This window comes from Pongo abelii, chromosome 16 (genome assembly GCF_028885655.2).
Source record: "Pongo abelii isolate AG06213 chromosome 16, NHGRI_mPonAbe1-v2.0_pri, whole genome shotgun sequence".
Taxonomy (NCBI): Eukaryota; Metazoa; Chordata; class Mammalia; order Primates; family Hominidae; genus Pongo; species Pongo abelii.
The window spans coordinates 8,044,356-8,116,444 of NC_072001.2; positions in this window are offsets into that span (position 1 = coordinate 8,044,356).

The window sequence follows — 72,089 nt, forward strand, 5'->3', positions numbered from 1 at the left end:
TATTAAATTCTATTCCCTTCGATTCCACATTCCATTCCATTCCATTCCATTCCACATTCCATTCAATTCCACATTGCATTCGATTTCATTGCATTGCAGTCCACATTCCATTACATTCCAATGCATTCCACATTGCATTCCATTCTATTCCACATTGCTTTCCATTGCACTCCAATTTCCATTCCACGTTCCATTCCATTCAATTCCACATTCCATTACATTCCATTCCCTTCCATTCCACCTTCCATTCTATTCCATTTCACATTCCATTCCACATTCCATTCCATTTCTTTCCACATTCCATTCCATTCCATACCATTCCGGTCCAAATTCCATTGCATTCCATTCTGTATTCCATTCCATTCCATTCAATTCCAGTCCGCATTGCATTGCATTCCACACTCCATTCCACATTCCTTTCCATTCCATTCCATTCCATTCTATTCCTCATTCCTTTCCAGATTCCATTGCACAATCCATTTCACATTCCAAGGCACATTCCATTCCATTCCATTCCATTCCGTTATATTTCAGTCCACATTCAATTGCATTCAGTTCCCTTCCATATTCCATTCCATTCCATTCCACATTCCTTCCATTCCATTCCACACTCCATACCACATTCCATTCCACTATATTCCACATTCCATTCCGCATTCCATTGCATTCTGTCCACATTCCATTCCATTGGAAATTCCATTCCACATTCAATTCCATTCCATTACCCATTCCATTCCATTCCATTCCTTTGCATTCAACATTTCATTCCATTCCATTGCATTCCACAATCTATTACTTTGCATTCTACTTTCTATTACATACCATTCCACGTTTCATTCCATTCCATTCCATTCCACATTCCATTCCATTCCTTTCCACATTCCATTGCATTCCATTCCAAATTCCATTCCATTCCCTTCCATTCCATTCAATATTAAATTCAATTCCATTCCACATTCCATTCCATTCCATTCTATTCCATTCCATTCCACATTCCATTCCACATTCCATTCCATCTTCCATTCCATTCTTTCCACATTCCATTTCACATTCCATTCCATTCCATACCACATTTCATTCCAATGCATTCTACATTCGATTCCATTCCATTCCATTCCAATCCATTCCACATTGAATTCCACATTGAATTCCATTCCATTCCACATACCATTCAACATTCCATTCCATTCTATTACACAATCCATTCCAATCCACATTCCATTCCGTTCCATATTCAATTTCAATCCATTCCATTCCATTCCATTCCACAATCCATTCCATTCCATTCCATTCCATTCCACATTCCATTCCACATTCCTTTCCATTCCATTCCACATTCCATTCCATTCCATTCCTTTCCATTACACATTGCATTCCAATCAATTCCATACCATTCCACATTCTACTCCATTCCACCTTCCATTCGACATCCCCTTCCACTTTCCATTCCATTCCATTCCATTTCACGCTCCATTTCACATTCCATTCCATTCCATTACACATTCCATTCCATTACATTCCACATTCCATTGCACATTCCATTCCATTACATTCCACATTCCATTCCACATTGCATTCCATTCCACAGTCCATTGAGGATTCCATTCCGCATTCCATGCCACATTCCATTCATTTATATTCAATTCCATTCCATTCTCTTCCATTCCATTTGATTCCATTCAATTCCATTCATTCCATTCCATTCCATATTCCATTGCATTCCACATTCCATTCCATTCCATTCCACATTCCATTATATTCCATTCCTTTCCACATTCCATTCCACATTCCATTCTATTCCATTCCATTCCATTCCAGATTCCACTCCATTCCATTCCACATTCAATTCCATTCCATTCAACATTCCATTCCATTCCATTCCTTTCCATTCCACATTCCATTCCATTCCATTCCATTCCACATTCCAATCTATTCATTTCCATATTCCATTACACTTTTGAGTAAACATTCCATTCCATTCCATTCCACATTCCATTCCATTCCATTCCACATTCCATTCCATTCCATTCCAGTCCAAATTCCATTCAACTGAATTCCATTCCAGATTCATTTCCATTCAATTCCACATGCCTTTCCATTCCATTCCACTCTCCATTCCACATTAGATTCCACTACATTACACATTCCATTCCAAATTCCATTCCATTCCTTGCCACATTCCATTCCATTCCATTCAAATCCACTTTCCTTTCCACATTCAAATCCGTTACTTTCCACATTCCTTTCCATTTCATTCCTTTGCATTCCACATTTCATTCCATTCCATTCCATTCCACATTCCTTTCCATCCCATTCCACGTTCCATTCCATTCCATTCTACATTCTCTTCCATCTCATTCCACATTCAATTCCAATCCACTCCACATTCCATTCAACTCCGTTCCACATTCCATTCCATTTCATTCCACATTCCATTCCATTTCATTCCTCATTCCCTTACAGATTCCATTACACATTCCATTCCATTTGATTCCATTCCACATTCCTTTTCATTCAATTTTGCATTCCTTTCCATTCCATTCCACACTCAATTCTGTTCCAATCCACATTTCATTGCACGTTCCTTTCCCCATTCGATTCCATTGAACATCCAATTCCATTCCATTCCACATTCCATTCTGAATTCCATTCCATTCCAAGCCACATTCTATTCCACTTTCCTTTCAATTCCATTCGACATTGCATTCCACATTCCAATCCATTCCAGTCCACACTCCATTCCATTCCATTCCATTCCACATTCCATTCCATTCCATTCCATTCCACGTTCCATTCCATTCCATTCCTCATTCCATTCCATTCCATTTAACGTTCCATTCCACATTCCATTCCATTCCATTCCACAATCCATTCCATTCCATTCCATTCCACATTGTATTGCATTCCATTCCACATTCTATCCCACTGCACATTCCGTTTCACATTCCATTCCACTGCACATTCCATTCCACATTCCATTCTATTCCATTGCACATTCCACTGCAATTTTCATTCCTTTCCATTCCACATTCTTCTTTCCATTCCACTTTCCATTCCACGTTCCATTTCACCTTCCATTCCACATTCCATGCCACGTTCCATTCAATTCCTTTCAATGATCCATTCCCCATTCCATTCCATACCATTCTATGTTCCATTCCACACTCCATTCCATTCCATTTCACCTTGTATTCCATTCCGTTCCACATTCCATCGCACATTCCATTGCATTCCATTTCATATTCCATTCCATTCCATTACACATTCCATTCCATTCCATTCCATATTCCATTCCTTTCCCTTCCATATTCCATTCCATTCTATTCGACCTTCAACATTCCTTTCCACTTTCCGTTCCAAATTCCTTTCCAAGATCCATTCCACTTTCCATTTCATTCCATTTCACGTTCCATTCCATTCCACGTTCCATTCCATTCTATTCCATTCCACGTTCCAACCCATTCCATTCCGCATTCCATGCCATTCCGTTCCACATTCCATTCCATTCCATTCCACATTCCATTCCATTTCATTCCACATTCTTTTCCAGATTCCATTACATATTCCATTCCATTCAATTCCATTCCACATTCCATTCCACTCCATTCAGCATTCCATTCCATTCCATTCCATTCCAAACTCAATTCTCTTCCATTCCACATTTCATAGCACGTTCCATTCCACATTCCATTCCATTCCACATCCCATTCCTTTGCATTCCACATTCCATTCGGAATTCCATTCCATTCCAATCGACATTCCATTCCACTTTCCATTCAATTCCATTCGACTTTGCATTCCACATTCCATTCCTTTCCTGTCCACACTCCATTCCATTCCATTCCATTCCACATTCCATTCCATTCACTTCCATTCCATGTTCCATTCCATTCCATTACTCATTCCATTCCATTCCATTTAACATTCCGTTCCATTCCATTCCACATTCCATTCCATTCCATTTGATTACACATTCCATTCCAGATTCCCTTCCATTCCATTCCACATCACGTTCCATTCCATTCCATTCCACATTCCATTCCATTCCATTTGATTACACATTCCATTCCAGATTCCCTTCCATTCCATTCCACATCACGTTCCATTCCATTCCATTCCACATTCCATTCCATTCCATTCCACATTCCATTCCTTTCCATTCCACATTCCATTCCATTCCATTCCACATTCCCTTCCATTCCATTCCTCATTCCTTTCCACATTCCATTCCAGAATCCATTCCATTCGATTCCATTCCACATTCCATTCCTTTCCATTTTGCATTCCATTCCATTCCATTCCACATTCCGTTCGATTCCATTCCACGTTCCTTACCACCTTCCATTCCAGATCCCATTCCAATCGATCCCATTCCACATTCCATTCCATTCCATTTCGCATTCCATTCCATTCCATTCCACATTCCATTCTGTTAGATTCCACATTCCATTGCACATTGCAATCCTCATACCATTCCATTCCATTCCACATCCCATTCCTTTGCATTCCACATTCCATTCTAAATTCCATTCCATTCCATTCCACCTTCCATTCCACTTTCCATTCCATTCCATTCGACATTGCATTCCACATTACATTCAATTCTATTCCACACTCCATTCCATTCCATTCCACTTTCCATTCCATTCCATTCCATTCCAAATTCCATTCAATTCCATTCCATTTAAACTTCCACTCCATTCCATTCCACATTCCATTCCATTCCATTCCCTTCCACATTCCATTCCCTTCCTCATTCCATTCCATTCCACATTCCATTAAATTCCATTCCACATTTTATTCCATTCCATTCCTCATTCTACTTCACATTCCATTCCATTCAATTCCACTTTCCTTTCCACTTTCAATTCCATTCCATTTCACATTCCATTGCTTTCCATTCCATTGAAGTCCATATGCCATTCCATTCTATTACACACTCGATTCCATTCGAATCCACATTCCATTCCATTCCATTTCACATTCTTTCCATTCCATTGCACATTCCATTCCGTTCCAGATTCCTTTTCATTCCATTCCATTCCATTCCACATTCCACTCCCTTCCATTCCATCCCATTCCACATTCCATTCCATTCCATTCCACATTCCATTCTGTTAGATTCCACATTCCATTGCACATTGCAATCCTCATACCATTCCATTCCATTCCACATCCCATTCCATTGCATTCTACATTCCATTCTAAATTCCAATCCATTCCATTCCACCTTCCATTCCACTTTCCAGTCCATTCCATTCGACATTGCATTCCACATTACATTCTATTCTATTCCACACTCCATTCCATTCCATTCCACTTTCCATTCCATTCCATTCCATTCCAAATTCCATTCCATTCCATTCTATTTAACCTTGCACCCCATTGCATTCCACATTCCATTCCATTCCATTCCCTTCCACATTCCATTTCCTTCCTCATTCCATTCCATTCCACATTTCATTAAATTCCATTCCACATTTTATTCCATTCCATTCCTCATTCTACTTCACATTCCATTCCATTCATTTCCATTTTCCTTTCCACTTTCAATTCCATTCCATTTCACATTCCATTGCTTTCCATTCCATTGAAGTCTATATGCCATTCCATTCTATTACACACTCGGTTCCATTCGATTCCGCATTCCATTCCACATTCCATTCCATTCCATTTCACATTGTTTCCATTCCTTTGCACATTCCATTCCGTTCCAGATTCCTTTTCATTCCATTCCATTCCATTCCACATTCCACTCCCTTCCATTCCATCCCATTCCACATTCCATTCCATTCCATTCCATTGCAAATTGCATTCTGAATTCCATTCCCCTCCACTTTCCATCCCATTCCACGTTCCATTCTACATTCCATTCCATTCCTTTCCATTCCTTTCCACATTCCATTCTAGATCCCATTCTACATTCTATTCCAATTTCCATTCCATTCCATTCTATTCCATTCCATTCCATTCCATCGCCTTCCTAATTCCTTTCCATTCCACGTTCCTTCCATTCCATTCCACTTTCCATTCCATGTTCCATTCCACTCCATTCTAAGTTCCATTCCATTCCACTTTGATTCCGTTCCATTCCACCTTCCATTACATTCAAATCCACTGTCCATTCCATTCCAAATTCCATTCCATTACATTCCACGTTCCGTTCCATGTTCCACTCCATGTTCCATTCCTTTACATTCCAGTTTCAATTCCACGTTCTTGTCCACGATTCATTCCACGTTCCATTAAATTCCATTCCACTATCCATTCCAAGTTCCATTCTACGTTCCATTCCACGATCCATTCCACATTCCATTCCATTCCATTCCACATTCTATTCCTCATTCCATTCCACATTCCATTGTATTCCATTCCACATTTCATTCCACATTCCATTCCACATTCCATTACACATTCCATTCCATTCCATTCTACATACCATTCACTTGCATTCCACATTTCATTCCATTCCATTCCATTCCACTCCACATTCCATTCCATTCCATTCCACATTCCGTTCCCTTCCATTCCACATTCCGTTGCTCATTCTATCCCATTCCATTCCACATTCCATACCATTCCATTCCGTATTCCATTCCATTCCATTCCACGTTCCATTCCGTTCCATCCCACATTGCATTCCATTCCATTCCACATTCCATTCCATTCCGCATTCAATTCCACATTCCACTCAGTTCCATTCCACATTCCTTTCCATTCCATTACTCATTCAATTTCATTTCACATTCGATTACATTCCATTCTGTTCCACATTCCATTCCATTCCATTCCATTCCATTCCACCTTATATTGCACATTACATTCCATTCTATTTCTGATTCCATTCCATTCCATTACATTCCACATTCTGTTCCATTCCATTCCATTCCACATTCCAATCCACATTCCACAATCCACTCCGCATTCCATTCCATTCGATTCCACATTCCAATCCATTCCATTCCACATTCCATTCCATTCCATTCCATATTCCATTCCATTCCATTCAATTCCATTCCATTCCACTTTCCATTGCATTCCATTCCACCTTCCAGTGCATTCCATACCATATTCCATTCTATTGCATTCCACATTCCATTCGCGTCCATCTCACATTTCTTTACATTGCATTCCATTCCATATTCCACTCCTTTCCCTTCCCGTTCCCATTCCCTTCCATTCCACTTTCAATTCCTTTCCATTCCATCCACATTCCAATACATTCCATTGCACATTCCATTCCATTCCATTCCACTTTACCTTCTATTCCATTTCTCGTTGCATTCCATTCCATTTTCTTCCGCATTCCGTTATATTTCACATTCCACATTTCATTCCATTCCACATTCCATTCCATTCCATTCCATTCCATTCCATTCCACATTCCTTTCCATTCCATTCCACATTCCATTCAACATTCCATTATATTTCACATTCCACATTTCATTCCATTCCATTCCATTCCACATTCCTTTCCTTTCCATTGAAATCCAGAATCCATTCCATTCCATTCATTTCCATTTCACATTCCATTCCACTTTCCATTCCATTCAATTCCACATTCCATTCCATTCTACTTCACATTCCGTTCCACATTCTATTCCATTCCATTACACATTTCATTCCATTCAACTTCATAATCCATTTAATTTCATTCCACAATCCATTCCACTTTCCATTCCATTCCATTCTATTCACATTCCATTCCATTCACATTCCAATCCATTCACATTTCATTCCATTCCATTCCATATTCCATTCAACATTCCGTTCTATTCCAATCCATATTCCATTGAATTGTATTCCACATTCCATTCCATTCCATTCCACATTCCTTTCAATTCCATTCCACATTCCATTCCACATTCCCTTCCATTCAATTCCACATTCTTTTCCATTCCATTCGAAACAATTCCGTCTCAGTCCACATTACATTAGATTCCATTCCACTTTCCATTCCACGTTACCTTCCATTCCGTTCGATGTTACATTCCTTTCCATTCCATTCCATTCCAAATTCCATTCCATTCCATTCCACATTCCATTCCGTTCCATTCCTTTCCATTCCACATTCCATTCTATTCAATTCCACATTCCATTCCATTGCATTCCACATTCTATTTAACATTCCATTCCATTCCATGGTCAATTTCACTCTATTCCATTCCATTCCTTTCCAGTTCACATTCCATTCCTTTCCCTTCCATTACACATTCGATTTCACTGCATTACACATTCCAGTCCACATTCCATTCCATTCCACATTCCATTCCATTCCACATTCCATTCCACATTTCATTCCATTCCATTCCACATTCCATTCCACATTCCAACACATTTTATTCCAAATTCCATTACATTCCAGTCCGTATTCCTTTCTATTCCATTCCATTACACATTCCATTCCATTCCATTGAACATTCCTTTCAATTCCATTCCATTGCATTCCACATTCTATTCCATTTCATTACACATTCCATTCTATTCCATTCCTTTCAACTTTCCATACCATTCCATTCCACATTCCAGTCCATTCCATTCCAGTCCCCATTCCGTTCTATTCCATTCCAAATTCAATTCCACATTCCATCCCATTCCAATCCATATACCATTCCACATATCATCCACTTTCCATTCTACATTCCACTCCATTCCATTGCACATTCCTTTCCATTCCATTCCAATTTCCTTTTCACCTTCCATTCCACTGCATTCCACGTTCTATTCCATTCCACTTTCCATTCCATTCTATTCCACATTCCATTCTGCATTCCATTCCATTCCATTCCACATTCTATTCCACATTCCATTCCTCCTTCCATACCGTTCCATTCCATATTCCATTCCATTCCATTCCACATTCCATTCCATTCCACATTCCATTCCATATTCTATTTCACATTGCATTCCATTCCTTTCCATTCCACATTCCTTTCGAGATTCCATTCCAAATTCCATTCCACATTCCATTCCAATCCCTTCCATTCCACGTTGCATTCCGCAATCGCTTCCATTCCATTCCATTTAATTCCATTCCACTCCACATTCCATTGCATTCCACATTCCATTTCATTCCATTCTACATTCCCTTCCAATCCATTCCATCCCATTCTTTTCCACATTCCATTCCACATTCCACTCCACATTCCATTTAATTTCATTTCATTACACGTTAAAATCCGCATTCCATTAAACATTCCATTACATGCCATTCCACATTCCTTTCAAAATTCCATTCCGTTCCATTCCACTTTCCATTCCACAATCCATTCCACATTCCATTCCATTCCATTCCATTCCACGTTCCATTCCACATTCCATTCCACATTCCATTCCGTTCCATTTCACGTTCCTTTCAACATTGTATTCCATTCCATTTCACATTCAGTTCCATTCCAATCCACATTCCATTCCATTAAATTCCACATTCCATTCCATTACATTCCATTGCATTCCACATTCCATTCCATTCCATTCCACATTCCATTACATTCAATTCCACATTCTATTCTATTTCCATTTCTCATTCCATTCTATTTCCATTTCACATTCCATTCCATTCCACACTCCATTCCACATTCCATTCCATTCCATTCCACGTTACATTCCACATTCCGTTCCTTTCCATTCCACATTCAATTCCATTCCCTTCCACATTCCATTCCACTCCATTCCTTTCCATTTCATTCCACATTCCATTTCATTCCGTTCCAATCGTCATTCCATTCCATTCCATTTCACATTCCATTCCATTCCACGTTCCATTGCATTCGATTCCACATTCCATTCCATTCTACAATCCATTCCATTCCATACAACATTCCATTTCATTCCATTCCATTCCACATTCCATTCCATTCCATTTCACTTTCCATTCCATTCCATTCCATTTCACATTCCATTCCATTCCATTCCACATTCCAATCCATTCCATTCCATTCCTTTGCATTCCATATTCCACATTCTATGTTCCATTCCGCATTACATTCCACATTCCATTCCATTCCATTTCACATTCCATTCCATTCCATTCCACTTTCCATTCCATTCCATTCAATATTCCTTTCCGTTCCATTCCACTTTCCATTCCATTCCATTCAACATTCCATTCCATTACATTCCCTTGCATTCCACATCCTATTCCATTTCATTCCTTTACACATTCGATTCCTTTCCACATTCTATTTCACATTCCTTTCCATTCCATTCCATGTTCCATTCCACATTCAATACCTTTCCATTCCACATTCCAATCCATACTATTCCACAATACATTCTATTACATTTTCACTTTCCATTCCTTTCTCTTCCAGATTGCATTCCATTCCATTCCACATTGCATTCCATTTCATTCCACATTCCATTTATTCTATTCCTTTCTATTCCACATTCCATTTCATTCGATTCCACATGCCATTCCCATCCATTCCACATTGCATACTACAATGCATTCCATTCCATTCCACTTTCCATTCCGCACTGCATTGCACATTCCTTTCCATTCCACATTCCATTACACATTCCATTCCCCATTCCATTCTATTCCATTCCACACACCATTCCATTCCATTCCATTGCATTCAACATTCCATTCCATTCTATTCAATTCCACATTCCATTCCATTGCACTCCACATTCCATTCCATTCCAATCCATTCCACTTTCCATTCCATTCCATTCCATATTCCATTCCATTACATTTCACATTCTATTCCATTCCATTGCATTCCATTCCATTCCAAATTCAATTCCGTTCCATACCACATTCCATTCCATTCCATTCCACATTCCAGTCCATTCCATTCCATTCCATTCCACATTCCAATCCACATTCCATTCCACATTCCATTCCACATTCCATTCCATTCCCGATTCCATTCCATTCTATTCCACATTCAATTCCATTTCATTCTGCATTCCATTCCATTCCATTCCACATTCCATTGCATTCCATTCCACATTCCATTCCATTCCATTCCACATTTCATTCCATTCCATTCCACATTCCATTGCATTCCATTCCACATTCCAGTCCATTCCATTTGACATTCCTTTCTGTTCCATTCTGCATTCCATTCCATTACGTTCCATTTGACTTTCCATTCCATTCCATTCCACATTTCTTTCCAATCGATTGCATTCCATTCCATATTCCATTCCATTCCATTTCACATTGCATTCCACATTCCATTCCTTTCCATTTCAAATTCCTTTCGAGATTCCCTTCCAAATTCCATTCCGCATTCCATTCCATTCCACTCCATTCCGTTCCACGTTGCATTCCGCAATCGCTTCCATTCCATTCCATTTAATTCCATTCCACTCCACATTCCATTCCATTCCACATTCCATTTCATTCCATTCCACGTTCCTTTCAAAATTCCATTCCTTTCCATTCCACTTTCCATTCCACAATCCATTCCACATTCCATTCCATTCCATTCCATTCCACGTTCCATTCCACATTCCATTCCACATTCCATTCCATTCCATTTCACGTTCCTTTCAACATTGCATTCCATTCCATTTCACATTCAGTTCCATTCCAATTCACATTCCATTCCATTAAATTCCACATTCCATTCCGTTACATTCCATTGTATTCCACATTCCATTCATCGTTCCATTTCACATTTCATTCCATTCCATTCCACATTCCATTACATTCAATTCCACATTCTATTCTATTTCCATTTCTCATTCCATTCTATTTCCATTTCACATTCCATTCCATTCCACACTCCATTCCACATTCCATTCCATTCCATTCCACGTTACATTCCACATTCCATTCCATTCCATTCCACATTCAATTCCATTCCCTTCCACATTCCATTCCACTCCATTCCTTTCCATTTCATTCCACATTCCATTTCATTCCGTTCCAATCGTCATTCTATTCCATTCCATTCCATTTCACATTCCATTGCATTCCACATTCCATTGCATTTGATTCCACGTTCCATTCCATTCAATTCTACAATCCATTCCATTCCATACAACATTCCATTTCATTCCATTCCATTCCACATTCCATTCCATTCCATTTCACATTCCAATCCATTCCATTCCATTTCACATTCCATTCCATTCCATTCCACATTCCATTCCACTCCATTCCATTCCTTTGCATTCCATATTCCACATTCTATGTTCCATTCCGCATTACATTCCACATTCCATTCCATTCCATTTCACATTCCATTCCATTCCATTCCACTTTCCATTCCATTCCATTCAACATTCCTTTCCATTCCATTCCACTTTCCATTCCATTCCATTCAACATTCCATTCCATTCCATTCCATTGCATTCCACATCCCATTGCATTTCATTCTTTTACACATTCGATTCCATTCCACATTCTATTTCACATTCTTTTCCATTCCATTCCATGTTGCATTTCACATTCAATACCTTTCCATTCCACATTCCAATCCATACTATTGCACAACACATTCTATTACATTTTCACTTTCCATTCCTTTCTCTTCCACATTGCATTCCATTCCATTCCACATTGCATTCCATTCCATTCCACATTCCATTGATTCCATTCCTTTCTATTCCACATTCCATTCCATTCGATTCCACCTGCCATTCCCATCCATTCCACATTGCATACCACAATACATTCCATTCCATTCCACTTTCCATTCCTCACTGCATTGCACATTCCTTTCCATTCCACATTCCATTGCACATTGCATTCCCCATTCCATTCCATTCCATTCCATTCCACACTCCATTCCATTCCATTCCATTCCATTGCATTCAACATTCCGCTCCATTCCATTCAATTCCACATTCCATTCCATTGCAATCCACATTCCATTCCATTCCAATCCATTCCACTTTCCATTCCATTCCATTCCATATTCCATTCCATTACATTTCACATTCCATTCCATTCCATTGCATTCCATTCCATTCCATTCCAAATTCAATTCCGTTCCATACCACATTCCATTCCATTCCATTCCACATTCCAGTCCATTCGATTCCATTCCATTCCACATTCCATTCCACATTCCATTCCACATTGCATTCCATTCCCGATTCCATTCCATTCTATTCCACATTCAATTCCATTTCATTCCGCATTCCATTCCATTCCATTCCACATTCCATTCCATTCCATTCCACATTCCAGTCCATTCCATTCCACATTCCAGTCCATTCCATTTGACATTCCTTTCTGTTCCATTCCGCATTCCAATCCATTACATTACATTTGACTTTCCATTCCATTCCATTCCACATTTCTTTCCATTCGATTGCATTCCATTCCATATTCCATTCCATTCCATTCCACATTGCATTCCATTGCATTCCACATTCCATTCCATTCCAATCCACATTCCATTCCTTTCCTTTCTTTTTCACTCCGAATTCCATTCCATTCCATTCCGTTCCATTGCACGTTCCATTCCATGCCATTCCACATTCCATTCCATTCCATTTCATATTCCATTCCATTCCATTCCACATTCCACATTCCATTCCACGTTCCATTCCAAGTTCCATTCCACGTTACATTCCATTCCATTCCACTTTCCATTCCACGTTCCATTCCATTCAATTCCACGTTCAATTAAACGTTCCATTCCAAATTGCATTCCATTCCATTCCACATTCCATTCCATGTCATTCCACTTTCCATCCAACAATCAATTCCATTCCATTCCACATTCCATTAGAATCGATTCCAGATTCCATTCCATTCGATTCCACGTTGCATTCCATTCCATATTCCATTCTATTACATTCAACATTCAATTCCTTTCTATTCAATTGCATTCCACCTTCCTTTCCATTCCATTCCATTCCATTCCAAATTCCATTCCTTTCCATTCCACATTCCATTAGATTCCATTCCAGATTCCATTCCATTCCATTACACATTCCATTCCATATTCCCTTCCATTCCATGCCACATTTCATTCAATTACATTCCACATTCCATTCCATTCAACTTAACATTCCATTCCATTCCATTCCATTCCACATTCCATTCCATTCCTTTCCACATTCCATTCCACATTCCATTCCATTCCACTCCACATTCCATTCCATTCGATTCCATTTAATTCCCCATTCCATTCCCTTCCATTCCACATTCCAATCCACATTCCATTCCGTTCTATTACACATTCCATTGCATTCAATTCCACTTTCCATTCCATTCAACTCCATTCCGTTGCATATTCAATTCCATTCCATTCCATTCCACATTCCATTCCATTCCATTCCAAATTCCATTCCTTTCCATTCCACATTCCATTCCTTTCCACATTCCATTCCACATTCCATTCCACATTGCATTCCATTCCATTCCTTTCCACTTTCCATTCGAGATTCCCTTCCAAATTCCATTAAACATTCGATTCCATTCCATTCCATTCCATGTTCCATTCCGCATTCCATTCCGCATTCTATTCCACTTTCCAAGAGATTCCATTCCACATTCAATTCCTCATTGCATTCCGCTTTCCATTCCACATTCCATTCCATTCCATTCCGCATTCCATTCCACATTCTATTCCACATTCCATTCCATTCCATTCCACATTCCATTTAATATTCCATTACACATTCCATTCAATTCCATTCCACATTCCATTCCACATTACGTTCCATTCCATTCCACATTCCATTCCATTCCATTAAATTCCGCATTCCATTCCATTCCATTCCACATTCCTTTCCATTCCATTCCACTTCCATTCCATTTCATTCAATGTTACATTCCACATTTCATTCCTTTCCATTGCATACCATTTCATTGCAAATTCCATTCCATTCCATTTCACATTCCATTCCATTCCATTACACATTCCGTTCCAATTTCTATTCCATTCCATTATATTCCACTTTCCATTCCACATTCCATTCCGTTCCATTCCATTCCACGTTTCATTCCATTCTATTCCACGTTGCATTCCGCATTCCATTCCATACTTCATTCTTTTCCATTCCATTCCATTCCACGTTCCATTCCACATTTCATTCCACATTCCATTCCATTCCACTCCACATTCCTTTCCATTTCTTTCTACATTCCATTCCATTCTACTGCATTCCACATTCCATTCCACTCCATTGCATTCGACATTCCATTCAATTCCACATTTCATTCCATTCCGTTCCGCATTCCTTACCACATTTCACTCCATTTCATTCCACGTTGCATTCCACATTCCATTCCTTTCCATTCGATATTCCATTCCATTTCATTCCATATCCCATTCTATTTGCATTTCACATTGCATTCTGTTTCCACATCACATACCTTTCCATTCCATTCCAGATTCCATTCCATTCCATTCCATTCCACATTCCATTCCATTCCATTCAATTCCACATTCCTTTCCATTCCGTTCCATTCCACATTCCATTCCACATTCCATTCCATTCCATTCCACATTCCTTTCCATTCCATTCCACTCCACATTTCACTCCATTCCATTCCTCATTCCATTCCATTCGATTTCAATTCCTTTCCATTCCTCATTCCATTCCATTCCATTCCACATTTCATTCCATTCCATTTCACATTGCATTCCATTCCATTTCACATTGCATTCCATTCTATTGCACATTCCGTTCCATTCCACTATCCATTCCATTCCTTTCGTTTCCATTACACATTCCATTCCGTAGGATTCCTTTCCACATTCCATTCCATTCCATTTCTAATTCCATTCCTTTCCATTCCATTCTACATTCCATTCCATTCCATTTCCCATTCCATTCCTTTCCATTCCGTTGCCCCGTCCCTTCCATTCCTTTCCACGTTCCATTCTATTCCACTTTCCATTCCTTTCCACTATGCATTCCATTAAACTTTCCATTCCATTCCACTTTCCATTCCATTCCATTTGTTTCCATTCCACGTTCCATTCCATACCACTCCTTTCCAGATTTCATTCAATTCCATTGCACATTCCATTCCATTCCATTCCATTCCACGTTCCATTCCAAATTCTCTTCCACATTCCTTTCCATTCCACATTCCATTCCATTGCATTCCAATCCACTCTTTTCCATTCTACGTTCCATTCCACATTCCTTTCCACATTCCATTCCAGTCCACATTACATTCTATTCCATTCCATTGCATTCCACACTGCATTCCATTCCATTGCATTCCACATGCAATTCCATTCCATTCCACATTCCATTCCATTCCATTCCGCATTGCATTGCATTCCATTCCACATTCCATTCCATTCCATTTCATTGCATTCCACTTTCCATTGCATTGTATTCCACATGCCGTTCCCATACATTTCACATTGGATTCTACATTCGATTCCATTCTATTCCACTTTCCATTCCACATTCCATTGCACATTCCATTCCATTCCGCTATCCATTCCACATTCCGTTCCCCATTCTATTCCATTCCTTTCCACATTAAATTCCATTCCGTTCCATTCCACTGCATTTCACGTTCAATTCCATTCCATTCTTTTCCACATTCCATTGCATTCCATTCCACATTCCATTCCGTTCCCTTCCTCATTCCATTCCACATTCCACTCCATTCCATTGAACGTTTCATTCCACCTTCCATTCCATTACATTCCATTGCATTCCACATTCCATTCCAATCCTGTCCTTTCCACATTCCATTCCAATTCATGCCACATTCTATTCCATTCCATTCCACAATCCATTCCACATTCCATTCCATTCCACATTCCATTCCACTTTCCATTCCATTCCGTTCCAATTTCTATTCAATTCCATTCCATTCCATGCCGCATTCCATTCCAGATTGCATTCAACATTGCATTCCACATTCCATTCCATTCTATTCCATTCCATTCCATTCTATTCCATTCTATATTCCATTCAATTTCACATTCCATTCCACTCCATATTCAATTCCATTCTATTCCACATTCCTTTCCACTTTCCATTCCACATTACATTCCACATTCCATTCCATTCCACATTCCTTTCCACATCTCATTCCTTTCCATTCCACATTCGATTCCACATTCCTTTTCATTCTATTCCACATACCATTCCACATTCCATTGCATTCAATTCCATATTCCATTTCACAGCATTTCACATTGCATTCCACATTCCATTACATTCCATTCCACATTCCGTTCCATTAAATTCCACTCCGCATTCCATTCCATTCCCTTCCACCTTCCATTTCATTATATTGCACATTCCATTCCGTTACACTCCATTCCATTCCATTCCATTCCAAGTTCCTTTCCATTCCATTCCACGTTCCCTTCCATTCTGTTCCACATTCCATTCCATATTCCATTCCGCATTCCATTCTGCATTCCAATCCCTTACCGTCCACACCCCATTCCATACTATAACTGATTCCATTCCACATTCCCTTCCACGTTCTATTGCATGATCCATTCCACTTTCCATTCTACGTTCCATTCCACGTTCCATTCCATTCCATTCCACATTCCATGCGACATTCCATTCCATTCCATTCAACTTTTCATACAATTCCATTCCATTCAATTCAATTCCATTCCACATTCCATTCCATTCTATTTCACATTCCATTCTACATTCCGTTCCATTCCTTTCCACAATCCATTCCATTCCAATCCACATTCCATTCCATTGCTTTCCACATTCCATCCCACGTTCCATTGCATTCCATTCCAAATTCCATTTCAAATTCCATTCCACGTTGCATTCCACTCCTTTCAATTCCACATTCAATTCCATTCCATTCCACATTCCATTCCACTCCATTCCATTCCACATTCCATTCCACTCCATTCCATTGCACATTCCAGTCGAGATTCCCTACAACTTTCCATTCCGCATTGCATTCCATTTCATTCCACTTTCCATTCCATTCCATTTCACATTCCATTCCGTTCCATTCCATTCCACATTTCATTCCATTCCGTTCCACATTCCATTCCGTTCCATTCCATTACACATTAAATTCCATTGCATTAAACATTCCATTTCACATTCCATTCCAATCCATTTCACATTGCACTCCATTCCATTCCACTTTCCAATACATTGCATTCCATTCAATTCCATTCCATTCCATATTCCATTCCATTACTTTCCACATTCCATTCCGTCCCGTTCCTCATTCCATTCCATTCCATTCCACATTCCATTTCAAATTCCATTCCACATTCCATTCCATTCCATTTCACATTCTATTCCATATTTCATTCGAAATTCCATGCCAGATTACATTCCATTCCCTTACAGATTCCATTCCACATTCCATTCCACATTACATTCCATCCCATTCCACGTTCCATTCCATGAACATTCTACGTTCAATTCCATTATATTTCACGTTCCGTTCCACTTTCCATTCCATTCCATTCCACTTTCCATTCCATGTTCCCTTCCATTCCATTCCACATTCCATTCCACGTTCCTTTCCGTTACATTCCACATTCCATTTCATTCCATTCCACATTCCTTTACACATTCTATTTCACATTCCATTCCACATTGCATTTCACATTCCACATTCCATTCCACTCCATTTCACATTCCATTCCATTCCACTTTCTATTCCAATACCTTCTACCCTTCATTCCACATTTCATTCCATTCCACTTTCCATTGCATTCCGTTCCACTTTCCATTCCATTCCATTACATTCCACATGCCATTTCATTCCGTTGAACATCCAATTTCATTCCATTCCATTCCACATTCCATTCCATTCCATTCCATTACACATTCCATTCCACATTCCATTCTACCTTCCATTCCAAATTCCATTCCTTTACACATTACATTACATTGCATTCGACAATCCATTCCATTCAACATTCCATTCCAAATTCCATTAAATTACACATTCCATTACATTCCATTCGAAATTCCAGTCCATTTAATTCATTCTTGCATTCCACTCCATTCCACATTCCATTCCATTTCATTCCATTCCAGATTCCATTCCACATTCCATTCCATTCCATTTCACATTCCATTCCACAGTCCTTTCCATTCCATTCCAGATTCCATTCCATTCCACATTCCATTCCATTCCATTCCACATTCCATCCCACATTGCATCCCATTCCATTCTATATTCCATTTCACATTGCATTCCATTCCACATTCCATTCCATTCCACATTCCATTCCTTTCCATTGCACATTCCATTCCACTTTCCAGTCTAATACCGTCTAAGTTCCATTTCACATTCCATTCCATTACGTTCCATTTTCCGTTACATTCCGTTCCACATTCCACTACATTCCATTCCATTCCACATTCCATTCAATTCCATCGCGTTCCACATTCCACTCCACATTCCATCACATTCCATTTCACATTCCATACCACATTCCACTACATTCTGTTCCACATTCCATTCCATTCCATTCTGTTCAACATTTCATTCCACTCCGTTGCATTCCATTCCACATTCCATTTCACTCCATTCCATTCCATTCCACTTTCCAATTCATTCCACTACATTCCAGATTCCATTCCAAATTTCATCCCATTTCATTCCACATTCAATTCCACTTTCCATTCCATTCCATTCCACACTCCATTCCATTCCATTCCATTCCACATTGCATTTCATTTCGTTCGTTTCCATTGCACATTCCATTCCATTCCATTTCTCATTCAATTCTACAATCCGTTCCACGTTTCATTTCACATTCCATTCCATTCCATTCCACATTCCATTCCTTTCCATTCTACTTTCCATTAAATTCCATTATACATTCCATTCCATTCCATTCCACTTTCCATTTCAGTCCACATTCGATTCCACAATCCATTCCACATTCCAGTACATATTCCATTCCATTTCACATTCCATTCCAGTCAATTACATTCCACATTCCATTCCATTCCACATTCTATTCCATTCAATTCCATTTCACATTCCATTCCACATTCCAACACTTTCCACTCCACATTCCATTCGATTCCATTACTCATTCCATTCCACAATCCATTTCACATTCCATTCCACAATCCATTCCATTATTTTCCTTTCAACATTCTATTATTTTCCATTCAGCATTCCACTCCATTCCATTCCACATTCCACTCCATTCCATTGCATTCCATATTCCATTCCACTCCATTCCGTATTCCATTCCATTACATTCCATTCCATATTCCACTCCACTGCATTTCATATTCCACTCATTTCCATTCCACGTTCCATTCCTTACCATTCTATTGCATTCCACATTCCATTCCATTCCATTCCACATTCCATTCCATTCTATTCCAGATTCCGTTCCTCATTACATTCCATTCCATTCCTCATTTCATTCCATTCCATTCCACTTTCTATTCCACATTCCATTCCACATTCCATTGAATTCCATTCCACATTCAATTCCATTCAGTTCAATTTCATTCCACATTCCTTTCCATTCCATTTCACATTCCATTCCATTCCATTCCACTTTCCATTTCATTCCATTCCACATTCCAATCCATTCCATTCCACATTCCATTCCACATTCCATTCCACATTCTATTCAACATTCTTGCCCATTCCTTTCCACATTCCATTCCACATTTCATTCCCCATTCCATTCCACATTCTATCCCATTCCATTCCACATTCCATTCCGCATTCTATTCCACTCCATTTAACATTCCATTCCATTCCACATTGCATTCGACATTCTAATCCTTTCCATTCCACCTTCCATTCTACATTCCGTTCCATTCCACTCAACATTCCATTCCACATTCCATTCCATTTTCCTTTATATTCTGTTCAACATTCCTTTCCATATTCAACTCCTTTCTCTTAATTCCATTCCATTCCACATTCCATTCCATTCCATTCCACATTCCATTCCATACCATTTCAATTTCCATTCCATTCCATGGCACGTTACATTATGCATTCCATTCCATTCCATTCAGTTCCATAACATTCCATTCCACATTAAATTCCATTCCATTCCAGGACCCATTCTTTGTTCCATTCCACGTTCCATTACACTTTCCTTTCCACTTTCCATTCCACGTTCAGTTCCAAGTTCCATTTCATTCCATTCCATACTGCATTTCAAATTCCATTCCACATTCCATTCCATTCCATTTCACATTTCATTCCTCATTCCATTCCCTTGCACATACCTTTCCATTCCACATTCCATTCCACACCCCATTACATTCCATATTCCATTCAATTCCATTTCATTCCATTCCACGTTCCATTACAATCCATTCCACCTTCCATTCCATTAAATTCCAAATTGCATTCCTTTCCATTCCACATTCCGTTCCATGTTCCATTCGACTTTCCATTCCACGTTGCATTCTACATTCCATTTCACTGTCCATTCCAAGTTCCTTTCCATGTTTCATTCCACATTCCACTCCACGTTCCATTCCACGTTCCATTCCATTCCATTTCACATTCCATTCCATATTCCATTCCACGTTCCATTCCAGGTTCCATTACATTCCTTTCCACATTTCATTCCTTTCCCTTCCACATTGCACTCCATTCCTTTTCACACTCCATTCCATTCAATTGAACATTCCATTCCATTCCTTTTCACATTCCATACCATTCCATTCCACATTCCTTTCCATTCCACGTTTCTTTTCCTTATATTCCACTTTCCATTCTGCATTCCCTTCTATTCCCTTCCATTCCATTCCTTTCCATTCCATTCCATTGCATTCCACATTCCTTGAAATTCCATTCCATTCCATATTCCATTCCATTCAATTCCATTCCATTCTACAATCCATTCCATTCCATTCCACATTCCATTCCATTCCATTCCATACCAAATTCCATTCCACATTCCATTCCATTCCGTTCCACATTCCATTCTACTTTCCTTTCCATTCCATTCCACATTCCATTCAATTACATTGCACATTCCATTCCAAATTCCATTCTACATTCCGTTCCATTCCATTCCACATTTCATTCAATTCCATTCCACATTACATTCCATTCCATTCCACGATCCATCCCACATTCAATTCCATTACATTCCATATTCCATTCCACTCCATTCCACGTTCCATTCCATTTCCTTCCACATTTCATTCCACATTCCATTGCACATTCCATTCCACGTTCCATTCCTCGTTCCATTCCACGTTCTTTTCCACGTTCCATTTCACGTTCCATTCCACTTTCCATTCCATTCCATTCCACATTGCATTCCACGTTCCATTCCATTCCATTCCACTTTCCATTCCACATTCTATTACATTCTTTTACACATTCCATTCCACATTGCATTCCAGATTCCATTCAACGTTCCATTCCATTCCATTCCACTATCCATTCCACATTCCATTCCTTTCAGTTCCACATTCCGTTCCAAATTCCACTCCGCGTCCCATTCCACATTCTATTCCATTCCATTCCACATTCCATTCCACATTTCATTTCATTCCATTCCACATTGCGTTCCTCATTCCATTCCATTCCATTCAACATTCTATTCCATTATATTCCACATTCCATTCCATCCCATTCCTTCCCATTCAACATTCCATTCCATTCCATTCCACCTTCTTTCCATTGCATTCCACATTGTATTCCATTCCATTCCACGTTCCATTCCACGTTGCGTTCCACCTTCCATTTCAGTTTCCATTCCACTTTCCACTCCACGTTCCTTTTCATTACATTCCACGTTCCATTCCATTTTCCATTCCACTTTCCATTCCACTTATCATTCCACATTTCATTCCTCATTTTATTCCATTCCATTCCAAATTCCAATCCATTCCATTCCAAATTTCATTCCATTCCATTTCACATTCCATTCCTTTCCTTTTCACATTCCATTCCATTCCATTCCAAATTCTATTCCAATCCATTTCAGAACCCAATGCATTCCATGCCACATTCCATTCCACATTCCATTCCATTCTATTCCACATTCCATTCCCTTCCACATTCCATTCAATTCCATTCCACATTCCATTCCATTCCATTCCATTCTGTAATCCATTCCATTCCATTCCACATTCCATTCCATTCGATTCCACTTTCCATCCACATTCTTTCCATTCCATTCCATATTCCTTTCCATTCCATACCACATTCCATTCCACATTCTAATTCATTTCATTCCACAATCCATTCTACATTCCATTCCACTTTCTATTCCACATTCCATTACATTCGATTCCACATTCCATTCCTAGTTCCATTCCATTGCTTTCCATTCCACATTGCATTCCATTACATCCCATATTCCATTCCATTCCTTTCTATTCCATTCCAGATTGCATTGCATTCCATTCCACCTTCCATTTCATTCCATTCCACATTGCATTACATTCCATGCCACGTTACTTTCCACATTCCATTCCACTTTCCACTCTACGTTCCATTCCGTTCCATTCCAAGTTCCATTCCACGCTGCATTCCGCATTCTATTCCATTCCATTCCACATTCCATTCCATTCCATTCCATTTCACATTCCATTCCAAGTTCCATTCCACGCTGCATTCCTCTTTCTATTCCATTCCATTCCACATTCCATTCCATTCCATTCCATTCTACATTCCATTCCATTCTTTTCCATTTAACATTCCTTTACACGCCATTCCATTTCAAATTCGATTACACATTCCATTTCATTCCATTCGACCTTCCATTCCATTGCATTCCATGTTCCATTCCATTCCATTCCACATTCCTTTCCATTCCATTCCACATTCCATTCCATTCATTTCCTTTCCATTCCATGCCACATTCCATTCCACGTTATATTTCTTTCCATTCCAGATTCCATTCCACATTCAATTCCTTTCCATTCCATTCCATTCCACCTTCCTTTCCACGTTCCATTCCATTGAACTCCAGTTTCTATTCCATGCCATTCCTCATTCCATTCCACATTCCATTCCATTCCAATCCAGATTCCATTCCATTCCTTTCTTTTTCACTCCAAATTCCATTCCATTCCTTTCCGTTCCATTGCACATTCCATTCCATGCCATTCCACATTCCATTCCCTTCCATTTCATATTCCATTCCATTCCATTCCACATTCCACATTCCATTCCACGTTCCATTCCAAGTTCCATTCCACGTTACATTCCATTCCATTCCACTTTCCTTTCCATGTTCCATTCCATTCAATTCCATGATCAATTAAACGTTCCATTCCAAATTGCATTCCATTCCATTCCACATTCCATTCCATGTCATTCCACTTTCCATTCAACAATCCATTGCATTCCATTCCACATTCCATTCCACATTACATTCTATGCCATTCCAGTTTTCATTCCACATTCCTTTCCATTAAAATCCATATTCCATTCCTTTCCATTCCATTCCAGTCTACATTCCATTCCATTGAATCCCATTCCAAATTCCATTCCATTATATTCCACATTCCATTCCATTCCATTCCATACAAGTCAAAATTCCATTCCATTCCATTCCATTCCATTCCACATTCCATTCCATTCCATTCCATTCCACATTACGTTCCATTCCATTCTACTTTCCATTCCATTCCATTCCACGATCCATTCCACGTTCCATTCCAGTTTCCATTCCACGTTCCCTTCCATTACGTTCCTCGTTCCATTCCATGTTCCCTTCCACATTGCATTCCAAGTTCCATCCCACGTTCCTTTCCATTACATTCCTCGTTCCATTCCATTACATTCCTCGTTCCATTCCACGTTCCATTCCACCTTCCATTGAACTTTACATTCCATTCCATTCCACGTTCCATTTCACGTTCCATTCCACGTCCCAATCAATTACATTCCACCTTCTGTTCGGCGATAAATTCCACATTCCAGTCCATTCCGTTGTACATTCCATTGCACATTCCCTTCCATTCCATTCCACATCCTATTGCACTTTACATTCCATTCCATTCCAAATTCCATTCCTTTCCATTGGACATTCCAATCCATTCCTTTCCACATTACATTCCATTCCATTCCACGTTGCATTTCGCGTTCCATTCCATTCCATTCCCCATTCCATTCCACTACATTCCCCATTCCATTCCACATTCCATTCCATTCCATTCCACATTGCATTCAACATAGGATTCCTTTACCTTCCCCTTTCTATTCCATTCCCTTCCACATTCCTTTCCATTGCACATTCCAATCCATTCCTTTCCACATTCCATTCCATTCCATTCCACGTTGGATTTCACGTTCCATTCCATTCCATTACCCATTCCATTCCACTACATTCCCCATTCCATTCCACATTCCATTCCATTCCATTCCACATTGCATTCAACATAGGATTCCTTTACCTTCCCCGTTCTATTTCATTCCCTTCCACATTCCATTTCATTCTTTCCACATTCCTTTCCATTGCATTCCACATTGCATTCCTTTCCACTGCATTTCACATTCCATTCTAAATTCCATGCCACATTCCATTCAATTGCATTCCATGTTCCATTCCATTAAAATCCATTCCATATTCCATTCCATTCCATTCCACTTTCCATTGCAAATTCCATTCCATTCCATTCCACATTTCGTTTCACATTCCTTTCCATTCAATTCCACATTCCATTACATATTCCTTTACATTCCATTACACGTTCCTTTCCAAATTCCATTCCTTTCTATTACACATTCCATTCCACATTCCATTCCATTCCAATTCTCATTCAATTCCATTCCATTCCTTTCCATTTCATTTCACATTCCATTCCATTCCACATTCCATTCCATTCCACTCCACATTACATTCCACATTCCATTCCATTCCGTTACATTCCACATTCCATTCCATTCCATTCCATTCTAAATTCCATACCATTCCATTTCTTGTTTCATTCCAATCCATTACATTCAATGTCACATTCCATTCCACATTGCATTCCATTCTCTTCCACATTCCATTCCATTCCTTTCCACATTCCATTCCATTCTTTTCCAAATTCTATTACATTGCATTCCACATTCCATTCAATTGCTTTCCACATGCCTTTCAATTCCATTCCATTCCACATTCCATGCCACATTCCATTACATTCCATTCCACATACCATTCCTTTCCATTCTGTTCCACATTTCATTCCATTAATTTCCACATTCCATTCCATTCCATTCCACATTCCATTCCATGCCATTCCACATTCTATTCCATTCCAGTCCACATTACTTTCCATTCCTCTCCTTTCCACATTCCATTCCATTCCATTCCACTTTCCATTCCTTTCCATTCTATGTTACATTTAATTCCATTCCATATTCCATTCCATTCCATTCTACATTCCATTCCACATTCCATTACATGCCATTCCACATTCCATTCCATGTTCCATTCCATTCCATTCAACATTCCATTCCACATTCGAACCCATTCCGTTTCACATTACATTCCACATTCTATTCCACTCCAATCCACATTCCATTCCATTCCATTCCACATTCCATTCCATTCAATTTCACATTCCATTCCACATTTCATTCCACTCCAATCCACTTTTCATTCCATTCCATTCCCTTTCAGTCAATTTTCCATTCCATTCTATTCCATTCCACTTTCCATTCCATTCTATTCTATTCCACGTTCCATTCCATTCCATTCCACGTTCCATTCCATTCCATTCCACGTTACATTCCATGCCACGTTGCATTCCATTTCACTATCCATTCCATTGCACGTTCCATTCCACGTTCCATTCCACTTTCCATTCCAAGTTCCATTCCATTATATTCCACGTTCCATGTCTCATTGCATTGCAAAATCCATTCAATTCTTTTCCACATTCCTTTCCACATTCCAATCCCTGATGAATTCCATTCCCTCCCACATTCCATTCCTTTGCATTCCACATTCCATTCTACATTCAATTCCATTCCATTCCAACTTCACTTCCACATTCCATTAAATTCGATTCCACATTCCATTCCATTCCATTTCACATTCAATTCCATGTTCCTTTCCATTCCATTCCACATTCCATTCCATTCCACATTCCATTCAACATTCCTTTACATTCCATTCCACATTCCATTCCATTGTACATTCCATTTAACATTCCATTCCACATTCCATTCCATTGTACATTCCATTTAACATTCCATTACATTCCATTCCACATTCCATTCCATTCCATTCCACATTCCATTCCATTTGATTCCACATTCCGTTCTGCATTCAATTCCATTCCATTACACAATCCATTCCATTCCATTACACATTACATTCCAAATTCCATTACACATTCCATTCCATTCCATTCTATTCCATTCCACATTATATTCCAGTCCACATTCAATTCCTTTCAATTACATTCAACATTGCATTCGATTCCATTCCATATTCCATTCCATTCCTTTCCACATCCCATTCCACATTCCATTCCATTCCATTCCACGTTGCATTTCACGTTCCATTCCATTCCATTCCCCATTCCATTCCACATTCCATTCCATTCCATTCCACATTGCATTCAACATAGGATTCCTTTACGTCCCCGTTCTACTCCATTCCCTTCCACATTCCATTCCATTCCTTTCCACATTCCATTCCATTCCGTTCCACATTGCATTCCTTTCCACTGCATTCCACATTCCATTCTAAATTCCATGCCACATTCCATTCGATTGCATTCCATGTTCTATTCCATTAAAATCCATTCCATATTCCATTCCATTCCATTCCACTTTACATTGCAAATTCCATTCCATTCCATTCCACATATCGTTTCTCATTCCATTCCAATCCATTCCACATTCCATTCCATATTCCTTTACATTCCATTCCACATTCCTTTCCAAATTCCATTCCATTCCATTACACATTCCATTCCACATTCCATTCCATTCCAATTCTCTTTCAATTCCATTCCATTCCTTTCCATTTCATTTCACATTCCATTCCATTCCACATTCCATTCCATTCCACTCCACATTACATTCCACATTCCATTCCATTCCATTCCATTCCACATTCCATTCAATTCCATTCCATTATGAAATCCATACCATTCCATTTCATGTTCCATTCCACTCCATTACTTTCAATGTCACATTCCATTCCACATTGCATTCCATTCTGTTCCACATTCCATTCCATTCCTTTCCACATTCCATTCCATTCTTTTCCAAATTCAATTCCTTTCCATTCCACATTCCGTTCAATTGCTTTCCACATTCCTTTCCATTCCATTCCACATTCCATGCCACATTCCATTTCATTCCATGCCACATTCCATTTCATTCCATTCCACATTCCATTCCGTTCCATTTCATTCTCATTTCATTCCATTAAATTCCACATTCCATTCCATTCCATTCCACATTCCATTCCATGCCATTCCACATTCTATTCCATTCCAGTCCACATTCCTTTCCATTCCTCTCCATTTCACATTCCATTCCATTCCATTCCACTTTCCATTCCTTTCCATTCTATGTTACATTTAATTCCATTCGATATTCCATTCCATTCCTTTCTACATTCCATTCCACATTCCATTACATGTCTTTCCACATTCCATTCTATATTCCATTCCTTTCCATTCAACATTCCATTCCACATTCGAACCCATTCCGTTTCACATTGCATTCCACATTCTATTCCACTCCAATCCACATTCCATTCCATTCCATTCCACATTCCATTCCATTCAATTTCACATTCCATTCCACATTCCATTCCACTCCAATCCACTTTTCATTCCATTCCATTCCCTTTCAGTCCATTTTCCATTCCATTCTATTCCATTCCACATTCCATTCCATTCTTTTCCACCTTCCATTCCATTCCATTCCACGTTCCATTCCATTTCACTATCCATTCCATTCCATTCCATGTTCCATTCCACGTTCCACTCCACGTTCCATTCTACTTTCCATTCCAAGTTCCATTCCATTACATTCCACGTTCCGTGTCTCGTTCCATTGCAAATTCCATTCCATTCTTTTCCACATTCCTTTCCTCATTCCAATCCCTGGTGAATTCCATTCCCTCCCACATTCCATTCCTTTGCATTCCACATTCCATTCTACATTCAATTCCATTCCATTCCAAATTCTTTTCCACATTCCATTAAATTCGATTCCACATTCCATTCCATTCCATTCCACATTCCATTCCATTCCATTCCACATTCCGTTCCGCATTCAATTCCATTCCATTACACCATCCATTCCATTCCATTACACATTACATTCCACGTTCCATTCCACATTCCATTCCATTCCATTCCACATTCCATTCCATTCCTTTCCACATTCCATTCCATTCTTTTTCACATTCCATTCCATTCCACATTCCAATCCATTCCATTCCACATTGCATTCCTTTCCATTCCATTCCACATTCCTTTCCAATTCATTCCACATTCCATTCTGCATTCCCTTCCTTTCCATTCCATTCCATTCCGTTCCAATCCATTGCATTCCACATTCCATGCAATTCCATTCCTTTCCACATTCCATACCAGCCCATATTTCATTCCATTCCATTCCATTCCATATTCCATTCCATTCCATTCCATTCCATTCCACAATCCATTGCATTCCATTCCACTTTCCATTCCATTCCATACCACATTCCATTCTACATTCTATTCCATTCCATTCCACATTCCACTGTGCATTCCATTCCATTCCGCATTCCATTCCATTCCATTCAACATTCCATTCAATTCAGTTCCACATTCCCTTCCACATTCCATTCTACATTCCATTCCATTCCATTCCATATTGCATTCATATCCATTCCATATTCAATTCCATTCCACATTCCATTCCATTCCTTTCCACTCCAGTCCACATTCCGTTCCTTTCCATTCCACATTGCTTTCCATTCCATTCCACATTCCATTCCATTCCATTGCACTTTCCATTCCATTCCATTGGACAATCCATTCCATTCAATTTCACATTCCATACTACATTCCATTTCATATTGCATTCCATTCCTTTCCACAATTGATTCCACATTCCTTTCCACATCCCACTCCAAATTCCATTCCTTTCCATTCCACATTCCATTCGCGTTTCATTTATTTCCATTTCACATTGCAATCCACATTCCATTCCATTCCATTTCACATTCAATTGCATTTCATTCTGCATTCCATTCCATTCCACATTCCATTCCATTGCATTCCATTCCATTCCACATTCCATTCCATTGTATTCCATTCCACATTCCCTTTCATTCCATTCCAAATTCCATTCCATTAAATTCCATTCCACATTCCATTCTATCCCATATTCCATTCCACCTTCCATTCCATTCCATTGCATTTTAATTCACATCCCATTTCACATTCCATTCCATTCCATTCCACATTCCATTCCATTATATTCCACATTCCATTCCATTCCATTCCACATTCCATTCCACATTCACTTCCATTCCATTCCACCTTCCATTCCTTTCCATTCCATTCCATTCCACATTCCATTCCATTCCATTCCAATTTCCATTACACATCCCATTCCGTTCCACTACACCTTTCATTCCTTTCCACTCCATTTCATTCCACATTAAAATCCACTTCATTCCATTACACATTCCATTCCAAGTTCCATTCCATTCTTTCTACGTTCCATTCCACATACCGTTCAATTCCATTACACTTTACATACCGTATTCCATTCCTTTCCATTCCACATACCATTCCATTCTATTCCATTCCCTTCCATTCCATTCCGCATTCCATTCAATTCCATTCGATTCCGAATTCCATTCCATTCCATTCCAGTTTGCATTCCTATCCATTCCACATTCCATTCCATTCCATTCCAATCCACATTCCAATCCATTTCATTCCACATTCCATTCCATTCCATACCACATTCCATTTCATTCCATTCCACACTCCTTTCTACATTCGTTTACATTCCATTCCACATTCCTTTCAGTTCCGTTCCACATTCTATTTCACACTCCATTTCCCATTCCATTCCATTCATTTCCATTCCATTCCACATTGCATTCCATTCCATTCCACATTCGATTCCATTCCATTCCACATTCGATTCCATTCCATTCCATTCCATTCCATTCCACATTCCATTCCATTCCACATTCCATTCAACTTCATTCCCCATTCCATTCTATTCCATTCCACATTCCATTTCATTTGTTTCCATAGCATTCCAATCTTCATTCCAATCCCTTCCATTCCATTCCACAATACAATCCACTCCATTCCACATTCCGTTCCTTTCCATTCCACTTTCCATTCCACATTCATTTACATTCCATTCCACTTTCCATTCCATTCCAAATTCCATTGAATTGCATTGCAAATTCTATTCCATTCCATTTCACTTTCCATTCGATTCCGTTCTTTTCCAGTGCACATTCCATTCCATTACATTTCACATTCCATCCCATTCCATTCCGCATTCAATTCCATTCCTATCCATTCCATTCAACTTTGCATTCCATTCCATTCCATTCCTTTCCATTCCACATTCCATTCCGCATTGCATTCCATTCCAATCCACATTCCACTCCATTCCATTCCATTCCACATTCCATTGCACTTTCCATTCCATATTCCATTCCACATTCCATTCCCCATTCCATTCGATTCCATTCCACGTTCAATTTCACATTACATTCCATTCCACATTCCTTTCTAACCCATTTCAAATTCCATTCAACATGCTTTTCCATCCCATTCCACATTCTATTCCACATTCCATTACACATTCCATTCCACGGAATTGCAATATCCATTCCACATTCCATTTCATTGCATTCCTTTCTATTTCATTCCGCATTCCATTCCACTTTCCATTCCACTTTCCATTCCATTCCATTGCACATTCCATTCCTTTGCATATGACATTCAGTTCCACATTCCTTTCCATTCCATTCCACTTTCTATTCCACATTGCATTCCCCATTCCATTCCATTCCTTTCCATTCCACATTCTATTCCACATTCCATTTCATTCCATTCCACGTTCCATTCTATTCCTTATTCCACATTCCATTCCATTTCACATTTCATTTCATTCCATTCCATTCCATTCTACATTCCATTCATTTCCATTGCATTCCATATTTCATTCCATTCCATTCCACATTCAAATCTGTTCCACATTCCACATTCCATTCCATTCCATTCCACGTTTCATTCCCCATTCAATTCCATTCCATTCCACATTACATTCCATTCAATTTCACACTCAATTCCATTTCATTTCGCATTCCATTCCATTCCATTGCATTCCACATTCCATTCAATTCCATATTCCATACAATTCCGTTCCACCTTCTATTGCATTCCATTCCATTCCATCACACATTCAGTTCCACATTTCATTACATTCCTTTCCTCACTGCATTCCATATTCCATTCCACTCCATTCCACATTCCATTCCTTTCCATTAAACCTTGGATTCCTTTCCAATCCATTCCACATTGCATTCCAAACTCCATTCTTCACTTTTCCCCATTCCATTCCTTTCCATTCCACATTGCATTCCATTCAATTCCACATTCCATTCTATTCAATTTGACATTGATTTCCATAACATTCCTTTCCATATTCCATTATATTCCACTCCAAGTTCCATTCCATTCCATTCCATTCCTTTCCACCTTCCATTCCATTCCATTCCTTTCCACCTTCCATTCCATTCCATTCTACATTCCATTCCATTCAACATTCGAAATTACATTTCATTCCATATTCCATTCCATTCCACACCACATTCCATTCTATTCCATTCCACCTTACCGTCCATTCCATTCCACTTTCCATTACCCATTCCATTCCATTCTATTCCACGTTCCATTACAAATTCCATTCCACATTCTATTCCGCATTTTATTCCATTATATTCCATTCTGTTCCACATTCCATTCCACGTTCCATTCCATTCCATTCCACCTTCCATTGCATGTTCGTTTCCACGTTCCATTCCATTCCCTTCCACGTTCCCTTCCTCTTTCCTTTCCATGTTGCATTCCGTTCCATTCCACATTTCATTCCACATTCCATTCCAAGTTGCATTACATTCCATTCAACATTCCATTCCACATTCCATTCCATTCCACATTCCATTACACATTCCATTCCATTCCATTCCATTCCATTCCATTCCACATTCCCTTCCACATTCCATTCCAATCCTTTCCTCATTCCCTTCCAAATTCCATTCAATTCGATTCCATATTCCATTCCATTCCATTCCACATTCCATTATATTCCACTTTCCATTCCATTCCATTCCATACCATGCCAAATTCCATTCAATTCCATTCCACATTCCATTCCATTCCATTTCACATTCCGTTGCTTTCCATTACATTCCACATTCCATTCCATTCCATTCCACATTCCTTTCCCTTCCATCACAATTTCCATTCAATACCATTCGATTCCATATTACATTCCTTTCCATTCCATTCCAATTTCCATTCCATAGCGTTCCTATACTAATCCCAGTCCATTCCATTCCACATTCCATTCCATTGCACTCTTAATCCAAATCTACATTTCATTACATTCCATTCCTCATTCCATTCTACATACCATTACATTGCTTTCGATTCCATTACACTTTCAATTCCATTCCATTCCATTCCACATTGCATTTCCTTCCATTCCACATTCCATTCCATTCCATTCCGTTCCAGATTCAATTCCATTCCATTCCAGATTGCATTCCATTCCATTCCACATTCCATTCCGTTCCATTCTTCATTCCATTCCACATTCCATTCCATTTCATTCCACATGGCATTCCATTACATTCAGCATTCCATTCCACATTCCATTTCATTCCATTGGAAATTCCATTCCATTCCATTCCACATTTCGTTCCATTCCATTTCACATTGCGTTAAATTCCACTACATTCCACATTCCATTCCGTTCCATTCCAAATTACATTTCATTCCGTTCCACATTCCTGTCCATTCCATTTCACATTGCATTCCATTCCATTCCATTGCATTCCACATTCCATTCGATATTCCATTCCATTCCATTGTATTCCACATTCCATTCCACATTTCTTTCGACATTCCATTCCACATTCCATTCCATTCCATTCCACATTCCATATTCCATTGCTTTCCATTGCATTCCACATTCCATTCCATTCCATTTTGTATTCCATTCTATTCCACATTCCACATTCCATTCCATTCGACTTTCCATTCCATTCCATTCCACATTCCATTCCACTTTCCATTCCACATTCCATTCCACATTCCATTCCACATTCCATTCCATTCCATTTCGCATTCCATTCCATTCCATTTCACATTCCATTCCTTTCCATTCCATTCCATATTTAATTCCATTCAATTCCACATTCAATTCCATTACATTTCACATTGTATTCCATTCCATTCCATTCCACTTTCCATTCCATTCCATTCCACTTTCCATTCCATTCCATACCAAATTCCATTCCATTCCTTTCCTTTCCATTCCACATTCCATTTCACATTCCATTCCTTTCCCTTCCACATTCCATCCCACTTTCCATTCCATTCCATTCCATATTCCATTCCATTCCTTTGCATTCCACATTCCATTCCATTCCTTGCCAGTCCTCATTCCATTCTAATCCACATTACACATTCCATTCCATTCCACATTCCATTCCATTCCATTCCACATTCCATTCCACATTCCATTCCATTCCGTTCCACATTCCAATCCATTAAACATTCCGTTCCATTCCATTCCATTTCACATTCCATTCCATTCCATTCCATCATTGCCTTCTATTCCACATTACATTGCTTTCTATTCCACTTACCTTTCAACATTCCATTCCATTCTATTCCGTTCCATTCCACTTTCCATTCCATTCCATTCTTTTAAACATTCCATTCCTTTCCATTGCATTCCACATTCCATTCCAGGTTCCATTCCACTCCATTATACGTTCCATTCCATTCCACTTTCAATGACACGTTCCATTCCACGTTCCATTCCTCGTTCCTTTCCATGATGCATTCCACGTTCCATTGCATTCTATTCCGCTTTCCTTTCCTCATTCCATTCCACGTTCCAATACATTCTATTCCACATTCCATTCCTCTTTCCTTTCCACTTTTCATTCCATTCCATTCCACAATCCATTCCACGTTCCATTCCACGATCCATTCCATCTTCAATTACACGTTCCATTCCTCATTCCATTCCACGTTCCATTCCTCATTCCATTCCACGTTCCATTCCATTTCATTCCACATTCCATTCCAGTCCATTCCGCATTCATTTCCACATTGCATTCCACTCCATTCCTCATTCCATTTCACCTTCCATTCCACTCCATTCCACGTTCCATTCCACTTTCCATTACACATTCCATTCCATTACATTCCACTTTTCATTCCACATTCCGTTCCAAGTTAAATTCCATTCCATTCCACATTCCATGCCATTCTGTTCCACATTCCTTTCCACATTCCTTTCCATTCCATTCCACTTTCCGTTCCACATTCCATTCCATTATATTCCAAATTTCTTTCCATTCTATTCCAATCCATTCCTCATTCCATAACACATTCCATTCCATTCCATTCCACTTTCCGTTCCATTCCCTTCCACGTTTCCTTCCACATACCTTTCCATTCCTTTCCACATTCCTTTCCATATTCCATTCCATTCCATTTCACATTCCATTCCATTCCATTCCCTTCCATTGAACTTTCAATTCCATTCCATTAACTTCCATTCCACATTCCATTCCTTTCCATTCGACTTTTCTTTCCATTCCATTCCATTCCATGTTCCATTCCATTCCATTCCATATTCCATTCCATTCCATTCCACATTCCATGCCATTCCATTCAATCCCATTTCACTTTCGATTCCATTCTATTCCACATTCCATTCCTTTCCATTCAACTTTCCACTCCATTCCATTACATTCCACATTCCATTCCATTCCATTTCACATTCCATTCAACATTCATTTCCATTCTTTTCCATTCCACTTTCCATTCCACTTTCCATTCCATTCCATTCCACATTCCTTTTCATTCCAATCCATATTCCATTCCATTCCACTTTCCATTCCATGCCATTCCACATTCCGTTCCATATTCCATTCAATTCTATTCCAGGTTCCATTACACATTCCATTCCACATTCCTTTCCCTTCCATTACATTCCACGTTCTATTTCACATTTCTTTCAACATTCCATTCCATTCCTCTCAACATTCCATTCCATTGCATTCCACATTCCATTCCACGTTCCATTCCACTCCACTTCACCCACCGTTCCATTACATTCCACTTTCAATTCCATTTCATTCCACGTTCCATTCCGTTACACTTTCCATTCCAAGTCCCATTCCACGTTCCATTTCACTTTCCTTTCCATTCCATTACACGTTCCATGCCTCATTCCATTCCATGTTCTATTCCATTCCATTTAGCATACCATTCCACATTCCATTCCATTCCATTCCACATTTCATTCTACATTCCATTAATCATTCCATTCCATTCCACTCCAGATTCCATTCCATTCCGTTCCACATTCCTTTTAACATTCCATTCCATTCCATTCAAGATTCAATTCTACATTCCATTCCATTCCATTCCACATTCCTTTCCATTCCATTCCATTTCATTCCTCATTCCATTACACATTCCATTCCATTCTATTCCAAGTTCCATTCCATTCTTTCTACGTTCCATTCCACATACCGTTCAATTCCATTACACTTTACATACCGTATTCCATTCCTTTCCATTTCACATACCATTCCATTCTATTCCATTCCCTTCCATTCCATTCCACATTCCATTCAATTCCATTCGATTCCGAATTCCATTCCATTCCATTCCAGTTTCCATTCCTATCCATTCCACATTCCATTCCATTCCATTCTTCATTCAATTCCACATTCCATTGCATTCAATTCCAAATTCCTTTCCACCTTCTATTCCATTCCATTCCACATTCCATTACATACCATTTCCCATTCCATTCCATTGCATTTCATATTCCATTCCATTGCATTTCACATTCTATTCCATTCCATTCCATTCCACATTCCATTCCATTACATTCCACATTCCATTCCAATCCATTTCACATTGCATTAGATTCCATTCCATTCCACATTCCATTTCATTCCATTCCAAATTGCATTCCATTCCACATTCCATTGCACATTCCATTTCATTCCATTCCATACTCCATTCCATTCCATTCCATTCCACATTAAATTCTAATCCATTCCACATTTTATTCCATTCCATTCCACATTCTATTCCATTCCATTCCACTCCAAATTCTATTCCCTTCCATTCCACATTCCATTCAATTCCATTTCACTTTCCATTCCATTCCATTCCATTCCAAATTCCATTCCATTCCACGTTCCATTCCCTTCTATTCCACATTCCATTCGATTCCATTCAATTCCACATTACATTCCATTGCATTCCGCCTTCCATTCCCTTCCATTCCACATTTCATTCCATTCCATTCCACATTCCATTCCCTTCCATTGCACATTCCATTCCCTTCCATTGCACATTCCTTTGAAATCCATTCAACATTCCAATCCACATTCCATTCCTCATTCCATTCCATTCCATTCCATTGCAGATTCCATTCAATTCCATTCCACGTTCCTTTCTATTCCATTCCACACTCCATTCCACATTCGATTCCACTACATTCCACATTCCATTCCACATTCCACTCCATAGCATTACACATTCCATTCCATTACGTTCCATATTCCATTCCATTCTTTACCATTCCATTCCTCATTTCATTACACATTCCATTCAATTCCATTCCACGTTCCATTCCATTCCTTTCCACGATCCATTGCACACTCCATTCCTTTCCATTCCTCATTCCATTCCATATTTCATTCCTTCCCATTCCACATTCCATTCCATTCCATTCCCTTCTATTCCACATTCCATTCCATTCCCTTTTATATTCCTTTCCATACCATTCCAATCCACATTCCATTCCATTCCACTCCACATTCCATTCCATTCAATTCCACAATCCATTCCATTCCATTCCACATTCCATTCCTTTCCATTCCATTGCAATCCACATTCCTTTCCATTTCAACACATTCCACATTCCATTCCATTCTTCATTCCATTCCTTTCCATTTCACATTCTTTTCCAGTCCATTCCACATTCCATTCCACATTCCATTTCATTCCATTCCATTCCATTCCATTCCACATTCCATTCCGCATTCTTTAGCATTCCATTACACATTCCGTTACATTCCACTCTATTCAAGTCCACATTCCGTTCCATTCCATTCCATTATATTCCACACTCCATTCCACATTCCATTCCACGTTCCTTTCCATTCCATTCCATGTTCCTTTACTCATTCCATTCCACATTCCATTACATTTCTTTCCCCATTGCATTCCACATGCCATTGGACGTTCCACTCCTTTCCCTTCCACATTCCATACCATTCCGTTCCACATTCCAATCCACATTCCACACCATTCCATTCCACAATCTATTCCTTTCCATTTCACTTTCCATTCCTTTCCATTCCATTCCATAGTCCATTCCATTCTACTCCACATTCCATTCCACATTCCGTTCCACGTTCCACTCCATCCCATTCCACATTCCATTTCGTTCCCTTCCAATCCATTCCATTCCACATTCCAATTCATTTGATTCTACATTCCATATCCACTCCATTCCACAACCCATTCCATTCCATTCCACATTCCATTCCATTCCATTCCACTCCACGTTCCATTCCGCATTCCATTCTATGATCCATTTCACTTTCCATTACACGTTCCACTCCACCTTTCATTCCACGTTCCAGTCCATGTTTCATTCCATTCCATTCCATGTTCCGTTCCTCATTCCATTCCAATATCCATTCCATTCCATTCCACTATCCATTCCATTCCATTTCACATTCCATTGCACATTCCATTCCACGTTCCATTCCCTTCCATTCCACATTCTATTACATTCCGTTCCGCATTCCATTCTACGTTCCATTCCATTCCATTCCACATTCCATTCCACTTTCCATTCCATTACAATCAACATTCCATTCCATTCTATTCAATTCCATTCATCATTCCTTTTCACATTACTTTCCATTCCATTCCACGTTCCATTTCATTGCATTCCATCTTCCATTCCACATTCCATTCCATTCCATTCTATCTTCCATTCCATATTCCGTTCCATTGCATTCCACTTTCCATTCCATTCCACGTTCCATTCCATTCCATTCCACATTCAATTCCATTCCATTCTACATTCCATTGCATTCCATTTTTCGTTCAATTCCACATTTCATTCCATTCCATTCCATTCAACATTGCATTCCATTCCATTCCGCATTTCATTCCACATTCCATTCTATTCCATTCCACATAACATTCCATTCCATTCCATATTCCCTTCCATTCCATTTCCCATTTCATTCCATTCCATTTCATTCCGCATTTCATTCAATTCCATTCCAAATTCCATTCCATTCCATTCCACATTCCATTCCATTCCATTTCAAATTGCACTCCATTCCATTGCATTCCACATTCCATTCCATTCCTTTCCAAATTCCATTACATTCCATTCGATTCCATTCCACATTACATTCCAAATTCCATTCCGTTCCATTCCACATTCTATTCCACATTCCATTCTATTCCATTCCACATTCCTTTCCTTTCCGATGCATTCCACATTCAATTCCATTCCATTCCACATTACAATCTATTCCAAATTCCACATTCCATTCCATTCCACATTCCATTCCATTCCACTGCATTCCATATTCCCTTCCTTTCCATTGCAATCCATATTCCATTCCTTTTCTTTCCACATTCCATTCTATTCTACATTCCACATTCCATTGCATTCCACATTCCATTCCACTCCATTCCATGTTCCATTCCTTTCCATTGCATTCCACATTCCATTCCATTCCACCCCACATTCTATTCTATTCCATTCCACATTCCATTCCTTTCCATTCCATTCAACATTCCATTCCTTTCCTTTCCACATTCCATTCCATTCCATTCCACATTCAATTCCACATTCCATTCCATTCCATTCCACATTCAATTCCACATTCCATTCCATTCCATTCCACTTTCCACTTCACTACCATTCCACTCCATTCCACGTTCCATTCCATTCCACTTTCCATTCCAGTCTATTCCAAATTCTATTCCACAGTCCGTTCCATTCCTTTCCACATTACATTCCCTTCCATTCCATATTCCGATCCATTCCATTCCTTTCCCTTCCATATTCCTTTCCATTCCATTCCTTCCCACATTCCATTCCATTCCATTGAGCAATCCATTCCTTTCCACATTCAATTCCAGATTCCACTCTGTCTCCATTCCACATTCCATTCCCTTCAATTCCACATTACATTCCATTCCATTCCACATTCCATTCAATTCCATTCCATTCCACATTCCATTCAATTCCATTCCATTCCATTCCGCATTCCATTCCACGTTCCAATTCACATTCCATTCTGTTACATTCCATTACACATTCCATTCCGAATTTCATCCCAAAAGTTTCCACATTCCATTTCGCATTCCATTCTGTTCCATTCCACAGTACATTACATTTCATTACACATTCCTTTCCATTCCATTAAATTCCAAATTCCATTCCATTCCATTCCATTCCATTGCACTTTCCTTTCCATTCCATTCCACATTCCAGTGTATTTCATTGCACATTCCATTCCATTCCATTCCGTTCCATTCCAATTTCCATTCCATTCCATTCCGGATTACATTGCATTCCATTCCAAGTTCCAATGCATTCCTTTTCACATTGCATTCCCTTCCATTCCACATTCCATTGCATTCCATTCCATTCCATTTTCCATCCCATTCCATTCCAAATTCCATTCCATTCCATTCCATTCCACATTCCATTCCATTTAATTCCGTTCCATTCCACTTGCCATTCCATTCCATTCCATATTACATTGCATTAGATTCCACATTCCATTGCATTCCTTTACACTTTCCATTCCCTTCCATACTACATTCCTTTGCATTCTATTTGATTCCACATTCCATCCCATTCCATTCCAAATTCCATTCCCTTCCTTTCCACATTCCATTCCATTCCATTCCATTCCACATTTCATTCCATTCCATTCTACATTCCATTACATTCATTTCTTCATTCAATTCCACATTCTATTCCATTCCATTCCATTCCATTCAACTTTGCATTCCATTCCATTCTGCATTCCATTCTATTCTATAACATTCCAATCCATGTTCCCTTCCATTCCATTTCATATTGAATTCCATTCCATTTACTTTTTCATTTAATTCCATTCAATTCCAAATTCCATTCCATTCCATTCCACATTCCATTCCATTCCATTTCACATTGCACTCCATTCCATTCCATTCCACATTTCATTACATTCCATTACAAATTCCATTCCATTCCATTCCATTCCACATTCCATTCCACATTGTGTTCTACATTCCATTCCATTCCATTCCATATTCCATTCCATTCCATTCCACATTCCATTCCATTCCATTTCACATTGCACTCCGTTGCATTCCATTCCACATTCCATTCCATTCCATTCCACATTCCATTCCTTTCCATTGCATTCCCCATTCCATTCCATTCCATTCCATATTCCATTCTCTTCCACATTCCACATTGCATTCCACACAACATTCCATTCCATTCCATTGCATTCCACAATCCAATCATTTCCATTGCATTCCAAATTCCATTCCACTCCATTCCACATTCCATTCTATTCCACATTCCACATTTCAACCCATTCCACATTCCATTCCAATCCATTCCACATTTCATTCCCCATTCCATTCCATTCCATTCCACGTTTCATTCCTATCCAATGCATTCCACATTACATTGCATTCCATTTTGTTCCAGATTCCATTCTATTCCACATTCCACATTCCATTCCATTCCACATTCCATTCCATTCCATTTCGCATTCCATTCCATTCCATTCCGTTCGATTCCGCATTCCATTCAATTCGAAATTCTATTACATTCCATTCCATTCCACATTCTATGCTACCTTCCATTCCATTCCACTTTCCATTCTATGTACCATTTCGTTACATTCCACAGTGCATTCCATTCCATTCCTCATTCCATTCAATTCCATTCCATTTTCCATTACATTCTCTTTCACATTTTATTACATTTCATTCCACATTCCATTTCACATTCCATTCCATTCCATTCCATTCCATATTCCATTCCACATTCCGTTCCACATTCCATTCCACTGGCTTCCACGTTTCTTTCCACATAGCATTCCATTCCATTCTGCATTCCATTCCTTTCTACATTCCATTCCATTCCATTCCAGATTCCATTCCATTCCATTCCACATTCCATTCCTTTTCATTACAGATTGCATTCCATTCCATTACATTCCACATTCCATTCCAAATTCCATTCCACATTCTATTGGATTTCATTCAACATTCAATTCAATTCCATTTGACATTCCTTTCCAGATTGCATTCCATTCCATTCCACGTTCTATTCCATATTCCATTCCATTCCATACCACATTCCATTCCATTCCATACCACATTCCATTCCATTCCATTCCACATTCCACATTCCATTCCTCTTTATATTCCACGTTCGATTCTACATTCCATTCAACGTACCATTCCACTTTCCATTCCATTCCATTACACGTTCTATTCCACATTCCATTTCATTCCATTCCACGATCCGTTCCATGTTCCATTCCTTTCAATTCCATGTTCCATTCCACGTTCCATTCTATTCCATTCCATTCCATTCCACTTTCCATTCCATTCCATTCCATTCTACTTTGCATTCCTTTCCTTTCCATTCCACTTTCCCTTCCATTACATTCCACATTCCATTCCATTCCATTCAGCATTCCATTCCATTCCATTTCAAATTCCAATCCATTGCATTCCATTCCATTCCATTCCACATTCCATTGCATTCCAAATCACATTCCATTCCATTCCAATCCATTCCACATTCCATTCCATTCCATTCCACGTTCCATTCCACTTTCCATTCCTTTTTCCATTCCTTTCATTTCCACATTCCCTTCCACATTGCATTCCATTTCTTTCCTCACTGCACTCAATTCCTTTCCACCTTCCTCTCCATTCCATTCTGCATTCCATTCCACATTCCACACCATTCCATTCAACATTCCATTCCATTACATTACATTCCATTTAACATTTCATTCCATTCCTTTCCATTCTAGTCCACTTTCCTTTCCTTTCCATTGCACTCAATTCCACATTTCATTCCATTGCATTGCACACTCCATTCCCTTCCATTCCATATTGCAGTGCATTGCATTGCTCTTTCAATTCTACATTCCATTCCACCTTGCATTCCATTCCTTTCCACTTTCGATTCCACATTCCTTTCCACATTCCTTTCTAAATGCCATTCCATTCCATTCCACATTCCATTCTGCATTCCATTCAATTGCATTTCACATTCCATTCCACATTCCATTCCATTCCACTCCACATTCCATTCCACTTTTCATTCCACATTCCATTCCTGGTTCCTTTGCTTTCCATGCAACTTTCCATTCCACATTCCATTCCTTACAACTCCACATTCCATTTCACGTTCCATTCCATTCCATTCCACACTCCATTTCACATCCCCTTCCATTCATTTCCACATTCCATTTCAATACATTGCACATTCTATTCCATTCCCTGACACTTTCCATTTCATTCAATTCCACATTGCATTCCATTCTGTTCCACTTTCCATTCCACATTGCATTCCAATTTCCACTCCACGTTCCATTCCATTCCATTCCACGTTCCACTCCATGTTCCTTTCCAATTTCTATTGCATTCGATTCCACATTCTTTTCCATTCCATTCCATTTCACATTCCATTCCATTCCATTCCATTACATTTCACGTTCCTTTCCACATTCCATTCAATTCCATTCCACTTTCCATTCCATTACATTCCACATTCCATTCCAATCCATTCCATTCCATTAAATTCCTTTCCACCTTCTGTTCTATTCCTTTCCACTCCACATTCCATTCCATTCCATTAAATTCCACTTTACATCCCATTCCAATCCCTATTCTATTCCTTTTCTTTCCACTTTCCATTGCGTTCCTTTTCTCATTCCATGAAACATTCCTTTCCACGTTCCATTCCTTTCCATTCCACATTCCATTACTTTTCATTGCATTCCATTCCACTTTCCATTCCATTAAATTCCATTCCACATTCCATTACATTCCATTCCATTCCACATTCCATTCCATTACATTCCACTTTCCATTCCAATCCATTCCATTCCATTAAATTCCTTTCCACTTTCTGTTCTATTCCTTTCCAATCCACATTCCTTTCCATTCCATTAAATTCCACTTTACATTCCATTCCAATCCCTATTCCATTCCTTTTCTTTCCACTTTCCATTGCGTTCCATTCCACATTATATTCCACATCCCATTCCACGTTCCATTCCTTTCCATTCCACATTCCATTACTTTTCATTGCATTCCATTCCACGTTCCATTCCATTCCATTCCACATTACATTGTCTTCCATTCCACATTCCATTCCACTCGTTTCAATTCCATTCCATTCCATTCCATTCCACATTCCTTTCCATTGCATTTCAGATTCTATTCCATTCCATTCCACATTCCATTCCACTTTCCATTCCATTCCATTCCACTTTCCATTCCACATTCCTTTCCATTCGATTCCACATTCCATTCCATTAAATTCCACATTCCATTCCACATTGCATTTCATTCCAATCTACATCCCATCTCATTCAATTCCATTCCACGTTGCATTCCATTCCATTCCACTTTCTATTCCACTTTCCATTCCACATTCCCTTCCATTTCATTGCATATTCCTTTGCTTTCCATTCCACGTTCCATTCCATTCCATTCTACATTCCATTCCATTCGACATTCCAAAAAACTTTCCTTTCTATTCCATTCCACCTTCCATTCCACATTCCATTCCATTCCTTTCAACATTCCATTCCATTCCATTCCATTCAACATTCCATTCCATTCCATTCCATTCCACTTTCCATTCCATTCAATTCCACATTCCATTACATCCAATTCCACATTTCATTCCACATTCCATTTCATTCCATTCCACATTCAGTTCCACATTCGATTCCAATCCATTACACATTCCTTACCATTCCATTTCACATTGCATTCCACATTCCATTCCATTCCATTCCACATTCCATTCCACATTCCCTTCCATTACACATTCCATTCCACATTCCATTCCATTCTATTTAACATTCCATTCCACATTCCATTCTATTCCACTCCACATTCCATTCCACTCCACTCAACATTCCGTTGCATTCTTTTCCACATTCCTTTCCATTCCACATTCAATTCCACATTCAATTCCATTCCAGATTCCATTCCACATTCCATTCCATTCCATTCCACTTACCATTCTATTCCACTCCACACTCCATTCCATTCAGTTTCATTCCATTGCGTTTCATTTCATTCCATTCCTTTCCATTCAATTCCATATTACCTTTCATTCCATTCCATTCCACATTCCATTCCATTCCATTCCATTCCATTCCACATCCAATTCCATTCCGCATTCCGTTCCATTCCATTCCACATTCCATTCCATTTCATTCGACATACCATTCCACATTCAATTCCTTTCCATTCCACATTCCATTCCATTCCATTCTATGTTCTATTCCACATTGCATTCCTTTCCATTCCACAGTCTATTCCACATTCCATTTCATTCCATTCCGTTCGAATCCACATTCCATTCCATTCCATTCCATACCACTTTCGGTTCGATTGCATTCCCCGTTGTATTCCATTCCATTACACCTACCATTCCAGTCTATTCCACATTCTATTCCATGCCATTCCACATTTCATTACACATCCCATTCCATTCAATTCCATCTTCCATTCCATTCCATTCAATTCCATTACAGTCCACATTCCATTCCATTCCATTCCATTCCACATTTCATTCCATTGCATTCAACATTCCATTCCATTCCACATTCCATTCAATTCCAGTCGATTCCACATTCCATTCCATCCCACATTCCATTCCATTGCATTCCAGATTCCATTCCATTCCATTCCACATTCCATTCCATTCCATTCCACGTTCCATTCCACGTTCTATACCACGTTCCATGCCATGTTCCATTCCATTTTCCATTCTATTCCATTCCATTCCACTTTTCATTCTACTCTATTCCACATTCCATTCCACTCCATTCCACATTCCATTTCACATTCCATTCCATTACACATTCCTTTGCACATGCCATTCCATTCCATTCCAGCACAAATTCCATTCCATTGCATTCCATTCCACTTTCCATTGCATTCCATTCCACTTTCCATTCCATTCCATTCCATGTTGCTGTCCATTCCATTCCACATCCCATTCCATTCCACGTTCCCTTGCACTCCATGCAACATTCCATTCCATTCCATGCCACATTCCATTCCATTTCATTCCACATTCTATTTCATTCCACTTTCAATTCCAAATGCCATTCCATTCCACATTCCATTCCACATGCCATTTCATTGCATTCCGCATTCCTTTCCAAACCATTCCTTTCCATTCCATTCCATTCAAGTCAATTCCACATTCTGTCCCATTCTATTCCATTCCACATTCTATTGCATTACATTCAATTCCACATTTCATTCCCTTCAACATTCCATTCCATTCCATTCCACATTCCATTGCGTTTCATTCCATGACATATCTCGTTCCATTGCATTTCTCATTCCATTCCAATCAATTCCAATCCATTAAATTCCATTCCATTCCAATCAATTCCACATTCCGTTCTTTTCCATTCCATTCCAAATTCCATTCCATTCCTTTCGACATTCCATTCCATTTCATTCCACATTCCATTCCACTCCATTCCACATTCCATTCCATTGGTTTCGATATTGAATTCCATCCCTTTCCACTTTCCATTCCATTATATTCCACATTCAATTCCACATTCCATTCCATTCCATTCCACATTGCATTGCACATTCCATTCCATTCCATTACAGTCATATTACATTCCATTCTATTCCACTACACCTTCCATTGCATTCCATTCCACTTTCCTTCCCATTCCATTCAACATTGCATTCCATTCTATTCCACATTCCATTCCATTCCACGTTGCATTACACATTCCATTCATTCCATTCCACATTCCATTCCACATTCCTTTCCATTCCTTTCCACATTCCATTATTTCAACATTGCTTTCCACATTCCATTCCACATTCCGTTCCACTCCGCGTTCCATTCAACATTCCATTCTGTTCCATTCCACATTCCATTCCATGTTCCATTCCATTCCATTCTGCATTGCATTCCATTCCACTCCACATTCCATTCCATTCCATTACACATTCCATTCCACATTCCATTCCATTGCATTCAACATTCCATTCCATTGCATTCCACATTCCTTTGCATTACGTTCCACATTCCATTCAATTCCATTCAATTCCATTTAATATTCCATTCAATTCCTTTCCATTCCAGTCCATTCCTTTCCACATTTCACTCAACACTCCTTTCCTCATTTCATTCCACGTTCCATTCCACATTCCATTCCACTTTCCCTTTCACGTTCCATTCCTCGTTCCGTTACACGTTCCATTCCACATTCCATTCCATTTCACATTCCATTCCTCGTTCCATTCCACTCCATTCCTCGTTCGATTCCATTCCATTCCATTCCATTCTATTCTATTCTATTACACATTCCACTCAATTCCATTACATTCCATTCTACATTCCATTCCATTACATTCCAAATTCCATTCCATTCCATTCCATTCCAATCCACATTCCGTTCCATTACATTCCACATTCCATTCCATTCGACATTCCATTATTCTTTCCATTCCATTCCATTCCACATTCCATTCCACATTCTATTCCTCATTTCAATCCTTTCCATTCCACATTCCATTCCATTCCATTCCACATTCCATTCCCCATTCCATTCCCCATTCCATTCCATTCCATTCTATTCCATTCTATTTCACATTCCACTCTACGCCATTCCATTCCATTCCACATTACATTCCATTCCATTGCACATTCCTTTCCATTACATTCTATTCCATTCCATTCCATTCCTCCATATATTCCATTAAATTCCACTTTCCATTCCATTCCATTCCATTCCTTACCATATTCCATTCCATTCAATTCCATTCCACATTCCATTCCATTCCATTCCATTCCACATTCCGTTACATTCCATTCCATTCCACATTCCATTCCATTAGATTCCACATTCCATTCCATTCCATTGTATTCCATTCCATTCCATTCCTTTCCACATTCCATTCCATACAATTCCATTCCACGTTCCACTCCACATTCCATTCCATTTTCTATTTCATTACATTCCACATTACATTCCATTCCATTCCACATTTCACTCCATTCCATTCCACTTTCCATGACATTCCTCATTCCATTTCATTCCACATTCCATTCCACTTTCCATTCCATTACCTTCCAATTCATTCCATTCTTCATTCCATTCTATTCATTCCATTCCATTCCACATTCCATTGCACATTCCATTCCATTCCATTCTATGATCCTCTCTACATTCCATTCCACCTTCCTTTACATTCCATTGCGTGTACCACTCCACATTTCATTCCATTCCATTCCATTTTCCATTCCATTATATTCCACACTCCATTACATTCCATTGTATTACACTGCACTCCACATTCCATTCCATTTGTTTCCATTCTGCATGTCATCCCATTCCATTCCACATTCCATTCCTCCTCCCTCGCCATTCCATTTCACATTGCATTCCTTTCCGTTACATTCCATTCCATGCCAATCCACATTCCGTTCTATTCCTTTCCACACATAATTCCATCACATTCCAAATTTCATTTCATTCTATTCCACATTCCATTCCATTCCATTCCACATGCCATTCCATTCCATTCCACATTCCATTCCATTCAATTCCACCTTCAATTCCATTCCATTCCACATTCCATTCCATTCCATTCTGCGTTCCATTTCACAGTCCAGTCTATTGCAGTCCACATTCCACTACATTCCATTCCACGTTCCATTCCACATGCCTTTCCAAGTTCCATTCCGCGTTCCATTCCGCGTTCCATTCCATGTTCCATTCCTCATTCCATTCCACATTCCATTCCTGATTCCAATCCATTCCATTCCACATTCCATTCCATTCCATTCCACATTCCATTCCAGTCCACATTCCATTCCATTGCATTCCATTCCATTCCATTCCACATTCTTTTCTATTCCATTCCACATTCCATTCCATTTCATTCCATTCCACATTCCATTCCATTCCATTCCACATTCCATTCCATGCCATTCCATTCCATTCCGTGTTACATTCCACATTCTATTCCACATTCCATTCTATTCGACATTTCATTCCATTTCATTGCATATTCCAATCCATTCCATTCCAGGTTTCATTCCATTTCATTCCACGTTCCGTTCCATTTCATTCCATGTTCCTTTCCATTCCATTCCACGTTCCATTCCATTCCATTCCACGTTCCATTCCATTTCATTCCAAATTCCATTCCACATGCCATTCCATTCCATTCCACTTTCCCTTACGTTCCATTCCACATTTAATTACATTCCATTCCACATTCCAATCCATTCCATTCCACATTCCGTTGCATTCCATTCCACATTTCATTCCATTCCATTGCACATTCCATTACATTCTGTTCCATTCCACATTCCATTCCGTTTCATTCCATACCATATTCCATTCCATTCCATTCCATTCGACATTCCATTCCATTTCATTCTTCTTTCCATTCTATTTCATTCCTCATTCCATTCCATTCCATTCCACATTCCATTCCACATTCCATTCCATTCTATTCCACATCCCTTTCCACTTTCCATTTCATTCCATTCCACATACAATTGCATTACATTCCACTTTCCATTCCATTCCATTCCAAATTCAATTCCACGTTCCATTCCACGTTCCATTTCACGTTCCTTTCCACATTCTATTGCACATTCAATTCAATGTTCCATTCCATTCCATTCCACATTTCATTCCACATAACATTCCATTCCACGTTCCATTCCACATTCCATTCCACGTTCCATTCCACATTCCATTCCATTCCATTTCACATTCCATTCCTTTCCATTCCATTCCATGCCAATGCACATTCCATTCCATTCCATACCAATACACATTCCACTCCAATCCATTCCACATTCCATTCCATTCCACTTTCCATTCCGCATTCTATTCCATGCCATTCCACATTACATTCAATTTCATTCCACATTCCTTTGGAGTTTCCATTCCATTCCGTTACACATTCCATTCCACCTTCCATTCTATTCCATTCCACATTTCATTAAATATTTCATTCCACATTCCATTGCACATTATATTCCATTCCATTCTGTACTCCATTGCATTCCTTTCCATTCCACATTCCATTTCATTCCATTCCACATTGCATTCCATTCCATTCCTTTCCATTCCACATTCCATTCCATTCCATTCCACATTCCATTCCATTCTATTCCAGTCGTTTACACATTACATTCAACATATCATTCCACTCCATTCCACATTCCATTCCATTCCTTTCCACATTTCATTCCACATTACATTCTATTGCATTCCACATTCCATTCTATTCCATTTCACATTCCATTCCATTATATTCCACATTCTATTCCATTATATTCCGCATTCCATTCCATTCCATTCCATTCCATTCCGTGTTGCATTCTGCATTCCATTCCACTTTCCATTCCACTTTCCATTCCATTCCATTCCACGTTCCATTCCATGTTCCTTTCCACGTTTCAGTCCACATTCCATTGTACATTCCATTCCACCTTCCATTTCACATTCCATTCCATTCCATTCCAGATTCCATTCCACATTCCATTCCATTCCACGTTCCAATCCACATTTCATTCCACGTTGCATTACACATTCCATTCCATTCCATTCCATGTTCCATTCCACTTTCCATTCCCTTCCTTTCCACATTCCATTCCATTTTATTCCACATTCCATTCCACATTCCATTCCATTCCATTCCACATTGCATTACACATTATATTCCATTCCTTCCCACATTCCTTTCCATTCCATTCCACATTCCATTCCAGTTTCCATTCCATCCCACTTGAATTCCTTTCCTTTCCACATTCCATTCCACATTCCGTTAACGATAATATTCCCTTCTATTCCATTCCACATTCCATTCCATTCCATTCCACATAGCATTCCATTCCATTCCACATTTCATTTTCTTCCGTTCCATTCCACATTCCATTCCATTCCATTAAAAATTCCATTCCTTTCCACATTCCATTCCACATTCCACTACATTCCATTCCACATTCCATTGCATTCCATTGCATTCCACATTTAATTCCATTCCATTCCAATTTGCATTCCATTCAATTCCATATTCCATTCCATTCCATTCCATTCCATTCCACAGTCTATTCCATTCCATTCCACATTCAATTCCTTTCCATTTAACATTGCATTCCATTCAATTCCATATTACATTTCATTCCATTCTACATTCCATTCCATTCCATTCCACATTTCATTCCATTCCATTCCCTGTTCCATTCCACATTACATTCAACTACATTCCTCATTCCATTTCACATTTCATTCTTTTCCACTTTCCATTCCACTTTCCATTCCCCATTACATTCTACATTCTTTTCCCTTCCATTCCTCGTTCAATTCCACATTCCATTCCATTCCATTCCACATTCCATTCCATTTCATTCCACATTCTATTCCACCTTCCATTCCATTTCATTGAACATTCCATTCCACATTCCTTTCCACAATCCATTTGATTCCACGATCCATTCCACATTCCTTTACATATTCCATTCCTTTCCACGTTGCATTCTACATTCCATTCCTCTTTTCATTCCACATTACATTCCACGTTCCATTCCACATTCCATTCCATTTCATTCCACGTTCCATTCCACATTCCATTCCACATTCCATTCAATCTCATTCCACATGCCATTCCACATTCCATTCCAGAATCCATTCCAAATTCCATTCCATTCCACTTTCCATTCCACATTCCATTCCAAGTTCCACTCCATTCCACGTTCCATTCCACATTCCATTCCACGTTGAATTCGAAATTCTTTTCCATTCCATTCCGCGTGTCATTACACATTCCATTCCATTCCTTTCCACATTCCAGTGCATTTCATTCTGCATTGCATTCCACCTTCAATTCTATTGTATTGCAGCATCCATTTCACATACCTTTCCATTCTGTTCAGTCGCACTTTCCATTCCATTCCATAGCCCGTTCAATTCCACGTTCCATTCCCCGTTTCATTCCACGTTGCTTTCCATGTTCCATTCCACATTCCATTCTATTCCATTCCACATTCCATTCCACGTTTCATTCCACGTTGCTTTCCATGTTCCATTCCACGTTCCATTCTATTCCATTCCACATTCCATTCCACATTCCATTCCATTCCATTCCACAGTCCATTCCACATTCCATTCCCTCCATTACATTCCACTTTCCATTCCATTCCACATTCCATTCCACATTCCATTCCATTCTATTCCATTCCACATTCCATTCCACGTTAAATTCCACATTCCTTTCCTTTACATTCCATGTGGCATTACAGATTCTATTCCATTCCTTTAAACATTAAATTCCGTTTCTTTCCACATTCGATTCCACATACCTTTCTATTCCATTCCACCATCCATTCCACATACGTTTCCATTATGTCACATTTCACATTCCATTCCATTCCATACCACGTTCCATTCCACGTTCCATTCCACAATCTGTACCACGTTCCTTTCCACGTACCATTCCACGTTCCATTCCATTCCATTCCACATCCCATTCCAAATTAAATTACACGTTCCATTCCACGTCCCTTTTCACGTTCAATTCCAAGTTCCATTCCATTCCATTCCATATTCCATTCCACATTCCATTCCATTCCATGCAACATTCCATTCTTCATTCCATTTAACATTCCATTCCATTCCACTCCATTCTATGCCAATCCACCTTCCATTCCATTCCATTCCACATTTCATTCCATTCCATTCCATTCCACGTTCCATTCCACATTCCATTCCATGCCATTCCACTTTCCGTTCAATTTCATTCCCCATTTCTTTGGAGTTTCCATTCCATTCCACTGCACATTCCATTACACCTTCCATTGCGTTCCATTCCACATTCCATTCCACATTCCATTCCACATTCCATTCCACATCATATTCCATTCCATTCCGCATTCTATTCCATTCCTTTCCATTCTGTATTCCGTTCCATTCCATTCCACATTCCATTCCATTCCAAATTCCATTCCATTCCATTCCATTGCATTACACATTCTTTTTCACATACCATTCCACTCAATTCCACATTCAATTCCATTCATTTCCCCATTCCATTCCACATTACTTTCCAATGCATTTCACAATCAATTCCATTCCATTTCACATTCCATTCCATTCCATTCCATTCCATATTCCATTCCACATTCATTTCCATTCGATTCCATATTCCATTCCATTCCACATTCCATACAATTCCCTGTTCGATTCCACAATCCACTGCATTCCTTTCCACATTCCATTCCATTCCACATGTCATTCGATTCCATTCCATTCGATTCCATAACACATTCCATTCCATTCCATTCCATTCCATTCCACTTTACATTCCCCATTCCATTCCATTCCATTCCATTCCATTCCAGTCCACTTTACATTCCACATTCCATTCCATGGCATTCCACATTCCATTCCAAAATATTCCACATTCCATTCCATTCCATTTCATTTCATTCCGTGTTCCATTCTCCATTCCATTCCACTTTCATTTGCACATTCCATTCCATTCCATTCGACGTTCTACTCCATTCCATTCCACATCCCATTCCACATTCCATTCACCATAACATTCCATTCCATTCCATTCCACATTCCATTCTATTCCATTCCACATACAATTCCATTCCGTTCCACGTTCCATTCCCTTCCATTCCATTCCACATTCCATTCCATTCCTTTCCAAATTCCATTCCATTCCACCTTCCATTCCACATTCCATTCCTTTCCATTCCATTCCACATTCCATTCCATTCCATTCCATTCTACATTGCATTCCATTCAATTCCATATTCCCTTCCATTCCATTCCATTCCACATTCCATTCCATTCTATTCCAAATTCAATTCCATTCCATTTAACACTGCATTCCATTCAAATAGCTGTTCAGTTCTATTCCATTCCACATTCCATTCCATTCCAATACACATTGCATTCCTTTGCATTGCACCTTCCATTCCACATTACATTCAATTACATTACTCATTACATTTCACATTTCATTCTACTCCACTTTCCATTCCGCATTCCATTCCACATTCCTTTCCATTCCATTCCACGTTCAATTCCTCATTCCATTCTATTACATTCCACATTCTATTCCATTTCATTCCACATTCCATTCCACTTTCCATTTCTTTCCTTTCCACATTCCATTGCATTCCAATCCACTTTCCATTCAATTCCATTCCAAATTTCATTCCGCGTTCCATTCCACGTTGCATTTCACATTCCTTTCCACGTTCCATTGCACATTCATTATAACGTTCCATTCCACTCCATTCCTCATTTCAGTCCACATTCCACTCCATTGCATTTCATATTCCACTCCATTCCATTCCATATTCCACTCCATTCTATTCCATTCCATTCCATGCCAATCCACATTCCATTCCATTCCATTCCACATTCCATTTCATGCCATTCCATTGCATTTCATGTTATCTTCCACGTTACATTCCATTCCATTCCACATTCCATTTCATGCCATTCCATTCCATTCCACGTTACCTTCCAAATTACATTCCATTCCATTCCACATTCCATTCCATTTAATTGCACATTCCATTCCATTCCTATCCAGGTTCCGTTCCATTCCATTCCACGTTCCGTTCCATTCCATTCCACGTTCCATTCCATTTCATTCCAAGTTCCATTCCACATGCCTTTCTGTTCCATTCCACGTTCTATTACTTTCCATTGCACATTTCATTCAATTCCATTCAATTCCACTCCACTTTACCTTCCATTCCATTCCACATTCCATTCCCTTCCATTCCACGTTCCATTCCACTTTATTTTCCACGTTCCATTCTATGTTCCATACCACTTTCCATTCGACATTGCATTCCACGTTCCATTCAACGTTCCATTCCACATTCCATTCCATTGCATTCCACATTCCTTTCCACTTTCCATTCCAGTCCATTCCACATTCCATTCCACGTTCCATTGCATTCCATTCCACATTCCATTCTGTTCCATTCCACATTCCATTCCATTCACTTGCAGATTCCATTCCATTCCAGGTTCCATTCCGTGTTCCATTCCATTCCATTCCAAGTTCCATTCCATTTCATTGTACGTTCCATTCCACATTCCAATAAATTCAATTCCGCGTTCCACTCCTTTCCATTCCATTCCACTTTCCATTCCATTCCATTCAATTCCATTCAACTTTCCATTCCATTCCATTCCACATTCCATTCCCTTCCATTCCAGCTTCCATTCCACATTCATTTCCACCTTCCATTCCATGTTCCATACCACTTGCCATTCGACGTTCCATTCCTCGTTCCATTCCACATTCCATTCCACTATCTATTCCATTCCATTCCACATTCAATTCCATTACATTCCATTCGATATTCCATTCCAATCCATTCCGCGTTCCATTGCATTCCATTCTACGTTCCAGTCCGATCCAATCCACATTCCAGTCCTTTCCATTCCAAGTTGCACTCCACGTTACATTCCCCATTCCATTGGACGTTGTATTCCACGTTACATTCCCCATTCCATTCCAAGTTCGATTCCACATTCCATTCGATTCCATTCCACATTCCATTCTTTTCCATTCCACCATCCATTCCAAATACCAGTCCATTCTGTTGCATTGCACATTCCATTCCATTCCATTCCATGTTGCATTCCACGTTCCATTCCACGTTCCTTTCCACGTTCCATTCCCCGTTCCATTCCATTTCATTCCACATTAAATTCCACATTCCATTCCATTCCATTCCACATCCCATTCCACTTTCCATTTCATTCCATTCCACATTCCATTCCATTCCATTCCATTTTCCATTCCATTCCATTAGAAATTCTATTCCAAGTTCCATTGCACGTTCAATTCCACGTTCCATTCCATTCCATTCCACATCCCATTCCACATTCCATTCCATTGCATTCCTCATTCCATTCCACATTCCACCGCATTCCATTTCACATTCCATTCCATTCCATTCCATGCCAATACACATTCCTTTCCATTCCATTCCACATTCTTTTCCACATTCTATTCCATATTCCATTCCATTCCATTCTCCATTCCATTGCAGATTCCATTCCCTTCCAGTCCACGTAGCATTCCATTGCATTCCACATTCCCTTCCATTCCATTCCACATTCCTTTCCACATTCCATTCGATTCCCTGCCATTCCCTTGCATTCCATTCCGCATTCCATTACATTCCTTTCCTCAATGCATTCCATTCTATTCCACATTCCATTCCATTCCGTTCCACATTCCACTCCATTCCATTCTATTCCATATTCCTTTCCATTCCATTCCACATTCCATTCCATCTTCCTTTCCATTCCATTCCACATTCCATTCCATCTCATTCCACATTCCATTCCAGTTTCCATTCCACAATCCATTCCACATTTCATTCCACGTTCCATTCCACATTCCATTCCACGTTCCACTCCACTCCACATTCCATTCCCCATTCCATTCCACGTTAAATTCCAAATACATTTCCATTCAATTCCACGTGGAATTACACATTCCATTTCATTTCTTTCCACATTCCATTCCATTTCATTCTGCATTGCATTCCACATTCCATTCTATTCTATTGCTCCATCCATTCCACATACCATTCCATTCTGTTCCTTTGCACATTCCATTCCATTCCATACCACGTTCAATTCCACGTTCCATTCCACGTTCCATTCCACTTTGCTTTCCATGTTCCATTCCACGTTCCATTCTATTCCATTCCACATTCCATTCCAAATTCCATTCCATTACATTCCACAGTCCATTCCACATTCCATTCCCTCCATTCCATTCCACATTCCATTCCTTTCCAAATTCCATTCCATTCCACATTCCATTCCACATTCCATTCCATTCCATTACATTCCACATTCCATTCCACATTAAACTCCACATTCCTTTCCATTACATTCCACGTGACATTACACATTCCATTCCGTTCCTTTCCACATTACATTCCGTTTCATTCCTCATTCCATTCCACATTCCATTCTATTCCATTCCGCCATCCATTCCACATATCTTTCCATTCTGTCACATTTCAAATTCCATTCCATTCCATACCACGTTCCATTCCACGTTCCATTCCACGTTCCATTCCACGTTCCATTCCACGTTCCTTTCCACGTTCCATTCCATGTTCCATTCCATTCCGTTCCACATCCCATTCCAAATTCCATTCCACGTTCCATTCCACGTTCCTTTCCACGTTCAATTTCAAGTTCCATTCCATTCCATTCCACATTCCATTCCACATTCCATTCCATTCCATGCCACATTCCATTCCACATTCCAGTCCATTCCATTTCACATTCCTTTCCATTCCATTCCATTCCATTCCATGCCAATCCACGTTCCATTCCATTGCATTCCATTCCATTCCTTTGCACACTCCATTCCATTCCATTCCACTTTCCATTCCATTCCATTCCATAGTCCATTCCTCATCCCATTCCATTCAATTCCACCTTCCATTCCATTACATTCCACTTTCCATTCCATTCCATTCCACGTTCCATTGCATTCCATTCCACATTCCATTCCATTCCATTCTGTGTTCCATTTCACAGTCCATTCTATTGCATTCCACATTCCATTCCATTCCATTCCACGTGCCATTCCACGTGCCATTCCACGTTCCATTCCAATTTCTATTCCACATTCCATTCCACGTTCCATTCCTCAATCCATTCCACATTCCATTCCTCATTCCATTCCATTCCATTACACATTCCATTCCTGATTCTATTCCATTACACATTTCATTCCACATTATATTCAATTCCATTCCGTATTGCATTCCATTCCTTTCCATTCTTCATTCCATTCCATTCCATTCCACATTCCATTCCATTCCATTCCGCTCCATTACATATTCCATTCCACACACCATTCCACTGCATTCCACATTCCATTCCATTCCTTTCCACATTCCATTCCACATTCCATTCCATTGCATTCCACATTCCATTCCATTCCATTTCACATTCCATTCCGTTCCATTCCACATTTCATTCCACATTCCTTTCCATTCGATTCCACATTCTATTCCATTCCACATTCCATTCCATTCCACATTCGATTCCACATTCCATTGCATTCCATTCCACATTCCATTCCATTCCACATGCCGTTCCATTCTATTCGATTCCATAACACATTCCATTCCATTCTATTTCACTTTCCATTCCACATTCCATTCCATGGAATTCCATATTCCATTTCAATATATTCCACATTCCATTCCATTCCATTCCATTTCATTCTGCATTCCATTCTACGTTCCATTCCACTTTCCATTGCACATTCCATTCCATTGCATTGCACGTTCCACTCCATGATCCATTCCATGTTTCAGTCCACATTCCATTGCACATTCCATTCCATCTTCCATTCCACATTCCATTCCATTCAATTCCACATTCCATTCCACGTTCCGTTTCATTCCACATTCCATTCCACGTTTCATTCCACATTCCATTCCACGTTTCATTCCACGTTGCATTACACATTCTATTCCATTCCATTCCACGTTCCATTCCACAGTCCATTCGCTTCCTTTCCACATTCTATTTCATTTCATTACACATTCAATTCCACATTCCATTCCATTCCATTCCACTTTCAATTTCACATTATAATCCCTTCCTTTCCACTCTCCTTTCCATTCCATTCCACATTCAATTCCACATTCTATTCCATTTCATTCCATTCCACCTTCCATTCCATTCCATTCCATTCCACATTCCATTCACCATAACATTCCATTCCATTCCATTCTACATTCTATTCCATTCCATTCCACATACCATTCCATTCCATTCCACATTCCATTCCCTTCCATTTCATTACACTTTCCATTCCATCCCTTTCCAAATTCCATTCCATTCCACATTCCATTCCACATTCCATTCCATTCCATTCCACATTCCATTCCTTTCCATTCCATTCCACATTCCATTCCATTCCTTTCCACATTACATTCCATTCAATTCCATATTCCATTCAATTCCATTCCATTCCACATTCCATTCCATTCAATTCCACATTCAATTCCATTCCATTTAACATTGCATTCCATTCAATTCCGTATTCCATTCTATTCCATTCCACATTCCATTCCATTCCTTTCCACATTACATTCCATTCAATTCCATATTCCATTCAATTCCATTCCATTCCACATTCCATTCCATTCAATTCCACATTCAATTCCATTCCATTTAACATTGCATTCCATTCAATTCCGTATTCCATTCTATTCCATTCCACATTCCATTCCATTCCGATCCACATTGCATTCCATTCCATTCCACCTTCCTTTCCACATTGCATTCTATTAACTTCCTCAATACATTTCACATTTCATACTATTCCACTTTCCATTCCACTTTCCATTCCGCGTTCCATTCCACATTCCTTTCCATTCCATTCCACGTTCAATACGACATTCCATTCCATGCCATTCCACATTCTATTCCATTTCATTCCACATTCCATTCCACCTTCCATTCCATTCCATTGATCATTCCATTCCACATTCCATTAATCAATCCTTTCCATTCCATGATCCATTCCACATTCCTTTCCACATTGCATTCCATTCCACGTTGCATTCTACATTCCATTCCTCTTTGCTGTCCACAATCCATTCCACGTTCCATTCCACATTCCATTCCATTTCATTCCACGTTCCCTCCAACTTTGCATTCCATCTCATTCTGCATGCCATTCCACATTTCATTCCACAATCCATTCCACATTCCATTCCATTCCACATTTCATTCCACATTTCTTTAAGCGATCCAGTCCATCCCATGTTCCATTCCACATTCCATTCCACATTAAATTCCACTTTCCTTTCCATTCCATTCCACTTGGCATTACACATTCCGTTTCATTCCTTTCCACATTCCTTTCCATTTCATTCTGCATTCCATTCCACATTCCGTTCTATCCCATTGCACCATCCATTCCACGTACCATTCCATTCTATTCCATTGCACATTCCATTCCATTCCATACGACTTTCCATTCCACGTTCCGTTCCACGTTCCATTCCACGTTGCTTTCCACGTTCCATTCCACGTTCCATTCCATTCCATTCCACATTCCATTCCACATTAGATTCCATTCCATTCCACAGTCCATTCCACATTCCATTCCCTTCCATTCCATTCCACATTCTATTTCATAGCATACCATTCCATTCCACATTCCATTCCACATTCCATTCCATTCCATTCCATTCCTCATTCCATTCCACGTTAAATTCCAAATTCCTTTCCATTACATTCCACGTGGCATTACACATTCCATTCCATTCATTTCCACATTCCATTCTGTTTCATTCCACATTCCATTCCATGTTCCATTCCACATTCCATTCCACATTCCATTCCACATTACATTCCATCTTGTTCCACATTCCATTCCACATTCCATTCCACAATACATTCCACATTACATTCCATTCCGTGTTCCATTCCACATTCCATTCCACAATACATTCCACATTACATTCCATTCCATGTTCCATTCCAGATTCCATTCCACGTTCCTCTCCATTCTACATTCCAATCCACGTTAAATTCCACATTCCTTTCCATTATATTCCACGTGGCATTACACATTCCATTCCATTCATTTCCACATTCCATTCCATTCCATTACGTTGCGCATACCATTCCACGTTAAATTCCACATTCCTTTCCATTACATTCCACGTGGCATTACACATTCCATTCCATTCATTTCCACATTCCATTCCGTTACATTCCACATTCCATTCCACATTCGATTCTATTCCATTCCACCATCCATTCCACATGCCAGTCCATTCTGTTACATTGCACATTCCATTCCATTCCATACCACGTTCCATTCCACGTTCCATTCCATGTTCCTTTCCACGTTTCATTGAACGTTCCATTCCACATTCCATTCCATTGCATTCCACATTCCATTCGACATTCCACTGCATTCCATTTCAGATTCCATTCCATTCCATTCCATGCCAATACACTTTCCATTCCATTCCATTCCACATTCCTTTCCACATTCTTTTACATATTCCATTCCATTGAATTCCACATTGCACTGCAGATTCCATTCCCTTCCAGTCCACATGGCATTCCATTGCATTCCACATTCCATTCCATTCCATTCCACATTCCTTTCCACATTCCATTCCATTCCATTCCATTCCACATTCCACCCATTCCATTCCATTCCACATTCCTTTGCTTTACATTCCATTCAATTCCATTCCATTCCATTCCATTCCATTCCACATTCTTTCCATGTTCCATTCCATTCCATTCCACTTTCCATTCCACAATCCATTCCATTCCATTACACTATCCATTCCACTTTCTGTTCCATTTCCCATTCCACACTCCATTCCATTCCATTCCACACTCCATTCCAAAATCCATTCCTTTCCATTCCACATTCCCTTCCATTCCATTCCACATTCCTTTCCACATTCCATTCCATTCAATTCCACATTCCATTCCATTTCATTCCATTCAAGTCTGCTTTCCATTACAGTCAATTCCAATCGACATTCCATTCCAGTCCATTCCTCATTCCATTACATTCCATTCCATACCACATTCCATTCCATTCCATTCCACATTTCATTAAATTCGATTCAAACTCCATTCCATTCCATTCCACATTCCATTAAATTCGATTCCACATTCCATTCCATTCCTTTCCACATTCCATTCCATTGTGAATTCCATTCCATTGCTTTCCATTACACATTCCATTCCATTCCATTCCATTCCACGTTCAATTCCACATTCCATTCCATTGTGAATTCCATTCCATTCCTTTCCATTACACATTCCATTCCATTCCATTCCATTCCACGTTCCATTCCACATTCCAATCAATGCCATTCCACATTCTATTCCATTTCATTCCACATTCCATTCGACTTTCCATTCTATTCCACTACACATTACACTACACATTCCATTCCATTCCATTCCACATTGCATTCCAAGTTCCATTCCACCTTCCATTCCATTCCATTCCAAATTCCATTACACTCAATTCCATTCTCTTCCATTCCACGCTCCATTCCATTCCATTCCACTTTCCATTCCACATTACATTTCATTCCATTCCACTTTTCATTCGATTCCATTCCACGTTCCTTTCCACATTCCATTCCATGCCATTCAACTTTTCATTAAATTCCATTCAACTTTCCATTCAATTCCCTTCCTTTCCAGTCCACATTCCATTTCATTCAATTCCTTTCCACATTCCATTCCATCCCATTCCACATTCCATACAATTCCATTACATTCCATTCAACGTTCCATTCCATTCAATTCAACTTTCCATTCCATTGCATTCCACATTCAATTCCATTCCCCATTCCATTCCATTCCATTCTATTCCATTCCACTCCACATTCCATTCCATTCCACGTTCCATTCCACTTTGCATTCCGTTCCATTCCACATTCCATTCCATTTCATTCCACATTCCATTCGACTTTTCATTCCACTCCATTGCACATTCCATTCCACATTCCATTCCATTCCATTAAACATTCAATTATACATTCCATTCCATTACACATTCCATTATATATTCCATTCCATTGCTTTCCACATTCCATTCAATTCCTCTTCACATTCCATTAAATTTCATTCTAGATTCCATTCCACATTCCATTCTATTCCATTCAAGATTCCATTCCATTCCACCTTCCTTTCCATCCACCTTTCCATTTCACATTCCATTCCATTTCATTCCACTTTCCATTCCATTCCAGATGCCATTCTATTACATTCCATTCCAAACCACATTCCTTTCCATTTCTTTCCCCTCTACGTTCCATTCCACTTTGCAGTCCATGCCATTCCACATTCCATTCCATTACATTCAACATTCCATTCCGTTCCATTCCATTCCATTCCATGTTCCATTCCGCATTCCATTTCACGTTCCATTTCACAATGCGTTCCACATTCCGTTCCACATTCCATTCCACATTCCATTCCATTCCATTCCACATTCCCTTCCACGTTCCATTGCACGTTCCATTCCATTACATTCTATTCCTTTCCATTCCACATTCCTTTCCATTCCATTCCATTCCATTCTATTCTATTCCATTCCATTCCTTTCCAAGTTCCATTCCACTCCATTCCACGTTCCATTCCACCTTACATTCCCTTCCGTTTTAACTTCAATTCCACTTTCTATTCCACGTTCCATTCTACATTCCATTTCAAATTCCGTTCCATTCCACATTCCATTTCATTCCATTCCACATTCCATTCCAGATTCCACTTCATTCAATTCCACATTCCTTTCCATTCCATTCAATTGAAATCCACTTTCCATTCCATTCTATTCCATTCCACATTCCATTCCATTCAATTGCACTCAACATTCCATTCCATTCCATTCCATTGCAGATTCCATGCCATTCCATTCAACATTTTATTCCACGTTCCATTCCATGTTCCGTTCCATTCCATTCCATGTTTCATTCAGTGTTCCATTCCAGGCTCCATTACACGTTCCCTTCCCATTTCCATTCCATTCTACATTCCATTCCATATCATTCCACTTTCCACTTGACATTCCATTCCATTCCATTCCACATTCCATTCCATTCCAATCCACATTCCATTCCATTCCATTCCACATTCTGTTACACATTCCACTCCATTCCATTTCACATTCTATTTCAATCAATTCAATTCCATTCCACGCCAATCCACGTTCCATTCTATTCCATTCCACATTCCATTCCATTCCATTCCATTCCAAGTTCCATTCCACATTCCATTCCTTGCCATTCCACATTAAATTCCCTTTCATTCCACATTCTTTTCGAGTTTCCATTCCATTCCATTTCACATTCCATAAAACCTTCCATTCCATTCCGTTCCACATACCATTCAACATTCCATTCCACATTCCATTCCACATTATATTCCATTCCGTTCCGTATTCCATTCCATTCCTTTCCATTCCACATTCAATTCCATTCCATTCCACATTCCATTCCATTCCACATTCCATTGCATTCCATTCCGTTCCATTACACATTCCATTCCACATACCATTCCACTGCATTCCACATTCCATTCCATTCCTTTGCACATTCCATTCCACATTCTATTCCCTTGCATTCCACATTCCATTCCATTCCAATTCACATTCCATTCCATTCCATTCCATTCCAAATTCCATTCCATTCCACATTCCATTCCATTGCATTCCACATTCGATTCCATTCCACTCCGCATTCCATTTCATTCCATTCCACATTCCTTTCCTCATTCCATTCCATTCCATTCAACATTCCATTCCATTCCATTCCATTCCCTTCAACATTCCATTCCTCATTCTGTTCCATTCCGTTCTATGTTCCATTCCATTCCATTCCATTCCATTCCACGTTCCATTGCATTCCATTCCATTCAATTACACGTTCTATTCCATTCCATTCCATTCCATTCCACAGTCCATTCCATTCCATTCCAGTCCACATTCCATTCCATTACATTACATTACATTACACATTCCCCTCCTTTCCATTCCACATTCCATTCCATTCAATTCCACATTCCATTCCACGTTCAATTCCACGTTCCTTTCCATTCCATTCCAATTGGCATTCCACGTTCCATTCCACGTTCCATTCCACGTTACATTCTACTTTCCATTCCATTCCATTCCATGTTCCATTCCATGATCTGTTCCACGTTGTATTCCACATTCCATTCCATTCCATTCTTAGCGCCATTCCATTCCATTCCACATTACATAACATTCTTCCTTACATTCCACATTCCATTCCGCATTCTATTCCATTCCATTCCACGTTCCATTCCACATTCCATTCCATTCCATTTCACGTTAAATCACATTCCATTCCACGTTCCATTCCATTCCATTGCACGTAGCATTCCATTCCATTCCACCTTACATTCCACATTCCATTCAATTCCTTTCCAGTTTCCATTGCATTCCATTTCACTTTCCATTTAAATACATTCCACTTTCAATTCCACATTCCATTGCATTCCGCATTCCATTAAATTGCATTCCACTTGCATTCCACATTCCATTCCATATTCCTTTCCATTCAATTCACCGTTCTATTCCACATTTCATTCCAATCCATTCCACTTTCCATTCCAATTTCCCTTCCATTCCATATCACATTCCACTCCACATTCCATTGCATTCCATTCCACATACAGTTCCAATACATTCCACGTTCAATTCCACATGCCATTCCATTCAATTCCACATTCCTTTCAATTCCATTCCACGCTAAACTCCACATTCCATTCCACATTCCGTTCCATTCCACATTCCACTCCATTCCATTCCACGTTCCATTCAACATTCTATTCCACATTCCATTCCATTCCATTCCGTGTTTCAATACATTCTCTTCCACGTTCCATTCTATTCCATTACACATTGCATTCGAAAATCCATTTCATTCCTACTCCAGCTTCCATTCCATTCCATTCCACGTTCCATTCCACATTCCATTCCATTCCATTCCACCTTCAATTCCCTTCCATTCCCTTCCGTTCCACATTCCATTCCCTTGCATTCCACCTTCCATTCCATTCCATTCCAGTTTCCATTGCATTCCATTTCATATTCCATTTCATTCCACTTTCCATTGCATTCCATTCAGCATTTAATTCCATTCCATTGCACATTCCATTCCACATTCCATTCCACATTCCTTTCCACGTTCCATTCCATTCTATTTCACTCCATTCCGCATTTCATTCCACATTCCATTAAATTCCATTCCACATTGCATTCCATTCCATTCCATTCCACAATCCATTCCATCTCGTTCCAGATTAAATTCCATTCCATATTCTGTTCAAATCCATTCCATTCTATTCCATGTTCCATTCCACATTCCTTTACATTCCATTCCACATTGTAGTGAAGTCCATTCCACATTCCATTCCGTTCCATTCCACATTGAATACCATTCCATCCCATTCCACATTGCGTTCCATTCCACTCCATTCCACATTTTATTCCACATTCCAACACATTACATTCCACATTGCATTCCATTCCTTTCCATTCCACATTCCATTCCACATTCATTTCCATTCCATTCCTCATTCCATTCCACATTTCATTCCATTCCATTCCACATTCCATTCTTCATTCCATTCCATTCTACATTCCATTCCATATTCCATTGTATTCCATTCCACATTTCATTCCATTCCATTCCATTTCATTCAGCATTCAATTCCATTCCACATTCCTTTCCATTACATTCCATTAAAAATTCCATTACACTTTCCGTTCCATTACAATCCACATTTTATTTCATTCCATTCCACATTCCATTCCATTACATTCCACATTCAATTCCATTGCATTCCACATTCCATTCCATTGCATTCCACATTCCATTCCATGCCTTTCCAAATTCAATTCCATTCCATTCAACATTGCATTCGATTCCATTCCATTCAATATTGCATTCCATTCCATTCCACATTCCATTCCATTCTATTCCATTACATTCAACATTCCATTTCACATTTTATTCCATTCCATTCCACATTCCATTCCATTCCATTCCACATTCCTTTCCATTCCATTCCACAGTCCTTTCCACGTTCAATTCCATTCCATGCAACATTCCATTCCGTTCCATTCCACATTCCATTCCACGTTCAATTCCATTCCATTCCACATTCCATTCCATTCCGTTCCACATTCCATTCCATTCCATTCCATTCCGTATTCCATTCTATTCCATTCCATATTCCATTCCATTACATTCCATTACACATTGCATTACAGATTCCATTCCGTTTCATTCCACATTCAACTCGATTCCATTCCACATTCCATTCCACTTTACTTTCCATTCCATTCCACAATCCATTCCATTCCATTCTATTCCATTCCTTTCCATATTCCATTCCATTCAATTCCATATTCCTTTCCATTCCATTTCTTTCCGCATTCCATACCACATTCCATTCCATTCGATACCACATTCCATTCCATTCCATTCCACATTCCATTCCATTGCATTCCATTCCACATTCCATTCCATTGCATTCCACATTCCATTCTTTTCCATTCCTCATTGCATTCCATTCCATTCTATTCTACATTTCTTCCCATTCATTTCCATTCCACATTCCATTCCATTGAATTCAACATTGCATTCCATTCCATTCCACATTGCATTCCATTCCATTCCATTCCAATTCCATTCCATTACGTTCTAGATTCCATTCCATTACATTCCATATTAAATTCAATTACATTGCATTCCATTAAAAATTCCATTCTACTTTCAATTCCATCTTCCTTTCCACGTTTCATTACACGTTGCATTCCACGTTCCATTCCATATTCACAAGTTCCATTCCATTCACTTCCACATTTCTTTTCACATTCTTTACATAACTTTCCACATTCCGTTCCATATTCCATTCCATTCCACATTCCATTCCATTCCATTTCACATTGCATTCCGCATTCCATTCCAAATTCCTTTCCTTTCCATTCCAGATTCCATTCCACGATCCATTCCATCATACATTTCATTCCACATTCCATTCCATTCCATTCCAAATTCCAATGCACATTCCATTCCATTCCATTCCACATTTTATTCCATTCCATTCCTCATTCAATTCCACATTCCATTCCATTCCATTCCACATTCCATTCCATTTCGTATTCCTTTCCATTCCATTCTGCAGTCCATTCCATTCCATTCCACTTTGCATTGAATTCCATTCCATTCCACTTTCGATTCCGTTCCATTCCACATTCCATTCCATTCCATTCCTCATTCCATTCCATTCCATTCCGTATTGCATTCCATTCTATTCTGCAATCCATTAAATTCCATTTTACTTTGCAGTGTATTGCATTCCATTCCACATTCCATTCCAATCCATTCCACATTCCATTACACTGCATTCCACTCCATTCCACCTTCCATTCCACATTCCTTTCCAATCCATCCCACATTCCATTCCACATTCCATTCCAATCCATTTCACTGTCCCATCCATTCCATTCCACATTCCATTCCATTTCATTCCACATTCCATTCCTTTCCTTTCCCCATTCCATTCCATTCCATTCCACATTCCATTGCACATTCCATTCCATTCCATTCCACATTCCATACGATTCCATTCCATATTCCTTTTAACTTTCCATTCCATTCCATTCCACGTTCCATTCCACCTTCCATTCCTCATTCCTTTTCCCGTTCCATTCAACTCCATTCCACATTCCATTATTTCCATTATTCATTCCATTCCACTTTCCATTCCATTCCATTGCATATTCCATCCCTCATGCCATTCCATTCCATTCCACCTTCCATTCCACCTTCCATTCCACATTGCAATTCCCATTCCACTCAATTCCATTCCACATTCCATTCCATTCCATTCCTCTTTGCATTCCACATTCCATTCCGTTGCATTCCGTATTCCTTTGTTCATTCCAATCCATTCCATTCCACATTCCATTCCATTCCATTCCGCATTCCATTCCACATTCTATTCCACCTTAGAATCCACATTCCATTCCTTTCCACATTCCATTCCACATTCTATTACACATTCTATTCCACATTCCATTACATTCCATTCCACATTTTATTCTACATTCCATTCCATTCCATTCCACATTATTTTCCACATTTCTTTCCACATTCCATTCCATTCAATGCCATGTTCCCTTCCACATTCCATTCCGCATTCCATTCCACATTCCATTCCACCTTCCTTTCCATTCCATTCAACATGCCCTACCAGAATCCATTTCACGTTTCATTCCACATTCCATTCCTTTCCATTCCACGTTTCATTCTATTCCACCTTCTCTTCCAAGTTCCATTCCAAGTTCCACTCCACGTTCCGTGCCATTCCATTCCACTTTCCTTTCCACATTCCATTCCATTCCATTCCACATTTCATTCCATTCCATTCCACATTCCATTCTACGTTCCATTCCCATCCATTCCGCATTCCATTCCACATTTGATTCCCTTCCGTTTCTCATTCCATTCCACATTTCATTCCACATTGCATTCCACATTGCATTCCACTTTCCAACCACATTCCATTCCATTCCATTCTTAATTCCTTTCCACATTCCTTTCCATTCCATTCCACATTCCATTGCATTATCCATTCCATTCCATTCCACATTTCTTTGCACATTCCATTCCACGATCCTTTCCACGTTCCTTTCCACGTTCCTTTCCACGTTCCATTTCATTTTCAATTCCATTCCATTGCATTCCATTACAGATTCCATTATATTCTAATCCATACTCCATTCCATTCCATTCCATTCCATTCCACATTCCATTCCATTCCATTCCACATTCCATTCCACGTTCCATTCTACTTTGCATTCCATTCCATTCCACATTCGCTTCCATTCCATTCCACATTCCATTCCACTTGCCATTCCATTCAATTTTATTCCACAATCCATTCAATTCCATTCCATACCACATTCGATTCCATTCCATTCCACATTCCATTTCACATTCAATTCTGCATTAGATTCCGTTCCATTCTACATTCCTTTCCACATTCCATTCCAGATTCCATTACACATTCCATTCCATTCCAATCCACATTCCATTAAACAATCCATTCCATTCCATTGTACTTTCCGTTCCATTGAATTTCACATTCCATTGCACATTACGTTCCACATTCCATTCCACATTCTATTCAAAATTCCACTCCACTTTCTTTTCCACATTCCTTTCCATATTCCATTCCACATTACTTACTTTTGATTCCACATTCCATTACACATTTCATTCCGCGTTCCATTCCACATTCCTTTCCATTGCATTCCACAGTCCATTCCACATTACTTACTTTCGATTCCACATTCCATTACACATTCCATTCCGCGTTCCATTCCACATTCCTTTCCATTGCATTCCACATTCCATTCCGCATTCCATTCCATTCAAATCCTCATTCCATACCACATTCCATTCCATTCCATTCCACATTCCATACCACATTCCATTCCATTCCATTCCACATTCCATTCCATTCCATTCCATTCCACATTCCATTCCACATTCTATTCCATTCAATTCCACATTCCATTCCACATTCCATTCCATTCCATTCAAAATTCTGTCCCACATTCTATTCCACATTCCATTCGATTCTATTCCACATTCCATTACATGTTCCATCCCATTCCATTCCACGTGAAATTTCACTTTCCATTCAATTACATTCCACATTCCATTCCACTTTCCTTTCTACATTATATTCCACTTTCCTTTCCACGTTCATTTTCACTTTCCATTCCATTCCATCCCACATTCCATTACATGTTCCATTCCATTCCATTCCACATTCCATTACACGTTCCATTCCACATTCCATTACACGTTCCATTCCATTCCATTCCACCTTCCATTCCACGTTCCATTGCACTTTCGATTCCACTTTACTTTCCACGTTCCATTCCACAATCCATTCCGTTACATTCCATATTATATTCCATTCCATTCCATTCCTTTCCACAATCCATTCCATTTCATTCCACTTTGTATTCCACATTTCGTTCCACATTCCAATCCGTTCCTTTCCACATTCCATTCCTTTCCATTCCTCATTCCATTCCACTATGCATTCCACATTACATTCCACTTTCTAATCCGTTCCATTCCACATTCTATTACACACTCCATTCCACATTCCATTCCAACCACCCATTCCATTTCATTCCACATTCCATTCCACATTCCATTGCGTTCCATTAAACATTCCTTTCTACCTTTCAATGCATTCAATTCCACATTCCATTCCATTCAATTCCACATTCCATTCCACATTCTATTGCACATTCCTTTGCAAATTCCATTCCAGTCCTTTCCACATTCTATTCCATTCCATTTCACATTCCATTCCATTCCATTCCACATACCATTCCACATTCTATTCCCTTCCATTCGACTTTTACTTGTACATTCCTTTCCATTCCATTACACTTTCCACTCAACATTTCATTCCACATTCCATTCAATATTCCATTCCACATTTCATTCCACTTTCCTTTATACATTCCATTCCACATTCCATTCCACATTACTTCCATTCCATTCCACATTCCATTCTTCATTCCATTACACGTTCCTTTCCACTTTCCATTCCCACACATTCCACGTTGCTTTCCAGACTCCATTCCATTCCGTTCCACTTTCCTTTCCACAATCCATTCCACATTCAATTCCTCATTCCATTCCATTCCACATTCCATTACATTCCACTAACCCTTCCACTTTCCATTCCATTCCACATTCCATTCCATTCCATTGTACATTCCAGTCCACATTCCATTCAACATACCATTCCACTTTCTATTCCATTCCATTCCATTCCACATTCCATTCCACATTCTATTCCATTCCATTCCATTCCACATTCCATTCCACACTCCTTTCCATTCCATTCCACATTCCATTCCACATTCCATTCCATTCCATTCCACATTCTATTCGACGTTCCATTCCATTCCATTCCACATTCCATTCCACAATCCATTCCATTCCATTCCACATT